The sequence below is a fragment of the Manacus candei genome, unplaced genomic scaffold (assembly GCF_025592945.1).
Source record: "Manacus candei isolate 608988 ecotype Guabito, Panama unplaced genomic scaffold, ASM2559294v1 h1tg000061l, whole genome shotgun sequence".
NCBI classification, from domain to species: Eukaryota; Metazoa; Chordata; class Aves; order Passeriformes; family Pipridae; genus Manacus; species Manacus candei.
Genome location: NW_026138109.1, coordinates 294,239 through 346,828, shown reverse-complemented (window position 1 = coordinate 346,828; position 52,590 = coordinate 294,239). Strand labels below are relative to the sequence as shown.

The window sequence follows — 52,590 nt, the reverse complement described above, 5'->3', positions numbered from 1 at the left end:
CTTTTGTGCTTGCTATCAGCAAGTACTTGTCTGGGAGAACAAGGTGGGGAAGGGAAGAGGCAGCCTCTTCAGGTGTCTGCCTGAACACGGGAAGCTTCATGTAATCCATAATAAAGTGTGACCAGAATGTGCTTTAAAGATTATTACAGTGACACCATTTAGGGAAGTTTGTCTTAGTACCAAAACAGCACCCTTGCCTCATCCACAGCAGAGTCCTGCAGTGGTGGTGAAGAGAGGCAATGTGCACAGAGGGGTGGTCCCCATGGCTCTTTGGTGCACATGTAGCCAGGCACATGTTCTTTCACCAATGATGCATCTCCTCCAAGCACAGGAAAAAGCTGTTTCTGTTCAAGCAGGAAGAGTTTTACTGCCACAGGTCTGATCCAGAAATAGTCTTCATGAGTTCCATGCTTTTTGCCAATTGCTTGGGTCAGTGGTGATTACTTATCTAGGCAGAGCAGGGCGGTGATTCAAGCTGTAGAAGTGCATGAGAACAGCCTTCCTGTCAGCGAACCCCAGCATATTCATCAGCCCACGGGGACAAGGAGACAGTAATCTGGGCCTGTTTCATGTGGATTGGCTATTGTGTGGCCCCATCCAAGGGGATGGTGTGCCAAGTGGGCTGTGGAATTGTGGCCTGCCTGGCAGCAGGCAGGTGCTAAGCCTACCCATTGGGCCGGGACTTATTATCCCACTCAGGAATGCATGTGATGGAAGAACATAACAGCTTTTGCTGACAAATGGAGAGGAAGAAGAATAGCCAAGGGGAATTGCTAAACTGTCAGAAAATAAATATTAAAAAAAACACAGTTACTGGAGCAGTCAGTCTGTCTGACTATTACAAGAAACATGTGCTGCCATCTCTTGGCATGGTCCTGGAGGCTTGAACAGGCTGTGGAGTGCTGGGGCCTAGCTGGTCCACCCCCCAGAAATGCCCTGAGAGGCCAGACTTGGGGCCGCACTGTGCTCCTGAAAGCAGTGGATCTGTAGCGTGCCTGGTTCCCAGGAGATGCCCAGGCTCCAGTCCAGACTCCAGTCCACTGTCCCAATACCACAGTGCTCTCTCACTGGCCCCAGTTAACGATGCTGGCTTGTGTCTGCTGCTTGGCTGCATCCTGGCAGTAATGAGTGTGCCAGGCACTTGCAGCCCTGAAGAGCATTCTCTGAGGAGCTTTACTTGGGATTCTGGTGCTCAGAACCTGCCCCATGTCACTGTGCACTCAGTAATGGGCTGTGCTGGTGGTACCTGAGGACTGGCTGAGTGCTGCTGGAGCTGAGTGGGTGGCTCCTGCAGAGCTGTCCCCTTACTGAAACCTTCTGCTGGCCCCTGACCCAGCTTCCTGCCCAATCTCACTGCGTGACTCAGGCGTTATCGTAAAAGGAAAACCAGGGTGATGCCTGCTACCCCAGTGCACAGCATGTTTTCATTTTCCAGGCGAGCCTGGAGTCAGATTAACTGGCTTTGAAAGTCATCCTGCATCTCCCAGTTGAGTCATCAGTGCTCAGAGCCCTCTCTGGCTGCGCCAGGAATTTCCTAGCTATTTTGTAGGGAGTGGGAGGAATATTTTGGCTCTGCTAGTTATTTCATAGTAGATGGAGACTGCTGGGAAGTCAGAAAGGCATTGGATCACTTTGCCACTAACATCACAAATGTCTGGAAAATGCACAGAAGATGCTTTTGCAGAGAGATTCCATGTGACTGTGATTGTCAGTGGTCAGGACGAAGCAGTAATCCCCCAGCCACCCTCCCACCACATCGCCCTGTAAGTGTGGGTTGGCAGGGCTCCTGTGCACCATCCTGAGGCTGTTGTGCTGTGTTGCTCTCAGTGACCATCCTGGCTGGACAAACCCAGGCTACTCCAAGGCTAGCTCAGGGTTAGGCACATCCCCTGCTCCTCCACAGCAGACTCTGCTGACCTCTGCCATGGAGAGTGGAGAACTGTTTCCAGGAACTGGGCTGCTTCTGGCATTCTAATGTGTACACTGCACAAGTATGTGTTTTCAGTATTGGTCTGGCAGCAAGGAAGAAGTCTGTAAAAGACACAGCTGCTGCCTCCTCTTCTGTGCACACTTTGTCCTGCAGTTGTGAACCACAACCACACTAATGCTCAATCAGCTGAGTGCAGGGGAGGAGGACACACAAAAAATGCTGTCTCTGTAGAAGCTTGAGGGGCATTATGTGAAACAGTGGTAAGTGAACTACTGTGCTCTAAACTAACATTTTGGAAAAGGAGTCTAGTGTTTTATTTGCGCCTAATACCACCAAAGCGCTGAGGCACATGATGTGCCTCAGCTGGCTCTTCTGTGGCAGCAATCATTTCTGGTGACACATAACACCCCCACCCCACGCTCCCTCAGTGTCACACAGGTCCGAGTCCGTTCAAATGAGAGTTTCAGCCAGGAATGGGATGCTGTCTTTCCCCAGCTGCCCCCACCTTGAAGCCTTTTGGGAAGTTGACCAGCCTTCCTCTGCTTTTTTAGTACTGAGAGCAATGTCATACAGAGCTGTCACAGACAAGCTCTGTCACGCCTTTCTTGGAAATGAGTCTGTGAGGATAGACAGCAATACTTCTATTTCCAGGAGCAATTGCAAAGGCAGGACTAAAGGCTATTCGCCTGCTGATGAACATGCCCACATGTGGGGGGTAGCCTTTTATCGTGGTATCTCATGGTCATGTCTCTGATGCCTATGAGGTAGTGACCCAGACTCTTCTCCTTTCTTGGTTACTATTTAAGTCAGCCTCACAAAACACTGACTCCAGGACACAAGGTACGTATGGAATTTTGTTTTGTTTTCTTTCTGTGTATTATGTACTACAGAAATGCAATATTCAGGCTCAGTCAGGTAACAAAGAAGAAGACACTCAAAACTGACCATAAAATAAATTGTAAAAAGCAGATTTTATATGACAATATGCATGCAGCTTGCAAAAGAACAAAGACAGTGAACTAGTATTAAAACACATTTCCATACAGAGACAGCTTATGCAGCAATTTACAAGTTTAACCTCTGGCTGGAGTACGCAAGCCCTTTAAAGCTGGCATTCAAATTACCACTAGCTTAATCAGCCATACTTAAAGTACATAGTAAAATTTAACTTAACGTTTACATTCACCATTCACTAGCCATCCAATCCAGCATCAAGGCACTTTCCTTGTTGGTGTATCTGTTCCTGTGTCGCACACCTCTGCTTACCTAGATGCATATATTGGCACAGCAAATTGGGTGACCAGTAACTCCTTATCCCCAAATAAAAGCAATTGGTTACCAGACATCCCTGGCTGTATCAAAGTGTCAGGTTATATGTGACACTGTAAACAAAACTGGTGTGTTAAAAAAAACACGGCAAGTTGACTGGATCCATTAACAAATGTGCTTTGATGACAAAAAGTGATAGGTGTTACCAGTTTCAACACTGCAGAGAATGCTCATCTATCACAGCCGTGATCACCGGAGAACAGCTGACACTTTAGGCTGAGCAGGAGGATGTGGAGCTTTCCAGCCATCAGTCAACAGTTGTGCCATAAGTGTTTTTCATCTATTGTTACAGAAGTGTGCTTCTGCAGAGTAGCAATGACGTTATTGCATATATCCCCTTCAAGGTTGTCTTTGCAAATAAATACAAGTACTAGCTAAGGCTGCATTCTGGGAGGTACTTGCTGCCCACCCTCTCTCTGCACTACAGTTAAGGGGGGGGGAAGTGGATAATTGTTGAAATCCAGCTCTTTGTCATTATTTTTAAGTTTGTTTTATCAAATCTGGTGGCCTTAGAAATGCATCCTTGTGCATGAAGTCAGCACTGCTTTCATTTTCAGGAATGGCTCAGATTGCACAAGTACTACAAAGGAAACAACAGTGATAGCGAATATACATGCATTTCAGCTTTTTTTTTTTTTTTAACTGATGTTTTCACTTTAAAGGAAGAGAAATGGGAATTTGTGAGTCCAATTCAAGATATTTAATTCCAAACTTCTCCAGGCTTTTGCACTTATACCTCCACTTTACTGCAGTTTTCTGGATCAACAGCAAAGCTGGAGACTCTGAGCTTGGCCTTCACTCCCTAACAGCTGTTTCATGACAAAAGACTCAATATTTTTCACATAAACTTTTTCTGAATAACCCTAAAAGCAACTTCGGGAATTTAAAATGGCTATATGTATCCATCCTTGCAGACAGACAAGAGGTTACAAGGATTAAGGAAGTTTTACAGTTGATCAGTCAAGAGAACTTTTAAACACACTTAAAGGAATGTGTCCAAATAACAGTTAATCTCAGTCACAACCACTGTCTAATAAGGGGAAATAAACTAGTGTATTTAGTCCCATTTAATGCACATAAAATACAGTGTAAAACGTGTATATCCTCGAGTGGGGCAGGCTATTAACATTCTGACAGTCTTTGGAGTTTCAGATCCCACTAAGAAGTCTATAGCATAGCAGCAAATACTGATGTGGGTCTTGGATATTCAAGACCTGGCACTAATTAAACAAACTCAGTTACTGAATTTAAATCAGCATGTGATTCCTACATACTGGGCATACTAAATGTAAGTTTTAATCGCCTGGCAATGCTCATGATTTACAGTCAGAGCTGAAGCTCCACACCCCACCTGAGGTCATGGGGCTTCTCCAGTACCCAAGAACAGGTCTCAGCCTTTGCATGCAAACTCCCTCATCCTCCCAGGGCCAAAGTTTCTTCCAGCTTTTGCTAGGCTCCTGTAGTACAACCTAGCCCATACTTGACACAAAGCTCTCCAGAACAAAGTTTAGAAAAATTTCTGCTCTGCTGTGCTTTGTGCTGCCATGTTAAGGCCTAACAGGCAGTGTAGTTTTCTACTCTAGGGTGTATGAAACACTCCCAAGACTTTCACTACAGTGGGAGTGGATATTTCTAGACCAACTGCCCTGAAAGTGGACCAACACGGTCCAGAAACAACACCAATCACCTTCTGGTCTAAAAGAACCACCACAACAGAACTACTTACTCCCTTGTAAACAGGGGAGCCTTAGCCAGCCTGCATGTCAAGATGGATAAAAGTGTCTACACTGAAGTGTGATTTTTACTTTAATAATGCCTTTATTGTGTAAAGTACACCGCAGCCGTTAGTCAGAGGAGGAGAAAACTTTTTAATTACTATGTTAGGCCCAAGTTTCAGAAAATTTCAGTTGATTGCTATAGTTATGCTACAGATATTCTTAAAAATCTGTATCCAATTCTTTGATACAATTAGATTTTTACAGTCTGAAGTACAAAATCAAGTTAAACCCTGAACATTGCGTGATATATTTGGCACATAGGTTTATGAACTAGCTGTAAACCTGTTATTTATATGTATTGTGGCTTCTCAAAGCTGTTCACTCACCAGGATCTCCTGCTTAGTCTTTAGTATTTTAGCCCTAGATAAATGCACAAGCTCAAGTCAGAGCATATAACTGCCAGCCAGAACTCTCTCTAGGATCCACTCCTGCACAATTCTTAGTTTATTACCACTGGCCCACAAACATCAAAGAAAAATACTAGAACTGACAGGCCAGAACTCTTGTTAGCACAGACTTTTAAAAATGAGAATCTCTTGATGCTCTAACATTAGCAATGGTCCACAATTAACAGCAACTGAGGATAAAATGCCTTCCCCTTTAACAGAAAGGCAACTAGCAACTTAAGGAATAACTGACATTCTCCCTCAAATAACAAATGCTATCAAAATCTAGCATCCTTGGATCACAAAAACAATTAAAAAAATCATGAGCACGTTTTTGAAAACATTCAGACCTTTGAAGCAATGTTTAGGCAACACAGCCAGGTTGTGGCCTACAATATTTCAGAAATGAGAAGATGGATTAAATGGCTGTGGCTCCTGGGCAGTTCTAATAAGCACACACACTGCTCAACAGAGACTTTCCCTTTTACCTGTGGTTTCTACAGTCACTGTAAAGTTTGCATAGAAAAGACAACCCATCCCCCACTAAAGTAACTGGTATTTCTTTCCAAGAGGAACATGTTCTGACAAAGAAATGCTCCTTAAACCTCTTAAAAAATGGAGGATGGTCTCTGCTGCCTCATGACAGCAGAGTTTTCATTATACCTTTGCCCTTTGTGAGGGAGTTTGAAGGTGCTGAGGTGCAGTGGGGTGAAAAGGAAGGGGACTATTCTGATGAAAGGTATAATTACAGTAAGCTGCAACATAGCCTTTTAGTTTAAAAAAAAGTGCCCAGATACAGAAAAATACTGTCAGGAGAAAGGAACTGTGGAATACTGAAACGTTAAAGGTTCTGTATTCTTTATCTGTTTTAAATATACCAGTCTTAAAGAGATAATCTTATGAATTTACTCTTGCACTGAATTTCTTTGTAACAGAAGCAAAAGACACATGGACATTTTTATGTACACCCACCCTTCCATGCAAGCTGTCAGACAAGAACAAGAGAAGATGAAATGATACTGACACATGCCTTTCCAGGGCCTTTAGCAAGTGCTCTGCAGAACAGCAGTACCAGAGGTCACAGCACAAAAGGTTTCAGGTGGTCTTAAATATATGGTTCTTTTGCTGAAGGAGAAATAAAACATTTGTTTTATTCTCACAACACAGCATTTAGTGTTTTGGAATACAGTTTTATTAGTGTCAGATTAGAAAGCTGACTAGTCTAAGTTAGGCTTAAAAATAATTCAAAAAAATCTTCAGGAGTGCCATACAATTTCTGATTATCACTGGAAAAGGGGTTTATTATCACGTAATTTAATTTTTCTTTATACTGGTGGAGACAGTTTGCAAGAAATGCAGCTTTTTCAAAAACTGAAAACCATTTGAGCAGCAAAAAAGTGAGACATTAAGAAAAAAGTAAGGAATTTTAACAACCCCCTAAGTGTTATTTGTGGCTCGTGATTGCTAATAGATACATTCTACCAAAGCTCAAAATCAGGTTTTGGTTTTAGTTTCAAAAGAGTCAATGATTTTAATGCTTTGGCTGCCTTCAGTTTCAAGAAGGTCCCGCAGTATTAGCAGTGAGGCTACAGCACACTAATAGTTGTAGTCAATCAGGAAAAAGGTCATATTCCCTTTCTCCTGAGGTATTAGAAAAATGGTAAAAGCTTGTTACTTGCCTCTCAAGCTGTATACAGCAAAGGTGCATTTATTAAACAAAGACATGATGAAAGAGATATTGTAGAATCAGACAGTGATTGGGATACAAAATGATTTAAGTAACTGTTAATCGGTGTTGTCACCTGATTTTTAAATTTCTGAACATGAGACTGAATTGCCATGCATCAAGTTGCAAGGCACATTTTTTAGGCCAAATTATTATATAGTTAATTTGTATACACATCTAAATGTAGATAAAATATCAGTTAATAGTAGTAGCATTCAGATTCAAGCAATCTTGTTGTTTTCCTCTTTGCACACCACAAGTTATATTTAATTTTTATAATTTTTAAACAGGGATGAACATGATTTGAATGTCTGGTAAGCTGAAAATTAAGGCACTGGGCCAAGTCAAAATTCAGTAAGTCAAACAAGTTATTGAAAAGTATATGACACAAGTATTCCATGTCAGAATACTAAGCTTAGGTCTTACTGGTGCACAAAGGTGCTCTGCACAACTAGAGTTGGCTTTTTAGGCTTGTACACTGTCACAAATCAAAGTACTTCTTCTAGGAGGTGAAGTACTTCTTCTACTGGCTGATGTGATTAATTAAAACTTGCCCTTTTCATTCATGTGAAATTCTGGTATGAAAAGACACAAAACCCCCAGTATAGCACAAAGGCTTGTTCAGCTATCTAGAAATAAGATTTTATGTAGTGCATAAAAGTAAGTCTCCAGTAGGTCTGGACTGCAAATTTTCCACAAAAACACAGTCCTTATTGTACTTTGTCAAATTAATCTTAATTTCAATATTTCTATCTGCATTCAGATAAAAATACCTAGCTTAATTTATCAGAAACACAGGGGAAAATGTGAACAGGCACTAATGAAGGCCTAAACAGAGCCAGTCTCTTCTCTCACTGAGGCATATAGCCCCCTTGTCTCACAGTCTGTGGAAGGTAACTTTTTGGCATTTCATCAATTGACAGGGGATTTTCTTCCACTGTTTCAGGTCTCACAGTTTGTCCTTCAGTACTTGCCTGAAAAACATTTGATAGAGCAGCTTCCTGGTTATTTTTTTCCATCCCAAGGCCCAATGGCTGTGAACTCTGACCTGAGATCTGCAGTTGTACAAATCCAACAAGATCCCCCTCATTAGCATGAGTAATTTGCTTTGTTCTGTCAAAGCATGGTCTGTCTCTGTTGGTTTCATCCTGACCACCATTTTGTCTGAAATACTGCTGCCTCTGTGCTGGACTGTCATCTCCTCCAGCGCGATCCTCTGACCTCTCTTCTGAATCAAGCAGTGGCTGAGTTGACTCAGACCTTGAAAAGACTTGTACAGGAGTTTGATCTCTGTAGCCATTAAGAACTACAGTCGAATACTGTACAGTGCTTGAAGTGTTTTGTGCCGTTTCACCATCATCGCTGTCAGAGACGCTTTGCCTAGGAGAAGACATACAGGAGGATCCTCCAATACCACTGCTGTGCCCTTCTGAAGTACTTTTTTCTTTTTTAAGTAAGTCAAAGGGTTTTAAATCTTGTTCTGAAAAAGATTTCTTGTCATCAGCTTCTATTTCTACGACGCTCACATCTGTAAAGCTGCCTTCTGGGTACATCTGATCTTTGGAACTAAAGTTATGCTGAAAGAAAGATGTATGTTGCCTAAGAGGAAGGTCATGTTAAAAAATCAACAGCCTCATTAAATATCTGAATTTTTATTCTCTAATGGCTTTCAATCTCTTCATATAAGTTTTATCTTTACTAAATCTGGCAATATCTCCAAAGTATCTGTTAAATGATAAAGGACAGTCTTGTTCCCAATGCAAAGTCTTAATTATGCTGCTACTTTAAAATCATAGTGGATGTGTGGGTAAGCTTTGCTCTCATTTAATTATCCTGAAGAGCTGTAAGCATAGAACCATTTGCTATACAGCACAGAACATTCTATATTGAGAACCATACATTACTTCAAATAATGTATTCAACACCACAGCACTTCTTCACAGAAATTAGCCAAAATTTGTTGAATAGAATTTGCTATCTCATTCACAGGGCATAAATGTTGCTGCTATCTTCTCATCCATGAGAAACTCTTTGGAGTTTTCACTCTCACTCATGAGTGAACTGTGCAAGCAAGTCACTCTAGGGTTTTAAGAATGGGAATCATGAATTGTTTAGTTAATCCTGATTAAGTAAATTAGGACTTGGCCCTTCCAACTAGTAAACTGAATTTAATTCACAATGTATTTCTAATGCTGAATCTACTGATGCAATAAGTCTTCTAACCATATTGTATCACAATGTCAATGAAACTTAACATCCAGGATTTTCCTTGAAATCCATGTGTGCTAGAAGACAGAAAACTCCCATTGGTTAGTTTATCTGATACCTTGCAAACTAGAAATATACTGAATGCAGAAAGGTGAGTACTACCTTAGCTGGAACTTGAGGAGACCACTGAGCAATGTTACTCTTGGATGGATCAGGTACTATAGGCCAGATATGCTTTTTAATTCTGCAAAGGATTAAAAACCAGAAAAGTTACAAGATGCACTCCCCAAATTCCCATTTTCATAGCAAGTACAGCATAATCCAGGACACCACTCCTTTACACAGCAATTTTGCAAGAATATTAATTTCCAAATAGGAATGCTTCCTATGATACTTTACTTCCTTGTATGAAGTCATACTACTCAGCAAAACATAACACTGCATTTAATTCCTCCACACAGACGCAGCCATCCAACATAAGGCAAAACAACAAATGGTAACAGTCAGCAAGGGATTTTCAAATTTATAGCACTCCAGAATCTACAGAAAAATTACTTAGGTAGAGTCTATGATGCACATCAGTATAAAAATACATTCTTGATTCATTAAGATAACTATGAATATCACAGGTCAAATTCTAAGATAACTTCACAGTTAAAAGTAAAGTGAAAATACTGAAGAAAAACTTGCTTTGTAACTTTCAAGTTTAAGAAAGTACTGTCACTTAACAACAGAAGTTTCTGTTCATACATCCCCCCCAGAAAAACCAACTTTGAACCTGATGCACCTATCCTGCTCTTTATAAATAGGCTCCAACAACAGATCCTCTCCAGGACAACTATGAAGAACATTGCAAGATGTGCTTTTCAACTAATGTCCAATAAGACTGATTTTAGGAGCAGCAGGGATGTCAGAAAGAAAAGGACATAAAATGCTGTCTTCAATTAGAAAGAAAGGAAGTTGACTGGTGACATCAGAGAGGTGCTATTCCTTGCCAAGGGAAACACTGCAGCAATGCCATTCTGGTTAAAGCCACAGACAAGAGCTGGGTGAGGGAACAGGCAGGTTGTTTCCCAGAAGACAGTAAACAGACACAGAATTTGACTGAGGTTATGCAAGGCAGATTGAGATGTCTGCCTAACTTTTTTTTGCCTGTAAAGCCTAATATTTGTTAACACTGTAATTAAATAGTCCAAATAGAGCTAACAAATAGACCTCCTGTGCTTCACAAACTAGGGACCATCATTCCACTCATATGATGACTGAGAAAACACAGACAGTATACCCCGATCAAAACCTAACAAACCTAATCCTAACCAACTCTAGCAAGAAAAGCAGGAATTTACCTAGAGGATTGAGTCACGGAACATTGTGTATGTGTGCAGTTAACAGTAAGAAATCAGTATCAGAAGAAGCCCTGATTTCTCAAGGAAAACACAAAAGTTTTTAATGCCAATCAGTGTATGCGTGGCTTACATTTTTTTTTTCTGAACTATCTGCAGAATACTTACTTGTCTGGTATTGAACTAACATTTCTGTTATGCTCAGAAATATAGGAAGTATAAGAGAAAGACTTCATTTATACTTACAAGTCACGTTTGTTGAAGCAAAACAGAACTGCAAGGAGCACAATCAGCAGGAATGCTAGACACACAGGTACAACTATGGCTTCTATTTCTCCTTTCCCTGAAGAAGATGAAGAGAAGCAGTTATAGCCCACTTTGACATTTAAGGAACTCAGCAGAGGATCAGGGAAAACCTGAAATTGAACACACCTTCAACACTCAATTCTCAAGCTTCACATTCAGAAGGAAAAGAGCTTATTTATTAGTGAAAACATGAAGAGCTCTGGCCTAAAAATATAATGCCTTGCATCAACAAAAAACATGGGTTGATCTATAAGTTGTAATACTGACAGAGCAAATAATTTTGCGGTTTGGGCAGGTATGACAGTAATGTCTATGTCCATTTGTCTGCCATCCAGGGGTTTCAGTGGCCTGTTGGCTTCCATTACATAGCCGTGGTCAAATAAGTAATGTAAGCAAAGTAACTACTCATCCATCAGCTTATTCTGTACATGAAAATAACCTCTGCCTGCAAACACTTAAGTCTGCACTAATAATGTTGCTCTGACCATTACAAATAAGAAGCACTCTAAAGCTGAACATACAATAAATTTAACTATTCAAATTTAAGTATTCAAAATAAGTCTCTGCAGAGAACTGTAGCAAACTTTAATAGTAATATGAAGGAGAATGCAGAACCTGAGGAAGGGCTGTAAGAATGGCATATGCTGACTAGAACCTAGATCAGCAGATCAACATCCAAGCACACCTGTCTGTAGCTTCTTAGGACACCCGAATCAGGGTAATAAAGGCCAACCTATCTTCAGATTAAAACAAAGACTCTGACCAGGGTAGGTGCCACTGGACACCAGAAGAGACAAGAACACTGAGTAAATCCTAATGACTCATGAAAAGTCCGGGCAAAACAATACTATAACCTAAAGTATACACAAAACACATCGAAATCAGCATGCTTGACAACATAAGAAGAGCTATTCAAGAGACTTGCCACTCTTCCTTACCAAATTTTTGTGTAGTAAATGTGAAATCAGGACCACTCCTGCTTCCATTATCTGTGGATGCCATCATCCGCACAGTATACAGTGTGTCACTGGTTAGAGAGGAAAGGGTATACTCTGTTTTGGAAGGATCCACTGTCACAACTGAAGAGAGGGAGAAATTTATACTAGTTTTCTGTAACATTTATTAGATGTCCAAAAAACCAGCAGCATTAAGACATTCAAGATTTCAGATGTACAAGACAGTTTTAGCAGAATGTGTGGTTGTACAGAAAACACAACAAGACTACAGAAAGACTACACACCTCTACAAGAGATGCTGAGATTCATTTGTTTCTGTTCAAATGTTTTAAATTAGTCTTTTTTGATGTTATTTTATATTTAGTTTCATTTCCTCTGAGATTTTTTCCCCAGAATGCACCAATAAACTAAACTAGTAGTAAAGCTGAGGCTTAAAGGTGTCTAGTAGGCCAAATACATAGGTAATTAGAAATAGTTGGTTACTGACTAGAAAAAAACCCCATGGTTAAATATAATAAGACATAGGGTATGCATAAGTACTTGGCCCTTCTAATTTAAACAAATCTAGGAAGGAAATTTTGATAGTGCTAGCTGCCTGTCTCATGCCTGCAGGTTATATACATTACTGAAAACTAAGATGTACTTAAAACAAAATGATTTATATCAGTACTGTAGTGATCTATAGCTCCAGAAGGACAATTAAACTCCCCCCCATCCCCCTTTTTAAGGTTTTATCATAGTTAAATGCAGTCAACTCCTTTTATATCTTGGAATGGTCTATCATCATCTTGATATACCACCATCTCATTCTGTATTTAGACAGAAATATGGGAGCACAATATCCACAAATCAGCTTTCAGAAACTAAACACAGTACCCTGCTATACACAGACTGAATGTTCTGAATTCTCTGCTAGGGACATTTCTGTTCTAGATGGAGAACTATGACCCAGACATCAGCTTTATGTTATCAGAAGAGACTGTCAACCACACTTGATTCTTTATCTTTTTTTTTCCAGAAACAAATGTTAGGAAAGAGACAGATGAAACACTTCAATGCCACAAACCACTTCTGTTTTTTGGTACCTGTTTCATTTCCATCAATAGTTTTGTAAAGTATGGTGTAATTTCTGATAAATCCATTTTGTTCATCCACTGGGAGATGGTTCCATGTCAAAACAGCTTCAGCTTTTCCTACTTTTTTTGTCTGAACAGTAGGTCCTTTTGAAGGACCTGTAACGGCAGATGAAGATTAGTTCCTGTTCGGCAGCCTTGCATCCACAGAAGCAAGTGTATCAATGAGCACTGAATTGCTACTGCATAAAAACTTCAATTGAATAGTTGGACTAACTCTTTTGGAAAGCACCGTTTTCTGACACTATAAAAACTACAAAGATGTTTTAAAAAAGAAACCTTCAGGAAAACAGTTATGAAAAAGAATAATCACCACATCACATGAAATCTTCAACTGAAGTTAATTCGTCTTGGTTTTATACGTGAAATTTAAAAGAAATCAGCATATAAATATCACTATACCAATAAAATAAACTCATGTCAAATTATCTGATAAAGGCTGGAAAAACAGAAAGCATCAGCCACAGACATCTATTTAACTCCTAAATACTGTAAATAAGCAGAATGAATACGAACAGAAGAGACTAGATCAATTATGTCAGAAGTATTAGGCTGTTTTTCACTACGTAGTCCACATTCAAGCAAAGGCCTCATTTTTTTGTCAACAAGGTCAGTTTATGTGCTCCAAGATGATGGTTTTGTACTTACGATCTTGCTTCAGATAAGCCTTCACAGACTGTCCACTTCCCTGACCATCAGCATATAGAGGGTACACAGTTATCAAGTAACACTTGAACGGCTTTATACCTAATGAAAGGAATTTAAAAGGTGTTGTTTATTCAGACAGTCAAATTGCCCACCATCCTTCTCATTTACTTCAGATACAACAGACTTCCGAGTTTTGTCTGTTTAATTAGATGCACTTCTATCTAAAGTAGCTGAGTATTTTCTAGAGCTCATTGACATATTGCTCCAAAATATTAACTAAAGGAACTGAATTCACACTCAAATGTTAAATTTAATAAACAGATTTCAAAGAAGTCAGGGGTCTTTTTCTAATTTATTTGACATAAAAAGCCTTCATCTGTCTACAGCACTAGCTCCCAAAACTATTGATTTGAGTTACTGATCATAATCTGAAAAGAACAGTAAAGCTGATCAAGTTTCAATATTTGAACTGAAGAAGGATCAGAGAGTTTGATTTTGAAGGAACTAAGCCTGTCCACTATTTCAATGGTTTCCAAGAACGAAAAGACTAAAACCAAAATGCAGATAAAACCCCTTGCTGTTACATGATATAAATTTCCAAATGCAAGATCAGATACAGTTATATGTTTGACAAAAATATACCTACGATAAACTAAAAGAAACCCTCTCAGCACTAACTCAGTTTCCCATTCTACCACAAAACTCTAATCAGCACGAGGATGTTCTTCACCTTGAGAATACTCACTACGTTTTTACAGCATCCCACTGTAAAACTTCTGTACACTTATGAGCTGAATACCTTTTAAGTCTATTCCTTGAACATCTCCTTGAGCAATCTGCCATTCTATGATGCAGTCTGAGCGGCTGGACACCAGACACCATTCAATCACATATTTAAGAACATAACTGTTAGGAGCAGTCCACCCTACCCACAACTTGTCATATTTAGGCAATGTTCTAAGGTTCTTCACAGGAGCTGTAAAGAAAGAAAACAGAAAAGTGATCAATACAGACAGTTCTTCCACTAGATATTCATAATAAGAGATATTCTGTCACATGTTGATACTTTTGGGTTATTGCAATGGCGGCAAACTGACAGAACCTTTGTAAAAACCATTTTCTGAAATTTGGAGGTTTACACCTGAATCTTTGTATCAGAGATCCAAAGTAAGCAGCACTAGGCTATATGAATATCGGAAATTAGACTCCTCTCCTCTGTTCTCCAACACAGTAAGTTGCCCCATTGCATGTACACAGACGCTATGTTTCTTGCTTCCAAAAGAAAAGGTCTATTTCAGAGAGAAATCAAATTTAAAATGGGAATTTAAAGGGTATAAAACAGTCACACTTAAGTACCTTACTAAGATTTATATCTTACATATAGTATAAATATATATAAAGTATACAGTATATATGTTATATACTTGTATACCTTATATATACACTATATGCTTACACCTTACTAAGTGCTTACTTCTGTCTGCAATGCTACTTTATTTGAATCATACCCTTAACTAATTATCTAATGGTTTTAGAACCAGTGACTCTCCCTTGTGTTTACTCTAAAAGCAGCATCTACCCGTAAAACTTTTTTTTGCTTCCCCTCTTGGTAATGTTTGGGTTGTCAAAGAGAAGGCTGGAAGTAAGGAGAAACCAGCCTCTAGTTATTACTGCATAATAAAAAGAACATGAAAAGGAACATGAACAATAAGGAAACAGTGGAAGCATATGACAAAGTAACCAGGCAAGATACTGAAAATGTGGGAGAGTGAGACTGGGAAAAGCACAGAAAGAGGTGGGAAGAAGAACAGGAAGTTAAAAGAAGAGCAATGGTAAAATTATATATACATGAAGTAAAGAATGCTTGCTTCCGCAACACTTTGATTTTTCTTTTTAATAAGGACACAAAAATGCCTGCTGTGCTAAGAAAAAAACAACAGGGAATATAGGGCACAGCAGTTCTAAGGATCAAATCCCAGTAAAACACAGACATAGCTTTAAATGACCCTGTGAGTACATAAATCCACATGTTCCCTGGTATATAAATGGTAGAACAGTTATAAACACATGAGACTCTAGATACATTCAGTAATGCTTTAATTATGTGTCCATGTAAGAGGTATAATTTTACAACACTGAAGATTTTTTGTAACAAAAGCCATGCAGATTTATTTAACACAGACATTATCAGGACACTAACCTTTTGAATTACTTGCTGGGATAAGTAAAACTGATGGAGGAGATGCCCCAACTCTGTTACGGGCAATCACAGTCACTTCATAAGTTCCATTTGGCAGCTGTAACGTAAGGTTGGTGCTGGTAACATTGAATTTCTTCAGTGGACTGGAGAGAGATGATTTATCTCTGACAGTCAGTTCATACTGCAAGATTACTCCATTGGCTTCAGGAGGCTTCAATGCCTGTCAGAAACACATCTTTGATTAAACTAACGTGACATATCCCTTACTGTCTTTGAGGCGCAATTTAAAACTCTGAAAACAAAAGAAGTTACATAGATCAAATACCTGTGTATTTAAGACAAGCATAAATAACCCTTGTTCATTTCTGTAAAACAGTAAATTCTAAAACTATTTTTCATTTAAATACTATTTTTCTTGGATCACAATCTCACCTAGTGACTTACAGAAAAACACTATGTTTCTGTGTAACACTATCAGTTTCCACAAAAATTAAGAGAAAATTGTTGAAACTGTAAAGAAGTAGCGATTTTTCCATTCTAAGCTAAATAATGTCAGAAGGAGAATCACAGAATATCCTGAGATGGAAGGGACCCTCATGGATCATTGAAGTCCAACCCCTGGCCTTCTCCAGGATCATGCGCCTATCAGCATTGTCACAAGTGGTGTCAGAAAACGATGCCATATTGATTTACATGTAACTTCACACAATCCACCTAGCAATAGGGAAGAATTAATAATAAAAAGACAGCTGGGACACAGTTTATGGACCAAAAGAAAGCAGGGGATGGGGACTGACCGTAATTACATTCCCTGTCTCAGCTGGACCAACGATCCAGTTGGATGCAGCAGCCTACTGCATGCAAACATAGAGTGCTGTATTTAATAAGCCTGACCTGTGCAGGATTTCTAGGCTTACTGGATTTTGCAGCTGGGGTTTCACTGTCCAGAGAGTGCTACCAAAGCTTTAGGTTACAGCAGAAGGCATAACATGAAGGTTTGCTTTGTTCAAGTGGAAGTTCCAAATTCACAGACTCCTTAAGGACAAGTCAGGAATCTGAAAGTGTATTCTGTATCACAGTTGTGTGTCAGTCAACTGATGGCCTTTACAACTCTACTTTTAACTTCTCATAACTCATTATTATAATAAGAACACTAAAGTAACTTCTCATATCAATAAAACCTGTACTATCCCACCACCCTACTCAAGGTTGTTGGGGCACATTTCTCTACTTAAAAACTCATGTTTTTAAAAGAAAGCTCAATTCCTGCAGTTTATCACGTTGCTTTACCTTCCACATCAGATGCACAGTCCAGGAAGCCGGTGAGTGAGATGCATCAATGATCCTCCATATGGGTGGTCCTTTAGATGGTTCTGATGAAAGAAACCATGCTTAATAGCAGAAATATTTTTATTTAATCTGTTTAAATTTATACCTTGATTATCATATGCTTTAAATAGATATGATTTTTATATTTTGTATATTAATCATTATGAGGTTTTGTCTGTTTTATCTCAAAAACCCCTCAGTGTAAAGTATACAGTGTGTACCTTGTTTCTTATGATTTACGTTATGAGGGAAGGAGAATCAGGAACTGAGGCAAAGGGAGCTCTTAACCTCACTTGAGTATCTGCATTTGGTTGACATGAAAACAAAGCATCTGTACATCTTACCTAATATGGATCATGTTCATTTGCTACTATAACACTGTTGTTCTAAAGCTAAAATAAGACATGTTCTAAAGCTAAAATAAGTTAATCAATATTAGCAGTATTTTTGCAAAGCCAGTCACTACAGCAGAATAGCAATGCAGTCTAAACAGGCAGGCAATTCTGAAATCCTCATTGCTCAGCCTGACGCAGAAATACAGAAAATGAAGCCATACTATCATTAGGAGTTGAAAGGCAGCTACTACAATACTGAAATAATACTTTACTATATCTCCCCCAGAGAAAGTAAATTTTGCAATTGAAGTAATGCCATTATGCACAAAAATTCCACTTTGTTTAAACAAAAATTACCAAAATATTTTTCTTATTGTGCCAATCTAAGATGACAAATTCATTCAATTAGAGCTCATTATTGTAAATTCAGTCAGGATAAATAAGGAAGGATTTCTGATCTGTTTTAACAATGGAACCTATAGTGGTTTAGCTTTGTTTAAAGACATGCTCTGAAACTCTGGAGCAAACAGACTGCTTAGAAGACAGCACGCCTTGGAAGGCATTATGGAATACACAGGATATTACAGAAAAAAGACTAGGAAGGTGCAAGCAGGAAAGGCTAAAGCCCATTAAAAAAAAAAAATCAATCAGGTTGACTAGAAGCTATACTGCTATCACAAAGTATTTGCAGCAATGGAAAGCAGGAATAGATCCCTACTGACTATGAAGTACACAAACAGAAAGTCTGTGCACTGGCTCCATGTGGGGTAACATCAGCATAGGCCAGAAACAAAGCCAATTTTGCAGGCTATCGAAGTAGAAGAGAAATGGAAACTGGACCAAGTTAAAGTAGTTTCATTCCTCCCAACTCTAGAATGAGTTTCTAACTGATACTAATAACCAAGTTCCTAGAAAAACAAGATAAAATCCCCACATTATTTAATTCCCTTTAAAGTCAGAAATCAGCAAGTGATTCCCAATGCTGCTACCACTGATGATTCATGAGGAAACCAAACAAACTTTTAAAATAAAATCCCTTTGAAGGCAATTTACTAATTCTAGAATCCCAAGAAATCACAATGCATATTATTTTAACTTACATAGCTATGCAACAAATCTGTTCTGCTGGATATGAAGACCTTTGGCTAGAGTCACTATTTGGAGATAAAAAGCAGCTGTTTCCTCATAAGGATTATGTAGTAAAGTAACTGCCAAAAGATTTCAAAATTGTAAGAATCCTTGCATTACTCTAACACTGTAATTCTGCATTTGTGCATTTCCATTTAAAGATTCTATTGAAACTTCACTTGATTAGTTACAATATTTAATGTTTGGAAACATAACACTTGGATAAAACCATATGAAAAATAGAGAAGTGTACCTTCCTCAAAACAGTAGGGTAAACATGCCTGTATCTTGGTAGCTTGCTACTGAGACAAACACCAAATCTCTGAATGTAGAAGGCAAGCAGATGTGGAACCTTCTGGGATGTGGGTCTAACAGTCATAGACAAAGCACAGTATTCAGAAGTCAATTTTCTAGTTTGACTAAGGGCAATAACAACCATATAAGTAACTCAAGTGTCCAGTGTCTGCTTGTTTCTCGTTTAGTCTTTGCAATTCAAAAATAAAAATATATTAACAAAGTTTTGGTTTACTTTTGCCAAAATTGCAACCTGGAGTCCCTTGTCTAAGCTTGACACTGGGTAGAAAAAGAATCACGAAACTATGGACTTCATAACCTCCTTTCCAATTAAAGTTATCCCACTATCCTATAAATTTTTGAGGGTATCTAGGCATTTGCAAGAGGTGACCACACCTCTTAAGTTGTCCATAAGTGAACTCAGAATAGGAAATTATCCTACTGTCAACTTATTCCTATAATAGCACAAAGTGCTATCTGATTAGTAAGCAATGTAGGAAAAGTGTGACTATCCTATTGTCTTAGGAAGATTAGTTATGACAATTAGTTAAAATGCTTTTCTACCACTGTATTTTCTACCAGTGTTTTTTCATTTACAATGTATCACAATGGTATGGTGATACATCACAATGACACAGGTATTCAACAGCTTACTGCACACTGAAATTAATTCATTTTACCTTTAGCAACAAACCAGACAATGTAGGGTGTTCTGACACCAATACAGGTTCAAAAACATTTCAAACATCTATTAAAGATGTTGAATTAGTTCCAGTTCAGACTATGCAGGTTACTAAGATGAATGACAAAACGAAAACAGACCACAGAAAGCTAAGTTCTTGATGAAAGTGTGGGGGTTTTATACTGAAAGCAAATTAAAAGGCCAAATGCATAGGTCTAGGTTGTGTTTCAATATATGCTGCACGTAATTTTGTTCTGTTAATGGAAAAATGTAAGAAATTACTATTTGATAAGAGGATTTTTCACACAGTAACAAATGCATGGGTGTGATTTTAATGTGATTTTACTGCTCAGTTATTGTTTTGCAACTTTATACTTCATACGAGTTTCCAGTTGCTTGACACAATCGCTAAATCACTAAATGATGCAAAACAAAACAGCTAAACAACATCAGTAACAAAAATATACTCAACTAATGGTTTTAGCACAACTCAGTGACGGAAGGTACCATCTCTGTACTCAAGCACAAGCTTGAGGGAGAGCCACTCTAGTGGGGACATACTGCAGTGATTTCCATGAATTGAGAAGTCTATTGAACTCATAACACAGCAAGCTGTAGTTACTTTAATGCCATGGGACATTTCAAGCAATGAGTGTGTTCATGAGCAACTCAGAGCAACCAATGAAGTTAAAAAATGTGCTGTGGAATGCAGTGGACACACATCTTAGAAGACAGTGAGTGCAGTCTCCGTGCCACTGTCCTGAAGGAATACGAATATGACCAGGCTGAGGTAGCACACCTGCAGAAGATGCAGTTCAATGTAAACAGACAATGTCATAACAGCTGACTGAAGCACTGCAAGTAGTGAAAGGCCAGGCAAGTTGGTGAGCTGGTTGTAGCATGAACAGATTTACTGTATGGCAACAGTTTTACAATGCTGAGGATTTGTTCCACAAAGCACTGAAAGTTGAGGCTTGACTGATACTCTTAAGCAGCTTTTTTTTTTTTAAACAGGGCTGTGAACTTTAAACCTAGTGGTTTGCTACCTTTTGTGTATCTTTAAAGTTTACACTTTGAAATTGTATGTATCCTGCTTGCAAAGTCATTTTGTGAAAGACTAAACACGATTCAAATACTGCCCCCAAAGAGCTTAAGTATGAAGTTGGTAAGAACTTTTCCTCATTAAATTATGACCATAGCAAGCAGTGTTCACCCCTACTGAAAGGAACGGGATATTACAAGTCAGATCTATAAAACAACTCCAATGGTACATCATCAAGAAGGAACACTAAGGAAACTGAATTTTGTGATTAATTATAAACAAAACAAAACTATCTTCCACATAAACTCAATCTTGCTTAAACTGAGATGACTTTTATAGATGGCATTCCCTTTCTTATGCCTCTCACAGTGACAACCATATCAGTGATGAGCAGCAGGACTCTTGATTACTATGTGTATAATGTAAACAGTGAGTACAAGACAGCACAGAGACAGCTGTAGGTGACTAATAAGCAAGAAAGTGTTACAGATGCAGAAAACCTTAGGAAAAGTTAAAAGTAAATCAGAATGTTTTATTTAGATGCTTTGGTGCACAAGAGGCTACACTTACTATATGCACATTATTTTGTATCATTGTTTTACTAAGTTTGTGAAGAAGTCTATGCATCCTATGTGAGTAAAATCTTCTGTTTCATAATTGTTGATGCTTGTTCAACTACAATTTTATCTACTGGTGTCCTAAACATCATGTTGTTCACAAACTAAGGCAGTAGGTCTACCAATACAACACTTCCTAATAGGCAGAATAACTTCCGTTACAGAGGATAACCTTCAGAATAAAAAAACAAGCATAAAGCCTACATCTCCTCTAGAAGACTTCCTCTAGAAGACACAGAAGTTTTCTGTGAAGAAAGCTTCTTCCCTACCTCCCATTCCAGCTGTTTTCAGGAAGCACCGCTAGATTGGCTTAATGGGAAACTATTCTTATGCTCCTTGGAATGCACGGGTCAAGTCAGTCAGTGCTGACAGTAACTCAGGAGAGCTTTGTTGCATGTCTAATCAAGAAACTCAAGTGAGGATACACAACTTCAGCTGGCTATTGCCAAAATGCTGAACACTCACACACTTTGAAAGTCAGTGACCTACTTTCATATATTACTTACTATCTTCAGTAGTGATTCCAGTCTTTTCTTCACTCCAGTCACTCCAGTAGCCCACTCCATCTTCCTTCATGCAACGAATGGAAAAGACATACTCTGTGAAGGGCTGGAGCCCTTGAACACTGAATGAAGTTCTTGGGGAAGCTGTATCTTCAGAAGGAATCTATACATGGAAGAAAGATTTTAAAGGCACTGATCAAAATACTGTAAAGCTGAGTTGTGTGCTACTACAACTGTCATCCAGTAGGATGCATACACGCCTGTAACAAACAACAGTTTTCCTCCCCTCTTATTTCCAAAAGCTTCAATTCTCCACCATTGTTTGACAAAGATTCAGTCAGAGTTGTGTGTCTTTACCAGGTATAACAACATACATGCACTAGAATAGTTAAGCACCTACCTCAGGACAATCTCTCATATTCTGTTATTTTAGCTTATACATCTCTCTCTCCTTCCTTCTCATATAATTCTAATTCTGCTACTTACTGATGTGTAATACCCTGTCTCACATTTCAGAACTTCGCTAGGTTATCTGCTTAATAATTGATTGCAAAATTATTGATTGCTAGAAACCTTCCATAAAGCCAAAGAGGCTAGGATCATTGCTTCCACTGACACAGAACAGTGTTTTTTAACTGACAGAGAAAATAATTCTGAAGTAGTTTATACTTTTGCTAATAAATTAGTTTATTTTCATAGGCTCTTTTGTTTATCTTAGGTGAGCAACTGAATGCCAGAAAAATAACCTTACTGTCTATGTACGAAAACAGGTGTGATGTAAACAGACACAAGTAGGTACATACACATACACTGACTCTGTCACATGTTACTCCATTTGCAACAATGTTTTTATAGTGAGGAATCCTGCAAGAGGAATAACTGCAGATAAAACATAAATGCAGGACACTTAAGAGGTGAATCTTGAGAGCAAAGAATTACCAAGATAGTCAAAATTTACCACAGCTAAGCAAGTTCAGCTAATTTAAAAGTTACTATTTCAATGGTTTTGTGTACATGGTAAAAGGGCAAGACAAGTTAAAAGAACTTGCCCTATTGTCCTGTAAAGACAAAATATCCACAGATCCTGGAGCTGCAGACTACATTGTGCAGGTCAGTGCTCTTTAAAATATCAATACAGGTGATCTTAATAAATAGTCTCTGCATCTAAAGCCACAAGGGCAGCTGAGTTATGCCACCTGCTTCAAATATAGTATTTTGGTAAAATCAGAAGCAGATTTCCTTCCAAACAGTCATAGAATTCAGGATATTTTCAGGCCTCTGCACTGAAACAAGATCTTGGAAAAAAAAAGAGCATTTCTGGAATACTGCTGCTCTGATAGAAGGCCTAAAGTAAGGAAAAACTGAGAAGCTATTAAAAAGAAGAAAAAGAAACCACCACAGATCTTGATGATGGCAATAAGGCAAGGCATATTCCTTACTCTTTTCCTGTTCCTTGACTGCAACACACTTAAGGAACGTATGCAGGGCAGCCAGATTTACAGAATTACATAATCATTTAGGATGGAAGAGATCATTGAGGCTAACCATATACCTATCACTGCTAAGTCCACTACTGAACCGTGTCCCTAAATGCCACATCTAGACACTTTCCAAACAGTTCCATGGATGGTGACTCTACAGCTTCCCTGGGCAGCCTGTGCCAATGTTGACAACCCTTTCCATGAAGAAATTCTTCCTCACATCCAATCTAAACTGCCCTGGCACAACTCAAAGCCATTTCTTCTTGTCCTAACATTTCTCACTCAGGAGGAAGAGACTGACGCTGACCTTGCTACAACCTCTTTTTTGGTAGTTGTAGAGCGTGATATGGTCTCCCCTGAGCCTCCTTTTCTCCAGGCTGAGTACCCTTCACCAGCTTCACTGCCCTTCTCCCCAGTACCTCAACGTGTTTCTTGTAGTGAGGGGCCGAGAACTAAACACAAGATTCAAGGTGCAGCCTCACCAGTGCTGAGTACATGGAGACACTCACTGTCCTGGTCCTGCTGGCCATATTATTTCAGACCCAAGCTAAGATGCCATTGGCCTTCTTGGCCACCTGGGCACACTGCTGGCTCATGTTCGGCTGCTGTCAACCAGCACTCCCAGGTCCTTTTCTGCCAAGCAGCTTTCTAACCACTCTGCCCCAAGGCTGTACCACTGCTTGGGGTTATTGCAGCTCTAATGCAGGTACAGTAAGTTCAAAAAAGCATTCAAGAATGGTAGAGTGTTTACCCAAGCTCTAAATGACATTTAGATCACTGTTTTTGCAGTGCATGGGAAGCAGAAACTTCTGAATGTTCTGTATGTTGCATATGCAGAGAAAAATTCAAAATAAACATACTGCACTGTGATAGGGAGGACAGCAGAGAAGCCCACAAAGATAAGAGAAGGTCACTGTACTCACAGTGTGCCAAAAAACTGCTAGTTCACAGCCCTCATGAACAGGTTAGATAAACTACCATGGGTAGGCATATAAGGTGTAAAGACATAAAAGTGAATGCTCTGAACTGCAACAGTGAGGAAACTTCTGCAGTTTGACAGATGGTTGGGTAACACAAGAAGAGTGGCAAGGGACATAAATGGTATTACCTCCATCCAGTTTGTGTCACCAGCGATCCTATAGCGAATATTGAATTTCAGCTTCATCACAGCAGATGAAATACGATTCTCCCAGGAAAGCTTCAGGACAGTTGGCAGTATTCCTGAGTTGACTGTTATATTGTGGGGAGGCAGTGGTTGAACTAGAAGAGAAGAAGTCAGAGTCAGTTCCACAGCTGTATTTTACAATGATTTTAGGAGCTGGTACATTCTATTGCAACACTACCATTAAAGCCTTTCAGAAGCTCAAATGCCTGCTACTTCACGTTATTTTCTAAAGCAGACTACTCAACATGAACTTACTATCTGAATTGTGATGAAATCTCTCTGCCCCTACCTTTGCCCAGCACAGTTCAAATTCTAGTCAACAACATTTTTGCAGTGTTAATTTTTATAGTGAAGAAACATTAACATACTAATTCACCAATATTCACAGAAGCAGCAATGTACTATTAAAGCTTTAACAGGCATATAGTTACCAATATCAATGGGATCAAGAACAAGGGGATCAGATTCAGCCTTCCCAAGAGCATTTGCTGCTTCTACCCAGATCTCCAGGTTAACAAAGAACTGAACATCAGGAATTGTACAAGAATTGTTTACATCTTTCGGTATACAGTCGGGAAAATTCTCTCGTGGCCTAAATAAAAGAGAAGGAAAAACAAGGTACAAAGCAGTAAGTTTGGTTTGCTTTAGAGAATATTTTAAAGTAGATCAGAGCGATCAATCGGTTTATTTTGTATGTTTCCCCTCTACCACCCCTATGTCTTATCTCTGTAAGCAGAGGGGTGAGAAGAAAAAGTAAACATATGAGAATGGCTTGTTCAGTCACAAATGCATAATTGCATTAGAATTGAAACCAGGATAAAATCTCTTGGCTTCCAGTCACATACCTTCAAAAGCACAAGCCACAGTATTTTAATTAAAGTTGTATAAAAACCTGATTTAGCTTAAAAAGATAAAGATCAAGAACTGATACAACTAATCAAAAGCAACATGGCTACTAAATAGAAGCATATTTATGCATTAAGGAATGTAGTCAGTACTACCTGTATACCCATCAAGAGTACAGTGTTAGAGGTGCAACACAATTTCTGTTCACCACCTCTGCTACATTAACAGTAGATAGTTCTAGGGCATCAGGAGATTTGCAAAGCATTAAGGTTTTCTATCTGTGCATACTTTCTACCACAACTGTTACCACAACACTTTAGCAGAACTGGGTGGATGGAAAGCTGAAGGCAGTCACTCTTGTTTCCAGAGCAGAGCAACAATTCCGCTCATTCCATTTTAAACTACAAGAGACCATTTGAAGAGTTTGAAAAATACTTAATTTGCTTTCACAGTAGAAATACTTTGCTGAAGCTTTCATGTTAGGATCAATTCAGAATAGTGTTTGTCCACGATTCTTATGAAGTGCAGAGTAGATAATACATCTGCAAAATTCAGTCACTATATGTTGGTTTCTCTACTTAGAATCATAGAATGGTCTGGAGTGGAAGGGACCTGTAAAGGTTACCTAGTCTGATCCTCCTACAATGGGCAGAGACCTCTTCTACTTGTTTAGAATGGGGCAGAACAGTCAACTCAGAAAAATGAAAAATACATAATCTGGGTACAGCCACCTTTTATTAGGCATATTGTAGTCAAGCCACACTTATCATGTATTTGAAGAATGGAAAACCATGAGATTGTTGTTACTCTAAAATAAGTGCAGCAACAAATTTCATGTCTGACTTAGAATTATTTTCAATGACAACTGCTTTAACTCTTCCCTTTCCCCTCAAACCAGACAGATAACAATGCTTCAGAAAACTGGACTTAAATGCTAAGAACTTTTCCAAAGCATCAAGGAATTTCAAGGAAGTTTGGCTTAGCCTACAAATATTCTTCACAACTATTCAGACATTCTACAGAGGGCTACTTACCATCTGTATCTTAATCTGAACTGAGTATCCAGGAATGTATGCCTTCCAGGGTTCCAGGTACAAGTCATAGGATTTGTGAGTTTTGACACCTGATGCACAATGCAACTTAAGTTCTTGGGCTTCTCTGGGGGCACTGTACAGAAAGTTAGCAATAATTAATCTATACACACACTTCAACCCAGTAAGAATCATTCAAAGTGTTCCATTAGGGCAATTTTAGTGAACATCAGAAGTATTTACTCAATTTGATTTCTAAAGGAGGTGGCAAAAGAGTGCTAAGGTATGATCCAGCAATCAAAGTCAAGAAGTTTAACCAGCTGCTTTGAAAAACAGCAGGCTGTATAAGGAACAAGCACCTGCCAGCAAGGAATGACAAAGATTTCTCATTCTGAAGCAGAAAATCTGATATCAATCAATTCTCATCTAAATGTATTTTACTTCATACAGGATGCTTTAGCTGCAAATGCATGCGAGAAGATTAGGGATCTTCATCAGTGCACTGTACTGTGTAAGAAACTTCTTCAGAGTGCAGCAAAACTATTTGCTTTCCTTCTTAAACTTATATTGTATTCTTCTCAAACCTGTTGTTAGCCTCATTATTTAGTTCTTCTTTAACTGAAATCAAAATACAATAGCTTTAAATACAAATGCACGTCAAGATGCATAATGTGAGTTACAAGTGTAGAATGTCATCTGTACTGTCCTTCAGTTTATCATAATTTATCTGTCCTCACCTTTCCATATGTTTTATCTGTCACATCTTTTCCAGTGAAATATTTACTCCTCAGAAGTTAAAATAGGAAACATTACTTTTCTGTGAAAGTACTTTGTAAGTCATGCTAGAACCACATTAGTCTAAACTGTGAACTCAAGCCAGTGGACCATTCAATAACTGCAGTACCTTTTGCCAACACCAGGAGACAACATAATTCATCAGCCATATCATACGATATGTAGGACATTTGAACACTTATTCCATAAGCAGAATACCAAGTAATTAAGAAGTAGCATATTAAGTTTTTCATGCCACTTTCTGAAGACCTCAGTCTTGTCTCAAGGAACATTTGCTCAGAACTACACAAGTACTATCATTCTAGAACAAGGGAAGTTTATAATGAGTTACAAGTATTTCCTTATGTTTACAGGTAAAGTAATACAAGTAATATGTTCCATCCTTAAGGCAGTTCAGGTTAGCTATAGTGACACAGATGGACTAAGTATTTCTCAATCCATTAGTGAAGAAAACATTAATTTCAAAATTCAAAATCAACACTGACACAGAAGAAGAAGAAGTAAGGAAAAGTAAATTTCCTAGGATCTATTTCTGTTAAATCCACATCTTAGTTCTGTAATTCAAATCTTCCTGCTTGAAGGTTTTCCTGTTGTTCTATTTTCATCCTATTCAAACACTGAAAATGCTGAGTATTTTCCACTTTTTAGAAAACTTTATTCGGTGCATATTTACCAGCTTTGCCGTCATGTAATTTGACACTATTTTTTGACAATTATCCAGGAACTGAGGGAATGAAAATAAGTGTATCAAGAAATGCACACTTTTCATTGTTTTCATTTTCCCTTGTTTCTCAAAAGACCAGAGTAACATGAAAAAAAATGGTACTCACAGCCTACTGTAACTGTAATTCCATAAATGTTCTGTTCGATCTGTCCATCTGCTAAAATGTTGCATGTCAGAGGAGTAGCTAGTGAAGAAGTGTCATTAAATGTGACACTGGAAACTGTTCTGTTTATTTCACGATATTGTTCTTTAGGCACCACTCTATTTTTAATTTTCCAGATAATTTGACTAGCATAGATGTTGCCAAAGTCAAGACAACTCTCATTCAGAATGCATAATGCTGTGAAATTGGAACCAAGGGCCAATACAGGAGATTCCGGGATGATGTGACCACATGACTGCACAAGTCCACCTGAAGCTAAAAAGAAAAAAAAGAATTTTACCTTTTTTAAAAACAAAAGAGCATTCCATAATCAATACTGCTGATACACTGCTAGTGTAATGTTAAAAATACTACACATGTCTAAGCAGGAAGTTAAGTAGTACTTGATAGTTATAAAACTGAAATGCATTAGTAAACCACCAAGCAGATCTAATGGGCAAAACCAGTGCAGTGCTCCTTAGGCTTTGCAAAAGCATTTTACCAAGCAAGAAAAGCTCTATTCATAAACAAGGGCATTTAGAGAGAGGAGAGTCTAGGGTTGAATGTTTATATGTTTTGAAGGAAGAAGTTATTACTCTTGAAGTTACTCTTGCAATAAAAAGGTATTTCCTGTTAAGAAAGTTAAAACAGAAAAATCAGGGTAAGTGTGGACCTTTGTTGTGGTGGACTAGCATTAGAAGAACAGCAGGTATCCTAATACACCTTGCTTTCTGTCCCCATCCCACAAGTATCTAGACAAAAACAAGTATGTTCTTCAAATATCTGATTTAAGAAGTTCTACAAGTCTCTTGTGTTTGAAAAACAGAACTCTTACCTTCAAGAGAACAAATATTCAGCAGCAGATAGAGTCCATAGGCCACCCAGTTCCACCCAGAAAACATGCTGCATGGAATTCCTGTAAGAGAGAGATATACATATATATATTTAACTTTAAACTATTACTCTTTAGATTAGATCAATGTCAAATTCAGATTTGCATTTGCTTTAAGATCATTTCTCACCTATGCATATTTACTTTCATGAAAGAGTTTGTATCTTCTCACTCTAGAGAAAGAATGGGCATATTGTTTTCATTCCCCTCACTGCTAAAACAAAATTAAATGTCTACTTGAGACAACTGATGCAGTTTAAAGCCTCATCAGGTACAAATTTAAGAAATGTATAAGCTTAAGGTTTTCATGTTGTATATGAAAACAAACTTCACTGGTACTTCCATGGGAGGTTCAGTTAGAATACAGAGCATAACACTGTGGGTTCAGGTTTTAAAATATATCCCTATGAAATTGGTTATGGTTACCACACTCACCTAGCTTTCAAGGGCTTTGGACAAGGTTCAGAACAACTCATCACAAAACCATGTATCTCATTCACAAGAGTGACTTAAAATAGGTTCCATATCAAAAACTGTTGTCTACTATAGAAAAAGCAATAATTATTTATTTAATACCTTACAAGAGAGTTCATAATTCCTCAGAAGCTGGGAAGCTTTTTGTAACATCTTATTTATTTTTATATTTCAGCAGAGCTCACTCATTCTCAGTTTTAACAAATCTATAAAACAGTTCAGGGGAACTAAAGCAGCTTCCACCCCAGTTGTTTTGAAGCCACAAAGTCTGTTCTGGTTTTCTCAACTTGCAGTTGTAAAGTAGCCCTAAACTACTAACAGCAAGTGACCATTCTTACTAAGCATATGAGCTATTTTATTTTTAGCCGTACTTACATACCTTTACAAGGACAGGTAGATTGGCTCAGTTAAATAGGATACTTAGCACACTAGCTGATTTCTAGAAGCAGTCTTCATACTGTTCATACAGCTAGAAACTAAACATAGACTTTCTAGGTTTACTAAGATTTGAGATGAGATTGCCTATAGCAACCTGGTTTCTGCAGTTTTATTTTTCACTAACCTGACAGCTTCTTTGGAAACTAGTATTCTGAGCTTTATCCCTCTGTAAAAGGCAACTCACTAAAATGTTTAAAGGTATTTCACAGTATTCTCTAGACAGGAAAATTTATAAGCTACATTTACTATTATCAGACGAAAAAAGAAACTGCCATTTATGATAGTAAACACTCCTTTGCTTTGATTGCATGTAATTTGCTCTTTAACAGTGACAGAAAGACACAAGGCATTTCACACAGATCAGTAAAACTAGACAACATCTTTAAGCATGGATATACCCACACCAAGCCAAAATCTCATACATCAACACAAGCTTTCTTTTTTTTTTTTTTTTTTCAAATCAGGATGAACAGTGTAATGTAAGGAAAATCCCTATTCACAGGAACAACAACGAAATGGAAGCCAATCTCAAACATTTATAGCAGCATCTCTGTAGGGTTTACCAACCTAGATGTCTTTCAGCAAGAACTAAAAACCCATTGGAATCACCCAGCAGTATCTTTACTTGCATCTATTCTTGCAAGTCCATTACTCAAAGCCCACCAATACTTCCTACAGATAAACTTTATACTAGAAGCATTGTTGATTGAAAGACTTGACATTATTAATCATATTAACAAGCATTTATATTTGTCACTAGAAGTTTGCTGGTTTGTTTTTTGACTAAATAACAAGATATTTATCATCAGACCGTAGTTTCACAGAATTGAGAATCTAAAAGCTATTAATTTTTCCTATGTTCCACTCAAGAACTCTCACTGGGTTGGATACAGAACCATTATACAGCTTTAAATGCAATACATCTTAGGATATTTATTACAAGTCTACAGTAAAATAACTACACCAATTGATTTTTGCTTATTTTGGACGTAATATCTCCAATATCTGAAAAATAAGGTTTCTACCTACACATGCATTTCTGCGTTTTAAAATCCCAATTAATTTCATAAATTTGTATAAATTTGCATGGTAAATTCAGAATACTGCTTGCTACCTAAAGTTTGTTGAGCTCTATTATGGATAGACCTCAGGCTCTGTCACTTTAAGCAAAACTCATTTAAAACTATTTAAGTAGGACAATTTGAGTTGGGGAAGATCTGAAATTCATCAGAATCCTGAGGGCAACTACAAGGTAGATGGAAAGAAGCAGTAGCTCCACTTCACTGCTAATTGCCAACAGTCACAAAACAACAGCAGAAGCACCTTCCACACCGAAGGGGAAAGAATGAAACATGTAAAAAGGTAAAAAGGAAAATTTTTAAAATGATGTTCAATACAACAGTTGTCTCCCATTTGGTGTCATCTGGCACCACATTAGAATAATGGCAGTGTCAGCTAAACTAAGTATTAAATCATTGCAAAGTTACTGGTTTTCTTTTCGGTCATTATTTACTCGGATTAAACAACACTTCCACAAAACTATTCAATAATTTTCACACCAGCAGTTACTAAGTATGGCTCAGGTTAGTAAAAAAAAACAACTGCAAAGCAACTGAAAATAAATAAAAAGCAACAGTCATCAGAAGTAAACAATAACAGGGAATTATCACAGATTTTGTCCTACAGTATGATGTTTTTCATAGGAAATTTAAATAAAATTACTATCCTTTAAAATAAATGCCATTTCTGTATTCAACTGTTTTCCAGGCTTGGAATACTACATTTCAGTTGTCCTGAGCAGATTAATTCACATCTGAGAGGCTCAAGTCCAAATCTCTACACTACCTTGCACTTTGGAAATTTAGCACCTGTTTTGAGGGAGCAATGAACTCTCCATAGGTTATGGTACTTAATTGTGGTACTGCATTCAGCTCCTAAAGCTCAAGAGAACCGAGACTCATGCTCCATCATCTGCAAAGGAGAGTTAAGTGGAAAGCCCACCCACCTACAGTATGGGAACCAAGCAGCTGCAACTAGAAGTGTCAAAATCATGCTACAATTCAGAATATATCTGCTTTAGGCTATTCTGACGTATTTTACTTCTCCCCTCCTTCGCTGATCAATACAGTTTGAAGAAGACTGAAGCTACACACCTCCCAGCCCACAAAGGGTCTATTACAATCCCTTCTAATGTATGCTACTTTAATAATTTAGTTCTAGGGGAAAGAACCAGAATTACACTAGACACCTCCATCCATCTAGCCTACATGAAGGCTGTAAAAAAAACGAAAAAAAAATGGTGGGGCTTGTAACTAACAAAACAAGGACCCATACTTCACATTAGAATGAGGAAGATACTTCTCTGCAAAGTAGCATTTTCTTATCTGAGCATGTAAAAATGCTAAAGCACCCTGCATATAAGCCAACCCAAGCTTTAAAAGATAGTGCCATCAGTCAACAGAAATGTTAATCACTAACTGTTCACCATCAACTACTTTAAGTCAGACTAAGCCGTTAGTTTAGACAACAGAAAACTCAATAGTTTCTTTCACTCGTTATGCAGAGCCCAAAGCTGGTATATAGTATTAGGAATCTAAGGCGCAAATTAAACCTGATGCTGAACTAACACTGAAGCACCTAGTCAGTTCAGATGCGTTTCATAAAAAATACCCCAAAAAACCAAAAAGCCAAATCAACACTTACGCAGTTGTTGTGCATCACTAGGTGAAGACAAAAGGGAGACAGCGAAAGAAACTGATGCTTGAAGTCTGTCAAGTTATTCTCAGTTTAGTCTGCCTAAGTGGCAAGGGATCAAAGTGCATCAAAATACTACAGAGTAAAACCAACACAGTCAATTTGCTGTCGGTAACAGTCCTTAACTCACAACATAAGTAATCTCATAGAGGAAGAAAACCTGTTAAAACGCTCTGATTACTTCGGCGAAGACAGACTTACAAAACTTATATGCTATGAGATCACCCCATTTAAACTCTAAATCATATGGAACTTCTATTATTCTTCTTCACATCCTGAAACCATTTTGAAAGGAAAGCACTAAGCCTTCATGCCTGAACCTTAAGCTGATACTTCAGGCAGTGTCCTATGAAAAACTAAGAACGACCCTAAAGCCAAGCTTCATATGCACAAAGTAGCAACAGTGTTGCGTTTTATAATTAACCTGTGACCTGTTTTTGAAGAAGTGTCAGGCATTCATCCAAAACAGGTATTATTATTCTCTGAGCAAGAGAGAAGTCTTAAAAATTAATCTTATTTCATAAATCATGAGAACTACCTCAAAATGAATACAGATGTCATATAACGAATTATCACCTCTCCGTTTCAGAGAGGTGACAATTACTTTCCAAGTGACCTGCAAACGACAATGTCAGCTTAAGAGACTGTAGCCAAAACATGTACTTGTCTTGCAAGTCAGGAAGTTCAGATAACACCACAACCCCCACAGGAAGGTGTTCAGTCTGTTAAGGCTCATCACCACGTAAATCATGGAAGACCAAAGGTTGCTGGCAAATGGATTTACAGAAATTCCTCAAAAAAATTAAGAGCAAAGTTTAGAGCTTCAAGTGGTAATCTCTCACTGAGAATCCACACAGCTCAGGCAGATAGGGCCAGTGATACTGCACAAAGCAGCTACAGCTTGAGGTTTTACAATAAGCCAGACAGATACTTAAAGTCCATCTAAAAGCTGTAGCTATTCTGAAGGAATTTTGATTACTCCAACAGTAACTGCTTTCTAATTAAAGAGTATTTCATCTGCAAGCTTCCTTCCTTCCTTCCTCCAAGCTTACTTCCTTCTTGGAAATCTTTATGAGGCTCAAAAAACACCAAACACCTCTAAGAGAAGCACTTGAAAATATTACATAACATTCCTTATAGGTACAGAATATTCTGAAATTCATTCTCATATTTAAAATCTCTCTATGAGAAAGTGATTATCTCTATCCCTTTCAGTCTATAGGTATGTATTTTCTCTACATTACTCATTCCTTTGTCTCTAGAAGGAGGCTTCTCCCTACCTCTGGGGTTTTAGTATAACACTCAGAATAAAAAATGAGGAGAAAATAAGAAAAACCAAAAAGGGACACAGATTAAAATTACTGAAATATTTAATTAGAGGAACCAAATATTTGCTTGCAATAATTAAGTTCTTCCTGGTATTTTCTTAAAACTGTAAATAATTCTCTCTGAAATACTTCAGGATTTTTTCAAAGCTAATGAGTAGCTTTAGTCCAAAAATCAAACTAATTTATACAAAATAATGTTTTAGCATTCCATGCACTCATCTTGAAGTCAAACCTAATCATCACCAATGCTGGTTCTCTAATTTAGACAGTTCTCGCTAATAAAAAAATCATTACTAAAAAAAATGGCCAAGTTTATTTATTTTCATGTAATTGTGCTAGTGCTAATCCTCCAGACAAGCGACACAGGAAACGGTGTATCTGCATTTTATGTACTCATGGATGTGCATGTATCTTCCCCCCACAGCCAAAAATATTTATGTATTGGCTTTACTTGAAGCTATCACATTTCTAGACATGTAAACAAGATTCAAATAATTACTTCTAGGGCTCAGCTTCTAGGAAGTAATCTCAAAATTTCGTCACCCACTCTTACATTCTTATTGTGATACATCAACATAACGGATTAAAAATCTTTTGAGTTCAGAAGTTAGATGCTCTAGAGATATATTTTACATAATTATTCCTCTGAAAGTAACAGGATATAAAAAGAGAAATTTTATGTTTTTATAAAAAAGAGAGTGAAAGAAAAAAGACCATTAACCCCCAAAACTATCCAATTTCTTCAAGTTGTGGATCCCCCCCTTTTTTCTCCCCTCCTAGTGACAGGACAGATCACCAACGACAAAACTATAATCCCACATAATTCTACTCCCAGGTTTCTCCTTCAGAAATGCCTCAGAAGTAACAAGAAGCCACCAGCTGGCAAACTCCTAGTCAGCCTAACACAAGGATGAAAACTGAGACTGGTATTTATTCTCCTCTGCACTGCCAACACACTTGGCAGACCGCTTTCCTTTGTGCCTCAGTTTCATCATCTGAGAGAAGAAAATAATGACGCCTGTTTTCTCTAGGGAAAGCATCCCAACCCTACTACAGGGATGACTGGAGCTCCGGAGCACCCTGGAAATTACCAGAGGACCGAGACTGACCACTGCACCCACCCGCTCCTCCCCGATTCCTCAGGGAATCACTCCTGGACCAGCAGCAAAAACAAGCGTGCGTCTCTTTCAAGGCCAGCAGTTTCCCACCTTCTCATCCACAGGCAACAAGAGCAAACCTCTTGTGGTGAAGGCAACAAAGCGCAAATCTTTCCATCAAGGAAATGCCCGCCGATAGCGCGGCCGAGCTTATCGAGGAGCCGAGAGTGCCCGACAGACGCGAGCACGGCGACGGTCGCGGCCCCACCGTCAGCGCAGAACGCCGGCACTCGCCACTCCGCACGGGGGAGAGCCCAGACACCCTTCGGCCTGACCTCCTCCCGCGGGCGGGACCCCGGCAGCGGCTCCACGGGGACTCGACGCACGCCCGGGCGAGGCCGTGTCGCGTTCGGAGCGTCACCGCCGGGCAGCTCCGCCGGCGCTCCGAGAGGAGGCGGGACGAGGCGGGACACGGCCGCGGGGCACGGCTGGCGATCGGCCCGGGGAACGAGTGGCGCAAGGGCCGACCGCCCCCGCCACAGATCCCGGCCTGAATCGCTGTCAGCCCTGGACGAACGCCCCGGTGCTCCCGCCCGCGGCGTGCGGCCCCCGGCAGCGGACGCCCCTCAGGGCGAGGGCGCTGAGGGCCCGGAGGGGAGGGAATGGGAAGGGACGGGATAACCGCGCTGACCGGACCCCTGGCCCTTACCCGGCGCCGCTCGCGCCCCCCGGCCGCTGCCCCTAAACGGTGCCCGGGCCGCCTCGCGCCATCCCGCCGCCGTCCCGCACGCGCGGCCCCGCGACCGGCCACGCTCCGGCCCCGCCCCGGCCTCCGCGAGTCCCGCCCGCCCCCTCCTCATCCCTGCGCTGCCATTGGTCAACGGCAGCCGTGACGTCGGCAGAGCGGGCGTGTCCAGAGAAGGGTCGGGGCTTCCCGGAACGCGGCGGCCCGTGCCGGGATCGCGGGGGCGCGGGGGGTCGGTGGGGGGCGGTGTCCTATCCCAGCATCCCTTTGGCCGCGGGTGCCCGGTGTGCCCGAGCCCCCCGGTCCCTCACGGCTTTCCTTCGAGGTGTCTGCCAGCTCTGCGCTCTCTTGAGGACAGCCGGCGCCTGGCCGGGCCGCCGCCGGCCAGGCCACTGGAAGCTTCTCCCGGCCCGTGTCCTGCCGGGCCTGCGCTGGCGGCGCGGCAGAGGTGTTGTCCTGGGCAGGCCCGAGCAGCCAGCGGCCTTCCCGGCGTTTCGCAAGGCTCCCCTGGGAGCACGGGCGGCTGGAGAACGCGCTTTTTACAGCTGCGGTGTGAGCAGAGCGCTGTGAGCGAGGGCAGGCTCGCTGCCTCAGTCCCTGAAAGTCAGGGTGTCAGTCCTGAAAAGGTGTTCATGGAAGGCCGAGTTGCTAAGGAAAGGTCCTTAATGTAGTTCATTGATGTGATCGTGATCCAGCAAAGCCTCTGTGTTCTCTCCATGGTTATCCCTGCACATTTCTTCATTCAATAACCCTGAAAAAATGACTTTTGTAAATCAGACACTAACATACCCTCTTCATTCCAGATGAATTCCAGTTCAGGAGTGAGAAGAAACATGTTCCAGTGCCATGCCACAGACTTCGGTGGTGCTGAGACTGTCAAAGGAGGCTCTTTCTATTCAGGAAAGCACCAGATATCACTGATGCATGCCCGAGTTGCTTCCTGCCATACACTTTAGGCTTTTGCCCATTACTTCTTAAATTATTTTGGGTCTTGAGTAGGATATGAGCTATATTATATTCTTAGTTACATCTTTAAAGGAGTAGATGGATTTGCTAGACAAATAGGGCATTAGTTTAATACCCTGTTTCAAGGACTGGCATGAGCTGCTAATGAGAAAAGATTAAGAACTTTGGGAAAAAAAAAGTGGAAGATAACCTATTTCTCATGTGTTTAATACCAATCTCTGATTATTTTGGTTTATTTTCTGTGATGGCTTAATATCCCCAACAAAAATGTGTTGCTTACTCTGAGAATATTGTATATTTTCTACACAACAAAGTAGAGCTGGATGGACACTTCAAAAGTCATTTAGTTCCTCTGCTTTCCTCAAGACAAAATTGTCTATACTTAAATAGTGTCTGATAGGTATTTATCTAACCTGCAGGTTAGATTTATTACTCTATGTCCCTGCTCACAGCTGATGCTCTTCCTTAGATCCTATAGATGCTGCTGTTTGTCCCATAGGTGGTCTCTACACTCAGTAGTCTCGGTCCTTTCCATTTTCTCCTACAGGGCTTTTGGTGTTCAAACCCTTCTTAATGTATCAGGACAACTGACATCTTAAGTTTCACCATTTTTTCATTGTGAAAAAAGCAGTTTGTCACTTTTGCTTTGTCTTCAAATTGTGGTTGGTGTGTCTTTGATTATGAGGATCACAGTTTGAGATTGTACAAGTATGGTTCAATTGTATAATTGGCAGATTTCAATCTGTATGGATATGCCTGCTTCAGCACCCCCAAAAATTGGTGTTTGGCAACAGAGGTTTAAGTGGAAACAACTCTAACTAGAGTTGTCTGAAAAAATAATGTTGTGGGCTTTTTTCCTCGTTTCAGCATGTCTTCTATGTCTTTTAAGATTACTCGAGTTCTGCTGCTAAATAGACATTTCAGAGTAGACACTCCACTCTCCCCCCTCCCCCAGCTGACAGAAAGCCTCTTGTGACATTCTTATTCTGAAATCCTATAGCCTGAAGCCATTCCTCGTATATTGCCAAAGCTCGTAGAACAACCCCCCCCATTCCCTTTAAAACCGGTTCCATGTCAGGCTTCACTTATATACTACATGAATCGTAACTCTTCAAATAAGCAAGAGCTCTTGTATTTCACAGGCTATTTATGAACTCAGTGTAAAACTATTTACACATAGCTGAAGTTTCACAGAAAACCAATATTATTTGTTTGCAACTGTGCTTAGTTTTTTTCTGTATTGGCACAAAATATTATTTATTTGGTAACAATTTAGTTGCCAAAAATCTGACTTGTGTTCTTAGACATTGGGCATTTTCTGTTGCAAGCAGGTAAAAAGTTACTATTATTGCAGCTGACACTTGATAAAACTGGAACATTTCGGATCCTAGTAAAGAAAAGAGTTAAGCCCTTCAAGCATGTTGTGAAGTGCCTTTTCTGCACATGGACCATTTCCTGAAAGACTCTTCAGTTTGATTTACTGCTTTATAGTCTTCCCTACTGAAACACATTATACAGCTTTATAATGTACTGTATATGCAGCATAGTACTGGTATATAGGTAATATAAACACCAGTAATTTAAAGTTTTTAATATCCAGAGAAGTGCAAAATTCTGGCCACATTTTAAAATGTTCCTTCAGCTAATGTTTTAATCTGCACATTGAATGAAGCATTATATTAAATGTTTATATATTTTTTTTATTTAGTCATATAATTCCTAAATATATGAGGCAAGAAAAAAGGAGGTTAATTATCAGGAATTGGAAGGTCTTTGAGATTAATTGCTTATCTGCTTATTTAGACTGCAAATTGTGTTCCAGCACAGTGTTCAGATCAGGGCTATATAGGATATTTCCAAGCTCCCACTATCTACAGCTAGGATATAAGTAGATGGAGCATGCCTTCACACCCTCTGCTTTTTCAGGCCCAGGAAGAAGAAGATAGCCTGAGAGTGCGGAGGTGGGTAGTGATGCTTGGAAAACATTTAGTGATTGGCAAAGGTTTCTAGGTAGCTGCTTGATTGTGGGAGCAGAGATGTTTTTAGAGATGCTCTTAGAGACTGCCAAGGAACAAACGTGTACTACTCTTTTTGGATATTTGAAGCAGTTTTGTAACAAGCTGTGACAAGGTTTGCAGTCAGTGCAAAATCTACTGAATCCTACAATAGATATGCCACAGAAAGGAAAATATATTTCTGGAAATTATTATTATTTTGGTATAAGGACATGAAGCATCCTATAGATGCATCAGGGGTGTGAAAAGATTCCTCAGTCTGTATACATGTGAGTTTTTTTTGAGATGGGTTGCTGTTGGGAAAGATTTCCAAAGTAAGGGAGAAGCTGAATAACAAGACCCTTCAGTGGCAATGTTCTGACCCATGGCAAGTCAAAGTAATTTTCTGTGAGATGGCTGAATTACTATATAGAACTACTTGCCTATAAGGTTCAGTGAAACATCCAAACCTCTTGCTGTAGTGATAATGTTATCTCAGCTTGTATCACTCTCCTGAACTTGAACTTAGGATCTCCAGGTCTGACATTTGTTAACATAAAGAAGAGTCACTTTTTTCCCACCCTCAAGAGTGGAGAGGACTAGTCCTTTGTCTTGAGTTGTCAGAACAGTAGCAGACTGTTGTGTTGAAGCCATAATCTTGAGGTCATGAAGTTATGGTAAAGTCCTTTGAAAAAGTAGGAAGGAGGCAGGCTGGGAGGCAGCAGCAAGGAAAAAAATGGCTGATGTAAGTGTTGGAAATGATTTAGTGATAGTTACAGCATTTCACAGCCTTATAACTTAGCAAACATGAGCTACTCCATGGCAGGAAAAAATAGGCTTGTTAATTCATTACTTCCTTCTGAGGCTGTCCTAGTTAGAACAGCTAGGACCAGTTCATCACTGTATGGATGTATCCCAAAACTGTGTATTCTATTGCCTTCCATGCCATTTCCCAGAAACTGGTATCAATGAACCGTTTACACTCTCTGCCCATAGAGCCTGACTCCTCAGGCTATAAACTGGGTGTTAAGAGGCCTGTGAGATAGGAGGGTGCCTCCTTGTCCTCACACTCGTTGTGGAACACCCTGCCCTGACGGAAGTACTGGGCATTCCTGCCTGAACTGGAGGATATATAATCTTGGAGTCTTGGAACTTTTTTAACCAAGGATCCAGAGGAAGACTGCAGATCACCGCTCTCAACCAGACTGCAACCACCACCCTTGACTGGACTGCAACCACCACTTTTCAACCAGACTGCAACCACCACTCTTGACCGGACTGCAATCACCACTCTTGACCAGACTGCAACAGCACTCTCACCAACAGGTTTTCCCCTCTCCTTTTACTTTGGACTCAGGGGGCCCAAAGAACACCACTCTGTTCATGCCCCAGGGTGCTGGGTTATACATTTGGGTTTTGTGGGTTAAAACCAATTGTTTGTCTGTATAATTGTATTTATTGTATTATTTTATTAAATTGTTATTCTGACTTATAATCTCTCTTTTGAGTTGAGTTCATTTCCCCTGCTGGTTTACCTTTAAACCAGCACAGAGGCACATGGGAGTATATTTCTTTTTCTTAAGAGCAAGTAGGTGTTTGTCACCCTGTGACAAAGGGGTAAAGTTCACTGAACCACAAGCAACCATTATTGCAAACAAACAAATATGTTCAACTTGATACTTGATGGCATCTGTTTCATGAGGGAATGAATGATGCATATGGCAAAAGAACTGCTCTCATTCCTTAGCATTGTTATGCCCAGTAGGTTCCTAAAATCTGAGGCTTTGGATGAGATCTTGAAAAATTCAATCAGGATCTGTAGAGTTGCAACTAGGCTTCAGAACTTCAGGAAAATCTTGTGATTGTTGGAAAAAATTAGGAATAGGGATAGTTGACTCCTTCACATGTGATATGCTTAACAGGAAAGCTTTGGGCTGTTGAAGAGGACTTGACCCAGTTCTTTGTTGTTTTTATTCAGGAATAGAAATAGTAACATCATGAAGCTGCAGCAGGACATATGGAAAAGAAAGGGCATTGGTTATAGCCCACTTTAAATTAATGACACATCTAACAGAGCAATGTGGAACCTAGCAGCCTGCTTGTTTTTTTGGAGTGGAAGTCATACAGCTAATGTAATTTTAGACCTAGGCGGTAAGCTTTGACTGATGGAACATGTTGCTGGGAGTGTTTTTTTCCAAAAGGATGTTGGGCAGGACAATCCTAAAATAAGGGGTCTGGTCTTGGTAAACAAGACCAAAAGTGAGACCAGAAAAAGGAAAACAAATATGAAATTTCAATGAAGATAAAATTAAAATACTGTAAAGGAATAAATCAAACATAAAAGATGGTTAGGTCAGAATGAGCAATACTATTCACTGCAAAGTGCTGATTCAGAGCTAGGATGAGGTGAAGGTGTTATGACATGCTGCAGTCACTTATGCCACATGTGTGAGTTTAGTATGCTTTTGGCAGCTACTGGAGCTAAAATGCCTTTGGAGTGATTCTGCACCCACAGACTGAATGTAGATGTATCCCTGCACAAATGCTTAAGGCAGAACTCTTGGACATGGGCAAGAAGACCCAATTAGGAGCAGCAGAAGATGATGAAAAAGAAGAGGAAGATGTCTTCAGAGTGAGGGGAATTGTCTTTCCTACTTGGCCACAAAGATTTTCATGAGCAGTGTAGCCAATAACAAATATGCCAGAAAATGTCAGTCCTTTTTTGCCAAAGTAATCTAGTGTTTGAATGAAATAAAGTGTCATGTGTGAAAAAAACTGAACTGGGCTGGAATATTGTGCTGACAGAAGGGATGCTAGCAGTACAAAAGGCATTCTGAAACTGAGGCTATGGTTCAGTCTCCTCTGTTACGGGAAGCCAGTCTGTGTTATATAGATGTAACTGTGAATTCCTTTCTGGTTTTGACCTCTTAAAAACACATAAATGGCACTTCCTGTCCTTTCCAGTGGGTGAGGGAACAGTTCTAGTCAGCCAAATTATCATTGGCCATGGTTATCCATGCTTTCCACTTGGCGTTTTGGGCAGGCTATAACAAGGTTCGAGTCTATGCAGAACAACATCATGTGACTTGCCTCTTCAGGTTGTATGAGAATTGGCATGCGAGGTGCAGAGCTACAAAAGGAGCTTGTGTTCTTGGTCCTCAACTGCAGAGCACAGCAAGTACAGCACAGGGGGTGCCTGGCCCCATATTCCACACTGTGGTTGCTCCACTGAGCAGTGGAGTCTCCAGACTAAGGCTAAAACTTGTCTGTATGAGGGCTGGTCTTAGGTAGTGGAATGACTCTAAACACAAAGAGTGTGTATGAGTTAAGCTTTGTTATGGTTGGAAATGGCTTGGCTTTCTGATACTACAGCTTGTGCCTTCTCAGTATAAGATGGTAGAGATATATGGAAGAAACTGTATATGGAGCTTACAGAGAAGAAATGATCTACAGGCAAACTACTGACAAGTCCTTTTTGTAATTTTCCCTGCTGTACATATTTTTCTACACTATACCACTGAAATCAGTCCAATGAGATACCACTTGATTACCTGGAAGATAGCTATCAGTGATGATATATAATTTCCTTTAAGTGACACATTTTTAAAAAATGGTCTTGACAACTTTGTGCTTGAAGTTTTCTGCTTGAGCTGTTAGAAAACACAAAATGCTGGAGGCTGTTTCACCACATGCCGTAACAAGTGCTTTGCAGTCAAAATTTGGCAAACAAAAATGATGGTGGTCATGCATAAGGTGTAGCCAAATCAAGCCCAGTTTCTCAATACTGAAGCTCCTCCACGTGCCAATAGCAGCAAAAGCTTGCTTGAGGAGATAAGCCAGATATGAATCACGGTTTGAGAGCATCTCCTATAGTGAGCTGTAAAAATTCTCTTTAGAGCCTAGGTCCCAGTATAGAATTTGTCATTGTTACTTGTAATTCTGGTATGAATATTTGTAATCAAGCTTTAACTTCCAAGAACAGAATTTTGGAGGTTTTGTGTTTTCTATTTGGTTTTGTTGCAGCACTCAGATTTACCAGACTTGAACAGGAACATGTTGTCTTGCTGATGTATAAATGTATGGAAAAATGTAGAGCTTCTCCATAATCAGGGATCCTAATGGATAAAAGAAAATGGCAGAAAAACATTAGTGGTAAGGGATGTATCATACACACCAAACCATTATCATAATCATGGACTAATGCTCTCTCATTCTTTACATTATCATTGTCTACTCATTTCTTTTTCACTTTCCTGGCTCTTTTCTTTTGCCTTTACTTTCTTCTGTCATCAAAGCCACTTGTTATTCAGTCTGTAAAGGTTGACTTGAATATATTTTGTCTATAGTTAATTAAGCAGTGGGAAAATCCTTTTGGAGAGATCTGCATACTCAAGACCAGGTTCAAGTCATGTCAATGTCAATGTCAATATATCCTGAAACATATGAACTGCTGCTGTTCATATTTCAATGCCTTTTCTGAATAGATCCTTTATGGAACAATTTGCTAGTATCTGCTCCAAAGTTATAGTTTCTTGTGTTACTTGAATTTTGTTATATGACTGTCTGTGACAATCAATAGCAACTAAAAGAATAATTCATTCCCCAATGATACTGTGTTGAACAAGAGGCATTAAAATTTTAACTATCCTGATATTTAATAAGCAGTCCTTAGCAATGTGAATAAATGTATTTCAGAAATGCTTATAAATTCTTTTGTCACTCATTATGGCCTGATAAGCTTGATTCAGAAGGAGTCATGAACAAATTACTTTTAATGCATTGGATTTGATGAAAATTTCTCAGGTTATGTTGACATTCTCCTGGTAGTTTCCTCTTGACAGTTCTGTACTGTGTATTACATGCGTGTCACCATGTAACAGCAATAATATAAGTAGGTTCAGTAAATGAAATGTTTGAAAAACATTAATGTGAAGTTGGGTAATCTCATCTTTGGATGTGTTGAGTGTACTGTTCTCCCATGAGCTGATGGTGGATAATATGAGCTTTGAGAGGAGGGTGGAACCACAGTGCCTCCAGAGCTTGTTTTCTAAGTAATTTACTAAACTATTTTTCAATTCCATGGTAATCAATAACTTATCACTAATAATTGGGCTATTGGCCCATGTACTGTGCAATGCGTCTACTATTTACAGGATTACTGGAATATATTCAACATGTCTTCTTAAATTTTTTTTAATGTTACATTTATGCCTGCCTACCCTATTACAAGTTTAATTGTGTGTCACTGATAATATGAATGATTTGTAGAGACTTAGAGGACCATTAATGCCTGGAAATACAGCAATACACTCACAATAAGCAACCATCTCCTTTGGAGCGATTCCATGTTTAGTGTCAAGATGTATTCCGTATCTCATTTTGAAAAAAGCTGCCCCGTAGTGCCTTTGTGTTGCCACTCCTAGTGCTGAGAAAGCTTTTCAAATGCTGTGTAAGCTATGGTCTAAAGTTGCTTTGCAGATTTTTTTGTAGCTCAAGGTTTCTTAGAATACTCAGGTGTTCTCAGGAATGACCTGATAATTGCTGTCTCTCTGCTCTCCTGCAGTTTCCAGTGTCAGGCTGTCCTTTTCCTGCCTTGTCTTCCTTCAGATCTTCTTGCTCCACTGCATTTCTTTCCTCTAACTTTTGCATCTGGATTTATTTGGTGTTGTCCAGGGTGTGTCTCACCATCAGGAGGCAAATTTGGTTAGGTAGGTTGGTATCACAGCCTGTGATTTATGGGAACCCTTGCTACTGACAAAAGTACTAGAGGAGACAGAGACAGGGAAGAAAAGGAAGCTGTGGTTAAAAAGCTGCTGTTCTCAGTACCCGAGTTAGGACTTGATGGTGACCTTACTTGGCACTGGTGAGGCCACACCTTGAATCTTGTTCCAGTTCTGGGCCCCTCTCTACAAGATAACCATTGAGGTGCTGGAGTGTGTCCAGAAAAGGGCAATAGAACTGAGGAAGGGTCTAGAGAGTAAGTTATACGAGGAGTTTTGGAGGGAGCTGGGGTCTGGGGAAGAGGAGTCTCTCCAACTACCTCAAAGGAGGTTGTAGCCAGGTGGGAGTCAGTCTCTTCTTCCAGGCAACTAGTGTCAGGACAAGATGAAATGGCCTCAAGCTGCACCAGGGGAGATTCAGGTTGGACATCAGGAGGAAGTTCTTCAAGGAATTGGATACCCAAGGAGATGGTGGAGTCACCATTCCTGGAAATGTTTAAGAAATGACTGGATGTGGTAGTTAGTGCCATGGTATGGTTGACAAGGTGGAGATCAGTCAGAGGTTTGACTTGATAATCTTGGAGGTCTTTTCCAGCCTAAATGATTCTGTGATTCTGTGAAACTAGTACCTCATGTACAGATGAGCTATTGACTGTATGGTGATGTGGTCTTGTCCCTTGGAAAGCAGCAGTTCCTGGCTCCTGCTGAGTTCCTTCCAGCAAGTTCAACCACTGAATTAGAAAAGAAAAATACAATCTGACATATAATCTTTGACAAGTTGCTGACCCTTGTGTCTGAGGGATGAGAGGAAATTATTCTCTGTGTTCACGCAGTTCTTTTCTCTGTAAACAGCAATTCTTCATCCAGCCTTAAGAAAAAAAGAAGTCTGGGTTGAAGGCAGAAAGTTCAGTCTCATTTCTGAGTGTAAGAAGTCCCTTTTACAGATGATTGAATTCAACCATGTCCGGAGTGAATGTAACAATTGCTTAATAATGTGAAGCCTTCAATTATATCCAGCAGATTCTGTAGGGGGATTTTGCAGGCAGGAAGAAGTTAATTATTCAAAGGTGGATCCAGATCAAAGTTTATTGGCTTATATACTGTAAACTTGATAGCTCTAAAGTGGTAACTGACATACTTTTTTTTAATGTAATTTGTGAGCATGTGCAGTGGTGTAAGAAGGTGTTTTTCCAGTAGGTAGAGAAACAACTTTTTACTTGCTCATTAATCAATTACACTTTTCTTGAGAAAAGGCATGTAACCTAGAATAATATTCCAAAGTTTACTGGAAAAAAAAATCCAAGTAGAAGCTTTTCAGGTTATGATTAAGGATTTGTTTTACTTGTTTGTTGGTTTTTTTTTTCTCCCTTGAAATAGTCAGAGTCAACATGACCAGTATGTTTTCAGGTAAGAGAAACCTTTACTTCAGCAGCAACCTTCTTATCCTGTATGAGACTTTATACTGTTAATGCAGAGTATCTGTGTTAAATGAGTTTGATCTTGTTATTTTTTTTTCCATAGATAAGTCTAAAATGCAGACAAAAAAATGATACCTTCACCAGACAGAATTAATTTTCTGCAAGGGAGTTTCATCTATTTTGCACACCAAAAATGCAATGCTGAAGTAACATTTTGTGACATTGCTATGTACAAAGGCAGACTGAAAAATCATGTTTCCATGGAAAAGTTTAATGTATAAAAGAAGAAGTAGAGGGAAATTCTGTTCTCAGTGAAGTTAATTTTTTTCTCTTGTCTTTCACAAGGTCAATTTTCATCTCAGTTTTCTAAAATATGCTACCCAATGAGTAAATGCAATCTAACAAAAAATGTAAAGAAAAACCACAGTAACAGAGGTCATCTACATTTTCAGCTTTTAATGGCACCTTTCTTACAATGTGTACCTTTTCAATTACTGTTGATTTTTGAAACATATCTTGATTTTTGGAACACTGATAACAATGCTAGTGTCAATTTCTTTGTGAAATGAAGCTCCAATATAATGGTGAAGTCAAATGGAAAATCAAGAAAACAAGGACAGGATGCAAACTGCTTGGCTGACTGACACATGGCTTGAAAGGAAAGGAAACAGAGCGAATTCACTTCCTATTTGAGTCAAACCCTAGTGCTAAAAAAAGAACCAGTGATTGGAACAGCAAAGTAAGTTACTTGAAAGGGGCCACAAGTTGTCAAGGTAAAAAGGAGGAAAAGACAAGTAACAAGAGTATTGGAGAGATACAGAACACATTGTGGCTCTGTCAGTGATATTTGGGGTACTGTGTACATTTTAGCTATTGCAAGAAAAGAAAAACTATCTTTTATTGTTTAACTTACACAAATAATGCTTCAAATAAATTTCTTTAAGCAATAGATTGCTTTAAAACCCCACTAAATTTCAACATTTAGTCTTCTCTATTTCTAAATTTTCTATTTCTAAAATCTCTGGGGTTTCTGTTGGCTTTTGAATACGTTTGCAAAATAGGCATACAACTCACTCTTCTGTGAAATCAAACATATTTCTCTAATTATTATGAATGTGTTATATTTCCTAGGAAATATGCATTCGCTGATTTTTCTAAGGTATATTAGGTGGCTTTCTTAGGTATAGCAAGTGTTGTGTTGTCTATTGTAGGTATGGGAAATGCTTCCTAGCCCAGTAACTAATAACATAAGGAGGAGATTTGATAACTGTATCATCTTAGTCTAATGTTGGTTGTGGTATACTAGAAGTAGAGTCAAACCCTGCACTGTTCCCCTCTGATACAAGTCTGTTAAGGCTTTTCCTAGCAGCCTATATTTCCTAGACAGCAATCAACATTTAATCAAGGTTTTGCATTTAAGTGAAGGGTTTGAATTTGCGAGCCAGACTGTATAAATTTACTGTCACCAGACCTTTCAGAATCTGTAAAATTTTCATTTTTTTTTGAGGACATCTGTTATTTTGCTAAGCCTGATCATCTAGCAAAGCCCTTTGTGTTCTCCACTAACCATGATTAGCCATCTGGCAGCTATCTGTAGACTTAGTTTCCCAAACCGTAATTTCTTTCCAGTGCTAAGCCTGGACACATGACTAGGGGCCTCCATTGGCATCTGCTTTTTTGTTATTTTAAAAAATTACTTCCAGTATTTCTGCCCAGTACTTAGCACCCTTGTTTACTTTAGAGTATTTCCAGCAGATGGGGAAGAATGTTACATTTTCCTCGCATTCAGCACATTTCCAAAGAACGCAGATTTCCTTTTCTTGATCTATAATGGAGCAAGATACCACTGGAATAACATGTTTCAAAAGGGGTTTCTTTCATGTTTGTACTTTTTGATGATCCTAGAGATCTCTTAGATGCCACTGTTTGTCATTTTGCCTTGTGTTGCTTTGACTATGCCATAAAAGCAGAAGCATAATCTATAGAGTGAGTCTGATCTAAAGAAATATTCCACTGTTTCATATAGCTCTGCATTCATGAAAACCATGCTAACCATGACTGACAATTACAACTGAGAAAACAAACAACTGCTCCAGATTACAGGAATAGCAAATTAGTGCTCAAGATAAGAATGGTTAAAAAAACCCAAACAAATAACCAAACCCAACAAAAAAACAAACAAAAAACCAATCCCCAATTTATCTGTAGTTTTTCTTCTAATTTGAAAGAGTGCCAAATTTTCATGATATGGAGACTTGTAGAAGCTTTGAGTTGCAAAGACTAACAATGGTTTTGGTAGTGACATGGCTTCCACATCCTCAGCTCAATATACAGGGTTTATATTCTAAGTATATTAATCAATACCACTGCAAGGCTGGAAAGCACAAACTCCTCATGCACTTAGCAGTCCTGGGAAACCAGTGAAGCTAAGTTAAAGTTATGCTGATGTGGTTTACTTTTGAGGGTGATGAGGATGGTGCTTTACTTCACCTTTGTAATGCAATTGCAGAAAGGAGGAAAACTGCTACTTTCCACTTACATATTTTGTGGCTCACTCTCAAGTTTTACCTTGGTAAGATTATTTTAAAGAGTGTTCTCAGCAGACAGACTACTACATTTGCACTGAAACAATTCAGTTCCAAGAGTACAGATAAGAAATCAAATAGAAACATTCATTTAAACTTTGTGGTTAAATAATTACTGGTAGCAGGAAGTCTGCCTTCCTATTTTTTTTCATCAGCTGATTCATCTAGATCAGATCTTATATCAGTTTTGAAGGGACTGAAGTCATGTAATTAGAAAGCTGTCAAGGTTTCTGAACTTTTTCAATCTTATGTTAAGAAAGGCTGTGGGTAGTGTAGCTGAATGATAGGCCTCTCTGTATGCACCGAAAATTATTATGCAGGACACAGAATACACTCAAATAACACTGGTGGGGAAAGTCCAGGGAAGGACTGTGGGAATATGTCATGGTTTCTAATCTTTCCAGGCTGCAACAGGCAGAAGCAATAGGCAGAAGCTGTTTCAGAGTGTATTCTGAAAAGAGGGTGGGGAAGGTTTTGTTTAAGGACCTCATAATTAGGCAGGTGAATTCCCCCTTCACAACCATGCTGATAGCCTGTAGCTCCTGACATCTTGCCTGTTTTTCTGGTTTGAAATGGGAGGGGTGAATTTCCATGTATAAAAGTCCTTCTGTTTACAGGTCACCTCAAGTAGTTGGTAAAGAGCTGCCACAATTTCTAGCTGGCCTTAAGCCTCAAGCTCTATGACTTGAGAAACTTTTTTTTCTAAAGGCACGGGGGGACATAAAATATTTTCTTCTATGATTTAAAAAAAAAAACAAAAAAACATTTGAACTACATTGGAAATATTGTTCAGATACAAATTGGACTTTCTCCTAAAGATGGCAAGAAATGTTTGGGGAGAAAGATGTTTGTATTTCTGTTTTCACTTTCTACATTAAATCATTCAAAGCTTGTGGGTGCTGATTACACCATTTCCTCTTTACTTCTTGTAATGCTGTAATTGAAACACTCATATAAACATTGGAGCAAATAGCTCTGGCATGTATTTCTTTTTTCTTTTCACCTCAGGATTGTAAATGTGTAAAATTCTAAAAAATGCTTTGTAATACTAACAAAACAGGTGCTTGTGACATGAGACAAAAAGGCTTCTGAAAGTCCTACTGCACTTAACTACTGGTATGTTTTGCAGTCCAAGTACATCCTAGAGCTCTATATTTTAGAATTGACTGGAACATTTGAAGCTAAATCACTTGCTTGATTCTGACTGCCCAAATGTTCATCTACAATGATTTCACACTAGAATATGCAAGAATTCCAAAAGCTGTACTTTTCAACTGGCCTTGCAATCTTCCATTTTAGAAGATATGTTTAAATCTCTGGTTTCTAAAAATAGTAATAGGAATGAGGTGAGGGGTGATGGATGCTCTGCAGGAAGATTAAAGAGCACTCTGTAAAAGATTCTTAGAAAGGATGAAGCTCTGTAACTATAAAGAACAGAGATTCCTTATTTTATATAGATTGCTGACATGATTGGAGGAGCACAGGCTGTTATCATTAATTTTAAAATAGCCAGTAGTTAAAGTCTAGGGAATTAAACATATGTGATAATTATGTTTTATCCACTGATAAAATGCAGCCCCTTCCTAGGGTGCAACACAGTAACTGTTAAAAAGGACTTATCAGCGTTACAGGGGTTTTAGATGTCTTATAACCAGAGTGAGTGATATTAATGGATGACTTCAAAATACCATAATTTTCAGTCATTGACTGCAAATGGGCATCATGTTTTCAATCTTAAAAAGCTACTAACAGTATGTATGGCTGAATCAAGAAACCAACCAAGATATCTTTGCTGTATCATCTTGACAAAAATGGTTTCATTTTTCCGATCTCTGTGTAGCCTGCTTACTTCAGCTATAAATTTTGGGACTATAGAGTGTATTTCTTGTAATGTTGTTGAACAGTAAGAAGCATAATGAGGTTTAAATCCTCACTGGAATGCCTAGGTACCACTTTGATATGAGAAAATAAATTACAAACAGTTAAATAAGTAGTCACATTTTAAGATGCACTTCAGTGCAATTGGAGTCTAGTGGAACAAGAATGAATATCAAAAGATTTGCCTGCAGCTTGGGAGAGGACGGATGCAGTCTCAGACAATGCTGGCTTCTGCCACAGGATGTATTTCCAGTTATGCTGACTGCAAAGTGAAAGAATATTTTGCATAATGGCATTTGCCTTTTTGTTTTTCCTGTATGAGCCAACCACACAAATCACGCCCTAAATTAGTCTTTTATAAATCACAATACAGGTTACTATCATGTGCTGCTCAGTGACATTCCACTCTCTTATAAACGTATTTATTGCTTACTTTCATAAACTTCTGCTAGAGACTATTAAAAGTACTTACCAGTAAGATCTTAATTTAAACTGGATAAGTATTCCCAGAAAGTCAAACTGTTAGCATAGTCCTTGCACTATATGGCACAGCTGTATGATGCTAAACTATTTGGGTGTATATAGAACACATTCCTGAGGTGGTGCCTCAGCTAGCTGTGTTGGTGCTGGCCAGTATGAATGGGTGGTGTGAAAATCAGTGTATGTTTACAGCACAAGGTGGCCAGGAATCCAAGAGAAGTGAGAGAGTCACCTTTAGGATTACAATGGTAAGAGAAGGAATAAGCTTGTCTGGCTCTGCCTGGAAAGCAGGTCCCTGTTTTGAATACAGAAACTGGAACTGTATTCTAGTGCTTGTTTATATGTAGGAAGCATAACCCTGCAGATACTCTTGAAAAATAATCAGACCGAGTCAGAGACGATTCTGCTTACCTTTCATGTATCTTATTTAGATTTGTTTGCTAGTCATTTAGGATCCATGCAATAGTTGTTTTCACAACTACTGTGAATTGATTTTAGTCAAATCACACTGTGAGGTTGACCTTGGAAATGGGGCATGATGTGGTTGTTCCTTGGTTCCTTCCTTTGCTTTTGCAAGAGCTTTCCAGCATGCTTCTGTTTGGGGAAATGGGACTTAGAGTTCTACACACTGAGTTTCATTTTGTTGCTCTGCTCCTCTGTTCTGTTGAACTGGGCTTTACTATTTCCTGTTTGTAGAGGGTTGGAGTGGCAGGTGTAAGCCCCAGGAAGCAACTGCTGATTTTAAAATAATGTACCTTACTAATCCGTTGAAAAGTAACACACCATTTTTATAAAGAAAGTGGCATTTTTTTCAGAGTACACAGCAGTAATTAACTGGTGATCTGAGACAGTTGTTTTTGTTTTCCTAGAACTTCAACCTTCAGCTGACACTCCTCTACCACTAAAAACAAAACAAAAAAATACTCAACCATCTCACATCACCAAGTACTCTTATTCAATGTTTTCTTAGTCATCGTACAGACAAGACTACACACTCTGGGAGATCTGCCCAGGAAGATTGGATAATCAGTTTAAAAATGACAAAAATGAGAGACTGAAAGTTTTAGTCCAAAAACATAATACCTTAACAAATCCTTGTCATTACAGTGAGGTGGTACACCATATCCTGATGCACTGCAACTAATTACAGCCATTTGATGTGACATGACTGTTTGAGCGAGTTCATGTGTTATCATTTCAAATAATGCATCACAATTACTCTGTGTTGTTGGCATTGAGGAGTTACCACTCTTCATTCTACCACGTAGATAACAATTCAACAGCTGGAGGATCAGTGTGGGCTACTTTCAGGAATCACCTGGAGAATTCAGACTCTTGAAGAAATCCAAATGATTTCCAAAACAAAAATGTCATAGAATCACAGAATTTTTTAGGTTGGGAAAAAACCTTAAGATCATTAGTCTGACTGTTAGCCCAGAACTGCCAAGTCCACCACTAAACCACATCCATAAGTGCCATATCTACACGTCTTTTAAAAAACCTCAGGGATGGTGACTCCACCACTACCCTGGACAGCCTGTGCCAATGCTTGACATCTTGTTACTTGGGAGAAGAGACTGACCCCTACCTGGCTACAACATCCTTTCAGGCAGTTGTAGAGAGCAAAAAAATCTCTCCTGAGCCTCCTTCTCTCCAGGCTAAACACCCTCAGCTCTCTCAGCCACTCCTCACAGGACCCTCCCCCAGCTCCATTGCCCTTTTACAGACTTGCTTCAGACCCTCAATGTCCTTATGGGAGTGAGG

At 39.1% G+C, this 52,590-nt stretch overlaps 1 protein-coding gene across 3 annotated transcripts; it reads right to left on the bottom strand.

Moving 5' to 3' along the window:
• Nucleotides 1-2,771: 2,771 nt before the first annotated feature.
• On the bottom strand, nucleotides 2,772-36,088 carry IL6ST (interleukin 6 cytokine family signal transducer). 3 transcript variants are annotated; one of them, XM_051804678.1, is made up of 16 exons: nucleotides 35,750-36,088; nucleotides 28,893-28,973; nucleotides 28,022-28,333; nucleotides 26,400-26,532; nucleotides 24,951-25,111; nucleotides 24,463-24,614; nucleotides 21,877-22,036; nucleotides 17,234-17,316; nucleotides 15,944-16,163; nucleotides 14,543-14,719; nucleotides 13,744-13,842; nucleotides 13,048-13,194; nucleotides 11,945-12,085; nucleotides 10,947-11,043; nucleotides 9,520-9,601; nucleotides 2,772-8,726 (listed from the first exon to the last, which is right to left on the bottom strand). In XM_051804678.1, the coding sequence occupies exons 1-16, from the start codon at nucleotides 35,898-35,900 to the stop codon at nucleotides 8,001-8,003; spliced, it is 2,922 nt and encodes a 973-aa protein (XP_051660638.1). In that variant the 5' UTR covers nucleotides 35,901-36,088; the 3' UTR covers nucleotides 2,772-8,000. The 3 variants fall into 3 exon arrangements, with proteins under 3 accessions (XP_051660638.1, XP_051660637.1, XP_051660641.1); XM_051804677.1 differs by lacking the exon at nucleotides 35,750-36,088 and adding an exon at nucleotides 35,152-35,298; XM_051804681.1 differs by lacking the exons at nucleotides 28,893-28,973; nucleotides 35,750-36,088 and adding an exon at nucleotides 26,845-27,014 and having other exon boundaries at nucleotides 28,022-28,167.
• Between the last annotated feature and the right edge of the window lie 16,502 nt (nucleotides 36,089-52,590).

Bases quoted from the DNA above. Each gene is read 5' to 3' on its own strand.
- IL6ST (XM_051804678.1), bottom strand. From the start codon at position 35,900: ATGAGGAGGGGGCGGGCGGGACTCGCGGAGGCCGGGGCGGGGCCGGAG. The intron at 28,974-35,749 runs GTAAGGGCCAGG...TCTCTCTTACAG, and splicing joins GGGGGCGCGAGCGGCGCCGG to GAATTCCATGCAGCATGTTT. The intron at 24,615-24,950 runs GTAACTATATGC...CTTCTCTTCTAG, and splicing joins TCTTGATCCCATTGATATTG to TTCAACCACTGCCTCCCCAC.